Source organism: Arachis stenosperma, chromosome 1, assembly GCF_014773155.1.
Source record: "Arachis stenosperma cultivar V10309 chromosome 1, arast.V10309.gnm1.PFL2, whole genome shotgun sequence".
Classification (NCBI taxonomy): domain Eukaryota; kingdom Viridiplantae; phylum Streptophyta; class Magnoliopsida; order Fabales; family Fabaceae; genus Arachis; species Arachis stenosperma.
In genome coordinates, this window is record NC_080377.1 from 123,655,188 (window position 1) to 123,726,795 (window position 71,608).

General features: G+C 34.0%; 6 protein-coding genes across 12 annotated transcripts; 3 read left to right on the forward strand and 3 right to left on the reverse strand.

The window, feature by feature from the left end:
* Window positions 1–3,994: 3,994 nt before the first annotated feature.
* On the reverse strand, window positions 3,995–6,593 carry LOC130940656 (protein SRG1). Its single transcript, XM_057868864.1, has 4 exons — window positions 6,263–6,593; window positions 5,597–5,844; window positions 4,566–4,893; window positions 3,995–4,355 (listed from the first exon to the last, which is right to left on the reverse strand). Exons 1-4 carry the CDS (start codon window positions 6,521–6,523, stop codon window positions 4,113–4,115), a joined length of 1,080 nt encoding a protein of 359 aa, XP_057724847.1. The 5' UTR covers window positions 6,524–6,593; the 3' UTR covers window positions 3,995–4,112.
* Window positions 6,594–20,471: 13,878 nt separating this feature from the next.
* Window positions 20,472–22,522, forward strand: LOC130943481 (pentatricopeptide repeat-containing protein At4g15720). Its single transcript, XM_057871375.1, has one exon. The coding sequence runs from the start codon at window positions 20,542–20,544 to the stop codon at window positions 22,360–22,362; it is 1,821 nt and encodes a 606-aa protein (XP_057727358.1). The 5' UTR covers window positions 20,472–20,541; the 3' UTR covers window positions 22,363–22,522.
* Window positions 22,523–24,254: 1,732 nt separating this feature from the next.
* LOC130970297 (sucrose nonfermenting 4-like protein) lies at window positions 24,255–30,919 on the forward strand. Of its 4 annotated transcripts, XM_057896356.1 has the most exons (15): window positions 24,310–24,326; window positions 24,411–24,500; window positions 24,738–24,981; window positions 25,180–25,267; window positions 25,910–26,089; window positions 26,441–26,575; window positions 26,682–26,741; window positions 27,050–27,139; window positions 28,121–28,255; window positions 28,783–28,927; window positions 28,998–29,171; window positions 29,413–29,476; window positions 29,623–29,692; window positions 30,132–30,246; window positions 30,363–30,919. In XM_057896356.1, exons 3-15 carry the CDS (start codon window positions 24,857–24,859, stop codon window positions 30,452–30,454), a joined length of 1,473 nt encoding a protein of 490 aa, XP_057752339.1. In that variant the 5' UTR covers window positions 24,310–24,326; window positions 24,411–24,500; window positions 24,738–24,856; the 3' UTR covers window positions 30,455–30,919. The 4 variants fall into 4 exon arrangements, with proteins under 4 accessions (XP_057752347.1, XP_057752321.1, XP_057752329.1 ...); XM_057896338.1 differs by having other exon boundaries at window positions 24,256–24,500; XM_057896346.1 differs by having other exon boundaries at window positions 24,273–24,500; window positions 24,701–24,981.
* A 1,137-nt stretch (window positions 30,920–32,056) lies between these two features.
* Window positions 32,057–43,184, reverse strand: LOC130970321 (protein ALWAYS EARLY 3). Of its 4 annotated transcripts, none has more exons than XM_057896383.1 (21): window positions 43,000–43,184; window positions 41,710–41,813; window positions 41,359–41,493; window positions 41,061–41,159; window positions 40,774–40,836; window positions 40,286–40,363; window positions 39,870–40,056; window positions 39,403–39,653; window positions 38,938–39,316; window positions 38,629–38,706; window positions 37,890–38,092; window positions 37,725–37,775; window positions 37,081–37,407; window positions 36,814–36,992; window positions 36,305–36,587; window positions 35,173–35,406; window positions 34,368–34,529; window positions 34,107–34,250; window positions 33,775–33,999; window positions 32,957–33,253; window positions 32,057–32,531 (listed from the first exon to the last, which is right to left on the reverse strand). In XM_057896383.1, exons 2-21 carry the CDS (start codon window positions 41,764–41,766, stop codon window positions 32,367–32,369), a joined length of 3,597 nt encoding a protein of 1,198 aa, XP_057752366.1. In that variant the 5' UTR covers window positions 41,767–41,813; window positions 43,000–43,184; the 3' UTR covers window positions 32,057–32,366. The 4 variants fall into 4 exon arrangements, with proteins under 4 accessions (XP_057752366.1, XP_057752358.1, XP_057752382.1 ...); XM_057896375.1 differs by having other exon boundaries at window positions 41,610–41,710; window positions 43,000–43,178; XM_057896399.1 differs by having other exon boundaries at window positions 41,610–41,813; window positions 43,000–43,069.
* Window positions 43,185–54,805: 11,621 nt separating this feature from the next.
* LOC130943907 (zinc finger CCCH domain-containing protein 34-like) lies at window positions 54,806–59,407 on the forward strand. Its single transcript, XM_057871996.1, has 7 exons — window positions 54,806–55,145; window positions 55,291–55,436; window positions 55,746–55,808; window positions 56,052–56,171; window positions 56,289–56,603; window positions 56,681–57,004; window positions 58,356–59,407. Exons 1-7 carry the CDS (start codon window positions 55,058–55,060, stop codon window positions 58,758–58,760), a joined length of 1,461 nt encoding a protein of 486 aa, XP_057727979.1. The 5' UTR covers window positions 54,806–55,057; the 3' UTR covers window positions 58,761–59,407.
* Window positions 59,408–61,041: 1,634 nt separating this feature from the next.
* Window positions 61,042–62,211, reverse strand: LOC130945968 (ethylene-responsive transcription factor ERF086-like). Its single transcript, XM_057874920.1, has one exon. The coding sequence runs from the start codon at window positions 62,179–62,181 to the stop codon at window positions 61,114–61,116; it is 1,068 nt and encodes a 355-aa protein (XP_057730903.1). The 5' UTR covers window positions 62,182–62,211; the 3' UTR covers window positions 61,042–61,113.
* Between the last annotated feature and the right edge of the window lie 9,397 nt (window positions 62,212–71,608).

Below are 71,608 nucleotides of genomic sequence, written 5' to 3' on the forward strand. Positions count from 1 at the left end.
TTCATTTTTATACAATGAATCAATCATTAGTAGAGAAAGGGACCCATGCACTTTCCTAGTTGCTTGAAGCTCCATTGCAATTCCAAACTTTCTCCAAAGGGTGTTTGTGTTTGGAAATATATAGAAATATCCATCATTATGCATGATGATGTTAGTAGCACTTTCGAATTCAGGAAACCAAAGAAACTTGCCTAAAGTACCCACTACTCACTTATTTTTGTGATTTTCTCTTGTCTATATTTTATAGTGGGGGTGTCAACTTGAGGTTTACGCAAGCATTGCTAAGATTCTCATACATGAGCTTACTAGTTAGTCAAAATGTGAATTATAACTTGACGTCAAACTGGGCTACCAAAAAGAATCTTTGCTGTTGGCTTAGCTTCCCTCCATAGAAATTTAAGACATCATCAGTTATAATAACCACTCAGATTCGTGAATTGGCCTTTTTCTTTATGTGTGTTAAGAGTAGGTTGTAGGTATTTCGTTAGAGTTAGGAAAAAACTCTTCTAATCTCTTCAAAGATTTCTATAAAATTTTACATATGAATATAGATTAAATTTTTAAAGTAGTCCCTCAGATTTACAGTTTTCACCATTTTAGTCACTCAAATTTAAAATTACCTATATTAGTCCCCGAAATTTAGTTCTGGACACCATATTGGTCCTTAAACCTTTTCTAGTACCGAATCAACAAACTAAGTGTTGAATTGGCTCTAACTTGCCATGCTAGACATAAGGCTAAGCAGCATCGTTTCATTTTGGCATTTAAATAAGACAAAAATGGAAAAAGGACAAAGAGTTTATATGATGTACAAATTATTATATCTCTCTTTATTTTTTAAAATGACATTTTTTTCGTCTTATTTAAGAGCTAAAACGAAAAGACGCTATTTAACTATGTATCCAGCATAACAAGTCAAAATTAGCTCATTGATTTAATGTTGGAAAGCGTCCAGAACCAAATATGATACTTAGAATTGAATCAAGAGGACCAGTATAATTAATTTTAAATTTTAGAGACTAAAATAACAAAAATCATGAATATGAGAAACCACTATAGAAATTTAGTCTACGAATATATGATACTACTAAGTACCAATGATATGATCTTTACATAAGTCGGCAAATTTTGAAGTGATATATCAACATCAAACTGAACGGTCGTTAATCATATAGAAAAAAAAAATGTTCGGTGGTTTTTTTTCCTTTGTATTTGAATTAATATTAATTAATTTTCTATATTTTTTTAACCCCTAAAAGTAGTCGTCCTCTAACATTCTCCTTATTCATTAGTGCTGAAATACAATAGGATTAATTACGGAGTGCTATAAATTAGTTACTGTAATTACCCTTTATTAATAAAAAAAATTTTAATAACACAAAAATTAACCAAAAATAATTAAAATTTATCTTATTTAATATTTATTAATTATTATAAATACTAAATAAAATAAATTTTAGCGGTTAAAATCAACTCAAAATTATTTTATTTTATATTTATTATTTATTACTAAAATAATATATAATATTAAATATGTTCAATAAATACATAATATTAAATATAATAAATATGTACTTTGAACATTAAATACATAAAATTATATATATTAAGTTAAATAAATTAACTTTAAAATCATTTCCTTAGTATTTCTAGATAAATAGTCACTAATTTATCACTATAAAACAGTTAAAGAAAAGAGAGAAGATATAATAATTGAATTTAAAATTAGCCTAAGTTGAATTTAGTTATTTGTATATGAATATACTTCTAAAGTATGTTGCCTTTGAGTTTATTTAAACCCTATTATTAAGCATTACACTTCTACCCTATTATTAAGCATTACACTTCTAGTTTGTAACCTAATTTAAAAGATTTATGGGATGCTCTTATAAAGACATGTAAAACGTCATTTTGTAAAGATATTTATACGTCGTATTATTATTGGATGTATTAATGAATCGGTTATTTTTAAATTTTTTAATAAATTAGAATAAAATTGATTTTTTTATAATAATAACAATAAATCCAATTTTTTTTAAGAATTTAATTGTATTTTTAAATTTTAGGGATTTAAATGTCCAAAAACACAAAAAGTTAGGGATATAATTGTCTTTTTATAAAAAAATTTAAAGATATTCGATTTAGATAGTATAATTCCATCGGATTAAATCAGGTCTAATAATTATAATGCAGACAATTGAATTTATTATTATTATTATAATAAACCGATTTTGTTTTGATTTATAATAAAAATAAAATTATTAATCGGTTTAATAAAAATGTCTAATAATAATATAACATGTGTGAACGTCGTCTTAAAAAAAAAATTTAGTGTCTTTATTAAAGTGGTCTCCAAAATTTATTGTCTATATTTTGGTTGAATCTCCTTAATAAAATCTAGCATTTTTCAATGTTAAACAACCACATCACTTCCAATTATTACGTCAATTTTTCCGCAATGTGTGTGTTTGCCCAACTTGTTTGAACATTTTAAAATCCAGATTTGGTTTTAAGCTCGTTGAACTTTTCAATTATAGCACTTTAATTAAATCACTAAGAACGATCACAATATGGGTGGCTCCCTCTCTCCATCATACTAACAAATTAAATAATGAGACAACCAATGCAAATGATTATTCTTTCCACTTCTGGTTTGAATCTTTTGTTAAAACATTTGTGTGGAGCATCCACATGATTGCTAGATTCTTTATTTCAAAAAATAAATATTATGGTTAAGTATAATTTTGGTCTCTAAAATAGGGGTTAAAAATTTTTTTCATTCTCAATCTTTTTTTGCCTACAAAATTATTCCTAAAATTTAACTTATTTTTAAAACCGTTCTTTGGACAAAAATATTCCCTTCCCTTCATCCCAAAATTAAGTAAAAGCAAAATTAAAACCAGAAACAGAAACAGAAGCAACAACAATAAAATAATGTAATAAACATTAAAAAAATGGATAATGAATCAACAAATCTGTATAATAAAACAATGAAACAGTATAATCAACCAGAAGCAGAAGCAGAAGTAGAAGTAAAACAACAGCAACAATGAAACAATGTAATCAACCAGAAGTAGAAGCAGAAACAACTAGAAGCAACAATATAAAAGAATCATAATCAGAAATCAACAACATAATAGAAGCAGAATGGAATTAGAATCAATAACATAATAGAAGTAGAAGCAGAAGTAGAAAAACAACAGTGGCGAGTGACCGGTGAGGAGGACGAGGAGCAGCAGCAACCAGCGAGGAGCAACGGCGACCGAGGGAGGAGAAAAAGCAGAAACGGCGAGCGGGTCACCCTTGCGGACGTCGACGTCGAGGACCGAACGACGAGATCCAGCGACCAAACGACAACGAACAACGACAGCAAATTTTCTTTCCCTTTTCTTCTCCACCTTCCCTTCTCCCTCTTTTTCCTTGAAAAAAAAAACCAGCGTGATTTCCTTACCCTATTCTCCAATCCTTTAACCCTTTTTTATTATTTTATATTTTTTAATTAAAGATAATTTGGTAATAAAAATTAAAATTTTGATAAAAAGTATGATTTTAAAACTAAGTTAAATTTTAGAAACGATTTTATATAAAAAAAAGATTAAAAACAAAAAAAATTTTCAATTTCTACCTTAAAAATTAAAATCGTATTTAACCCTAACTATTAATAAAGCAAAGGAAACAATCCATTAAAGTCCACATAAAATAATGGGAAATGAAGTTCATGAAATGTGTTTAAGTCCTTGCTAGCTTCTCATTTTGAAAGATGGCAAATTGCGTTATTAAGATGTGGTGGACACATAAAAGCATCACTCCCTTTAACTTTAAGTGATCCACAATCACAATTATTAATTGTATTTAATTTTAATATATTATTAATATAAAATAATTATATATATATATATATATATTAAATTGTGTAATGTAATATTACGTTAATAAATATAATTAAACGCATATTAAAATTAAATATTTATTAATTTATTAAATCTTCTGTCCCTGTATAAGATACACATGCAACATAACATCATTATATATAGGATACCCAGATGGGAAACTTAAGTAGTGGGGCCCAAATATAATTATTCCTAGTTTGTGAAATTTAATACTTGTTTAATTTAGATTTTTGCGAAGTCCAATGTCTTTTTTCCCTGCAACTTGTTTGTTACATAATGTTTGCTGTACTCTCCATGATTGTATCTTCTATACTTGCATGTGTTTTTTTCATCCACAAATTCTTGCATTGGACTTAGCTCCACTTCATAGCTTGGAGCATAAAATGTCACAATTGAGAGCCTATCTTTGTCTTTATGAGCCACAGCTCTATGCTCCACACTCTTGTATTTTCCATTTGTTAGAACCTGCATACATAATTTCAAATCAGTAATACTAGATAATTTTATGTATATAACATTGATATTTATCATAATTAATATTATTCAATTATTCTAACTGTAATTAAAAAATATAAAATAAAGTAATTTTAAATTATTTTGTGCTATTTTTTATTGTGTTCTGAATAGTTTATATTTTAAATAATGAGAATTGAGTCCAAATTAGAGGACACATACTTCTATGGTGTCTCCAATGTTAATGAGCAAGGCATTTGGGATGAGTTGAAGAGGCAGCCATGTTTGATCCTTGAGAATTTGAAGTCCCACAGGGCTTCCCTTTGCTTGCTGCAGAACAGTAAGGGCACTTCCATCTGAGTGAGGACTTAGGCCTAAAACAAGGTCAGGTCTTGAACATGGAGGGTAATAATTCATCCTTATTGCTTGTACTGCCTCACCAAACATCTTCTCAAACACATCCCCTTCCAAGCCTAGGCCTAATCCTATGTATTTCAGCAGATTCTGGCATACTTTTCTCATTTCTCTTGAATACACTTCCACTGTTTCACTGCAAGATTTTACATGTATATACATGTGATACTACATTTTAATAGTGACTAACTCATATGTAACAAAACATGTTTTATATACTCATTTGGTGTTGTATTCTAGACCAACACACTTTTTTATCACCTAATAAAGTATATGATAAAAGCTTGTTGACTTGGTGTACATACAAATAATATATTCTAAAATAAAATAATAGTTGATAGCTTAGAGCCGTTAGATGACAATTTAGTCAAATCTGTTAAATGATTTAGGTAGCGTTTGGTGGATAGAAAGAGACGGAAAGACTGAGACTGAGAGACAGAGACTAAGAGATAGAGATTGAAATAAATCTCAGTATTCTGTTTAGTGCAAAGTGGGAGACAAAAATTGAAACAAGAATAAAATTCTAATTTAATTTGTACAAAAGATAAAATTAGAATTAATTAATTGAAATAAAGGTATTTTAGGTATAAAATATTATTAAAGTTTCAATTTCTATATCTAAAAATTTTATTCTCTTATGTCTCTCCTTTTTTAAGGTACTGAAATACTATTGAAATTTTGGAAACAGAGACAAAAATTTTAGCATCAGTTTCTGAACCAACAAATATGATACTAGTTTCAATCTTCTAGTCTCTATACTTCAAAACAAATGTTATATGAAATTAACCTGAGTTTCTATAAGAAGAATAAGTATATGGGGTCGTTACTTTAGTAGTTACCTAAATGTGGCTGGCTTCTTTGGCCATAGATTTGGATTCCTTATAAACTGAGGTTCAATTCCAAGAGCAAACATGTTGCACCAATCCAACTTCTGGTCCTCTGAGAAAACAAAAGCCTGGCCATAACCTTGGACTGTACCAGGAGCCATCTGGTATTTCTGTTTTTCTTCCAAAGGAAGCATAAAAAATTCCCTACTACTTTTCTCCATGATTTCCATCAATGTCAGGTCAACCTCATGATTAAGTACCTAATGACACACTCAACTTTAGTTTGTATAAATATGCACACACAAATTGATGGCTACGTAATTATGATAAGTTAATATAATTATAAACAGACATAAAAAAGGGTAGCACAAAAGTAAACCCAAAAGGTATACATATTTAGAAATGATTTAATTTATATACATTTTTTGTTTAAAAATATTTTATATAGGTACTCAGTCTATATAAGTGTAAAACTTGGTGTATAGCGATTATCAAATTCAAACATTATTGTTATATATAATGTATTAGAAAAATTTCAGGTATTCCAATAATATTAATGTTTCAGTAATTTTAACTGTTGATTTTAATTATAAAAAATAAAAAATATATATAATATATAATAATTAAAATCAGCTATTAAAATCAATGAAAATTTTCCTAATCTATAATATAGTATACCTGAAAAAAACCCCAACTTTCACAAGCATATGCAAGCTTCAGAGTTTCACTTTGGATTTGTTCACTGTTCCCTTTGGTGAGCTTAGAGAAATCAATGACAGGCATGTCAGAAGATGGTGGTGAGAGTGTCATAGCAGGTGTTGGTCTCTCACTCATATCTCTTACAAATCTTTCAGGAATGGTTTTAGGCCTATTGTTTCTTAGTTCTTGGACATCATCAATGTGCCCAACTTTGATAGAAGAAATGGGCACTGGAGCCATGAAAAGAGAGATAGAATATGAAACTAGAATTCTTCTATATATGAATTTCTATGCTAACTCTTAATATATCTTTTCCTTCTTCTAAAGTTGGTATTTATAGTTGAATTCAGCTGATATGGTTACACAAATTAAAAAACAAAATTGGTACATGATTGGCATACACAAGTCCCACATGACTTTAAGTGACCTCACTTCTCATATTAAATTCAGATGAAGTCATGTATTATTGATTACTGTAATGTTGCCTTGCATATATATCGTTAATTTAAATACTATTATTTTTGTTCTTAATGTTTGAGATAAATTTTATTTGTGTCTTTAATGTTTAAATTGTTTTACTTGTATTCTTACCATTTATAAAAGTTATTCAATGTTATTCCGCGTCAATTATATTAACAGATCAGATTGTATTTTTCAATTATTCTCACTTGGATGTATTCATTCTGGTCTCACTTAGATATGTTTGATTTCAAGTGTTGCATTTTAATATTGTACCCACTATTTGTGTTCAGGTTCAATTATGTTCCAAAAAAAGTGAATTATACAAATGTTGTAGAAATTAGTTTCAATTTTTAATGAGCTATTATCCAGAGTAGATCATCGGATCTGTCCCAAATATTTGTATTCTAACTTCAATAAGAGATTTTCAGGACTTTAACTAAAGTTCATGATATGTAATTAACAGTAAAATAACATTAAATCACTTTACGTTGTCCAAATAAGTGGATCTTCAGGAATCAAGGCTCAAGCGTGGTGGACATCATAACCAGGTCCTTTACGTTATCTGATGAGTGAAATAGTAGTGAACCCTTTGGTTGTTGATGGTTATGTCAAAAATAACTAAAGATGGTTTATGTTTTAAGTAGTTAGTTGTTTTGCTGGTTTTCTATACTCTATCTTAATATTTTTTTGGTGACTATACTCTATCTTAATATGTTGAGCTTTTTTACTTCAAAAAAATATTAAATTACTTTTACAAACTGTTCCTACCCTGGCCCAATAATAAAGGCTCAGGTCCAAATAAGAGGCCTAGTCCAGAGGATTGAGCCTTACTAAACACCAACCTTCGCACTTAGAAGTCGGTGTCAAACCCGACTTACTCCCAAGAAGTCGGGACGGAGAATAGTTGGCAGATAAGCACTCATTCAAATGAGTAACTGCCCCTAAAATCTCTCTAACTACTTTAATCAAGCCATATCTTAACCTCCCTAAGATAATGGGACGGTTAACACCCTAAAAATATGGCACTACTCCAACGGTGGTTATTGGCTCACCACTACAAATACACTGACACCCCTCAGGTATCTCTAAGCCCAATACTCTCTAGACCTGCTCACACCCTTGCTAACTTAGGCATCGGAGTGTCTTTGCAGGTACCACCCCCCTCTTCACTCACGAGCATAAGTCGGAAGGAGGCTCCAACGTGCAAACCAGCTCGGAAGCCACCATCCGCGGACGATTGGGCCAACCAAAGCCATCCGTCTTATTAATCTCCGGTTACCCATCGTAACATTGGCGCCGTTGCCGGGGACCTGAGAGATCATCCAACGATGGCAGATAGATCCCACGAAGAAGGCCATGTGGAGACAGATTCTGAACAAGAGAATCTGGACACAGGCAACAACGATGTGGACCTCACCCTCCACCAAGAAATCGATAATCAACACAGGGAAGGCACTTCCGGAATAAAGAATCCGAAGGTGAACTCCTCAGAAGGGCGCGAATCAGAAAAAGAAGGACCACCCCATGTAACTGAACTCATGGGATTAGTCCACAGCCGCCTGGAGCAATTAGAGCAGGAGCGAGAGCGACAAAAGGAAACTGAAAAGAGCCTAAAAGAGGAGATGGAACGACGAAAAGAGTTAGAAAGAAAGCTCTTACAGTTGGAATCCTCCCTCAAAAGTCGCAACTCCCGCGATGAACACGAAGAACCACCTTTAGGTGGGGAGGATCCCTTCAGCGAGGACATCATGAGGGCTAAAGTTCCGAGAAACTTCAAAAGCCCTGACATGGACCTCTATGACGGGACCACGGATCCGAAGCATCACCTGAGCAACTTCAAAAGTCGGATGTACCTAGCTGACGCTTCCGACGCTACACGATGCAAGGCCTTCCCGACCACTCTATCGAAAGCAGCGATGAAGTGGTTCGATAGCCTCCCCCCGAGGTCGGTTACTAGTTTTGAAGACCTCTCGAGGAAGTTTTTGATGAGGTTCTCAATCCAGAAAGACAAAGTGAAACATGCACCGAGCCTCCTGGGAATAAAACAGGAGATCGGAGAATCTTTACGAACCTATATGGAAAGGTTCAACAAAGCATGTTTGGAGATTCAAGACCTACCCACCGAAGCAGTAATAATGGGGTTAGTCAATGGACTTAGGGAAGGTCCTTTCTCGCAGTCCATATCCAAAAGACACCCCACCTCCTTGAGTGATGTACAGGAAAGAGCTGAAAAGTACATCAACATGGAGGAAAATGCCAAATTAAGAGACCTGAGTTGGCGACCCGGACCCCCTCCCTCAACAAAAGAGAGGGAAAGGGAAACCAAGAAAAAGGAAGAACTCGGTCTCGAAAGGCCAAGAAAATATCACTCTTATACTCCTCTGAAAGTCTCTATAGTGGACGTATACAGAGAGATTTGTAACACTGAGAGATTGCCACCCCCTAGACCCATTAAAAATAAAAAAGGGGGAAGCCGCAACGATTACTGCGAGTACCATAAGATATATGGTCACTCCACAAACGACTGTTACGACCTTAAAAATGTGATAGAAAAGCTGGCTAGAGAAGGTCGGCTTGATAGATATCTCATAGAAAGGTCGGACGGTCACGGAAAGAGAAAGCGAGACGACATGAATAGAAGAGACCCACCACCGCAGACACCAGAGAGACATATCCACATGATCTCAGGAGGGTTCGCGGGAGGAGGACTCACCAAATCCTCTCGCAAAGGACATCTCAAAAGAGTCTATCAGGTCGGGGAAGAGCCATCCGACCTCCCTACCATTTCATTCACAAAAGAAGATGGGCGAGGAATAATCCCTGGACATGATGATCCAGTAGTGATAACCATGATCCTAGCAAATGCCCATCTCCACAGAACCCTGGTGGACCAAGGAAGCTCGGCAGATATCCTTTTTAAGCCCGCCTTCGACAAGCTAGGGTTAGATGAGAAAGAATTAAGAGCTTACCCCGACACCCTATACGGATTAGGGGACACGCCAATAAAACCACTAGGATTTTTGCCCCTTCACACTACTTTTGGAAAAGGGGAAAAATCAAAGACTTTGAGTATAGACTTCATAGTCATCGATGTGGGGTCAGCATATAATGCTCTAATCGGCAGAGCTACCCTCAATCGACTCGGAGCAGTGGTATCTACTCCTCACCTCTGCATGAAATTCCCGACCTCAGCGGGAATAACAACGGTAAGGGGAGATCAAAAGTTGGCGAGGAAGTGCTACAATGAAAGCCTAAACCTAAGGGGAAAGGGCAGAGAAGTTAACACAATAGAGCTCGGTGGCGCAAGGGCCAGAGAAGAGCTGCGACCACAACCAGGAGGAAAAACCGAGGAGATACAGGTTGGTAAAGAGGAAGGGAAGAACACTCATATAGGAGCCAACCTAGGGAAAACTCTAAAACAAGGGTTGACTAGGCTCCTAAGAGATAATTCCGACCTCTTCGCCTGGAAGGCCTCTGACATGCCTGGGATTGACCCCGAGCTCATGTCCCACAAGCTCTCGGTTTATCCAGGATCCCGACCTGTACAACAAAGAAGACGCAAGCTCGGCCCAGAACGAGCCCTAATAGTGGAAGAACAAGTACAGGCGCTCTTGGAAGCTGGCTTCATCAGAGAAGTCAAGTACCCAACATGGCTAGCCAATGTAGTGCTAGTCAAAAAACAGAATGGCAAATGGAGAATGTGTGTTGACTACACCGACTTAAATAAGGCATGTCCTAAGGACCCTTATCCCTTGCCAAGTATTGATACCCTAGTAGACTCTAGCTCGGGGTACCAATACTTATCATTTATGGACGCCTACTCGGGATATAATCAAATCCCAATGTATGAGCCAGACCAAGAGAAAACATCATTCATCACACCCAGAGCTAATTTCTGCTACGTGGTCATGCCATTCGAATTAAAGAATGCGGGGGCCACATATCAAAGGTTGATGAATAAAGTGTTTTCCCCTCACCTGGGGAGTCTAATGGAAGTATACGTCGACGACATGCTAGTAAAAACAAAGAAAGAAGACGACCTTTTGACAGACCTCTCGCAAGTCTTCGACACTATAAGGCTGCACGGGATGAGACTAAATCCCGCAAAGTGCGCCTTCGCAGTGGAAGCAGGGAAATTTCTAGGATTTATGCTAACACAAAGAGGGATCGAAGCCAATCCCGACAAGTGTAGAGCCATCCTAGAAATGAAAAGTCCGACTTGTTTGAGAGAAGTCCAGCAGCTAAATGGCCGACTTGCAGCCCTTTCCAGATTCCTGTCAGGATCGGCACTGAAATCCCTTCCACTATTTTCCTTATTAAGGAAGGGATGCCAGTTCGAATGGACTCCTAAATGCGAGGAGGCATTCCAGGAGTTCAAAAAGTTTTTAAGCCAACCTCTTATTCTAACCCGACCCGTACCTGGGAAAGACCTCGTCCTATACTTGTCCGTAGCAAACAAAGCTGTCTCGTCAGCCCTGATAAAAGAAGACGAGGTCGGACAACATCCAGTCTACTTCATCAGTAAAGTTCTACAAGGCCCCGAACTAAGGTACCACAAACTAGAAAAGTTTGCTTACTCCTTGGTAGTAGCCTCGCGAAGGTTACGGCCTTACTTTCAAGCTCACACCATAAGAGTCCGTACGAACCAACCCATGAAGCAAATCCTCCAAAAAACGGATGTTGCAGGGAGAATGGTTCAATGGGCAATAGAGCTCTCTGAGTTCGACTTAAGATATGAAACTCGGACAGCGATCAAAGCTCAATGCCTCGCCGACTTCGTTGCAGAATACGCAGGGGATCAAGAGGAAAAACCAACTACATGGGAACTCTATGTAGATGGATCCTCCAACAAAACGGGAAGCGGCACAGGCATAATATTGGTAGATGAAAGAGGAACCCAGATAGAGGTTTCTCTAAAATTTGAATTCCCAGCCTCAAATAATCAGGCAGAATATGAAGCCTTGATTACTGGGCTAAAACTAGCAGAAGAAGTCGGTGCTACAAAGGTGATGATATACAGCGACTCGCAAGTGGTGACCTCCCAAATAAGTGGAGAGTATCAGGCAAAGGACCAAAATATGAAGAGGTACTTGGAAAAAACTTTGGAATACCTTGGGCGGTTTGCAGAAACCGAGGTCAAACACATAACTCGAGATTTGAACAGCAGAGCAGACGCCCTATCCAAGTTAGCAAGTACCAAACCAGGAGGGAACAACAGAAGTCTGATCCAAGAAACCCTCCAGGAACCCTCAGTAATAAAAGATAAACAAGAAGTACTTGAGGTAGTCGGTTTAAACCTCGGATGGATGAACTCCTTAGTTGAATACATGAAATTCGACATCCTCCCTAACGAGGAGAAAGAAGCTAAAAAGATCCGAAGGGAAGCACAACACTACACCTTGGTGAGAAATATCCTCTACAGAAGGGGGATATCAACACCATTGTTAAAGTGTGTACCGACCTCAAGAACCACCGAGGTACTGGAGGAAGTACATAGTGGGATCTGCGGAAACCATCTCGGAGCAAGGTCACTAGCCAGGAAAGTAATCCGAGCCGGATTCTATTGGCCGACCTTGCAGAAAGATGCCACAGAATTTGTGAAAAAATGTCAACCATGTCAAATGCATGCAAATTTCCACGTGGCTCCACCAGAAGAGCTTATCAGTATCACTTCTCCATGGCCTTTTGCAAAATGGGGAATGGATTTGTTAGGTCCTTTTCCCCAAGCGCCTGGACAAGTCAAATACCTGATCGTGGGAATAGATTATTTCACAAAGTGGATAGAAGCAGAAACATTGGCCACCATCACCGCTCAAAGAAGTCGGAGGTTCCTCAACAAAAATATCATCACAAGATATGGGATACCTTATTCCATCACTACGGATAATGGAACCCAATTCACCGATGCTACCTTCAGAAGCTTAGTAGCCAGTATGAAAATCAAACATCAGTTCACCTCGGTGGAGCACCCACAAGCCAATGGGCAAGTCGAGGCAGCCAACAAAATCATACTGGTAGGACTAAAGAAGAGACTGCAAGAAGCAAAAAGGGCTTGGGCTGAAGAGCTCCCTCAAGTGCTATGGGCTTACAGGACAACACCCCAATCCGCCACTGGAGAAACACCCTTCCGACTAGTCTATGGTGTGGAGACAATGATACCAATAGAAATCAATGAGCAAAGCCCAAGGGTAATTCTCCACGACGAGATCGGAAACATACAGGGGCACAAAGAGGAGCTCGACCTGCTCCCCGAAGTCCGAGAAGATGCCCAGATAAGAGAAGCAGCATTGAAGCAAAGGATGACTACAAGGTACAACAAAAAAGTCATTCGAAGAACATTTGCTCCAGATGATTTGGTCTTAATCAGAAACGACATTGGAGTCAACAAATCAGGAGAAAGAAAGCTCGCCGCAAATTGGAAGGGACCATACAAAGTCAATGAAGTTTTAGGAAAAGGTTATTATAAAATAATCGACCTGAACGGCACTGAGCTCCCGAGGTCGTGGCATGCTTGTAACATGAAAAGGTACTATAGTTAAAAGCGAACTCTACTCCCTGATGTACTCTTTTCCCAACTTCATGATTTTTTCCCAAAAGGGTTTTTTCTGGAGAAGGGTTTTTAACGAGGCATCATAGCAGAGGCTAAGGGAAATAGATTATCAAGACCCTTAGTAGCAAAAAAAGGTACCTCCCCGATTAATAAAGATCTTTTTCATCTACGATATCTCTTATAAAATCCTTTTCATTTTTTATTTTTTAAGCCTTTCTACGAAACGCGCCGACTTAAGCTCGACAAAACGTGAAAATCCCATGAACCGACCTAAAAGGTCGTCAGGATAAAACGACAAGGTACAAGTCGGTGTAAAGAGGTTATAAGAAGTCGATCGTAAAAACTCGGGAACAAATCCGACTCATAAGTCGAAACGAGATCCCGGGTAAAAAAGCTCGGAAATACTTCGATCCATAAATCGGAATGAAGGACCGAGTAGAAGAAAAACGCATCGCAAAAATAACCTAAGTCATAAGAACTCACCAAAACTAAGTTGAGTATGAGGGATAACGAAAAGAGATAGGAAAACCTAGGAAGAAGTTTAAAGGCTGTCCCAAAAGCCCTTAAACAAAAAAAAAAGCTCAGAAAAACAAACAGGCAAAAAGAAAGGTTTTCAAGAAAAGGTCAAGGGGAATTCAGAAAATCATACACGCATAAGGTAACTTAAACCCTTATCCAGAAAAGGGTATTTATTTTGTTAAGTTAGAACCCTTATCAAAAAGGGCACGCATAAAATATTTTGTTTACGGCCTCAAAGGGCCAAAGAAAATTGTTCAAACTAGAGATAAATAAAGAGTTTAAAAAACGGGGGCCCACAGGCCGGACCCCAAATAGCCACAAGTCATTTTTTAGAAAGATCACCACCACCGGAATCAGGAGGAGCGCCACCAGAGGAATCCATGGGAGAGGAAGAGATAGGAGGAACTGCTGAAGAACTCGGAGCGTCTTTGGAATGAGGAGGAGACTCAATAATCCTCTGCCCCCGAGTCTTCAATTCTGACTCGGAAACAATTATGGGGGCAGGAGGATCCATGATGGCACCATCAATAACAACTTTGTCAGGATGTAAAGGAGAAAGATCCAAGTCGGGAGCAATCACCCTGACTTGCTCCAAGAAAATCCTCCAAGACTCCTTGGCGCCATCAGCAATTGAGTCCTCCAACTCATCATATGCCTTCCGAGAATTCAGCAGATCATTCTTCACAGACACAAGATCCTTGAATAAGCTTTGATAGCTGGCCGTTTTCCTCAACTCCATCTCCATGTTGTACTGGGCCTGCAAAGCCTTCCCTTTCTCCCGGAAGGTATCTCTCTCCTCCCTCAGCTTGGCAATCTCTTTCTTCAACTCTCCCTCATGCTCCTGATATGAGCGAAGCCTTCCCTCTAGTTCCTCGACCTTCGAGGTCGTCCCTAAAGAGCTGAGGGGAGCCTTCTCAAAGATATCCAAGAGCTTGCCACAAGCCCCCGCCGCCTTGAGACTCTCCTCGACCATAGTGGTAAGGGGGCCCCGAACAGACATATCATCCATGCCTATACGAACATGGGGATAGATATTCTTTCGGACAAACTCAATAGCATCCGCCTTAACCTCACCAGAAGCACCAGACTCCAAAGTCTTGCGCTTCTTTGGATCAGGGGAGGGTCGGACAACGGGGAGCGACTGAGGGGGAGCTGAAGAAGAAATTACGATAGGCTTGGAAAGAGTCCCAACATTCCGAGGAGGAGGAGGAGGAGAGATAACCCTGGCACCACCGGCCCGAGCGCGAGACTTGGCCTTGGCCTCCTGGACTCTTTGGAAAGATTCTTGAGCATTTGTCTTAGCCATTTCTGAAAAAAAAAAACAATAGCTAAAGAATCAAACAAGTCGGAATGATCAGTTGATAAGTCGGAAATTTAAAAACAAGAAAAAGCTACCTAGCTGCGCCTGGACAAAGGTCGGAGACCCTTGGAGAAACTTCTTAGTATCCAAATATGGGGCCCTCCCCCACACTTCTCGGAGGAACCCCACAATGGCAGCCTCTACTTCATCCAGGTCGTCCAGACCATATTTCTCACAAGGGAGGCCTCCAGCCAATATAAGGGAAAGCGAGGGGAAGAGTTATCATCCAGAAAAAAGGGGTGGTGACCCTCTACAGCTTGCACTTTGAAAAAATAATTTTTGAAGTCATGGAAGGATTCGTCAAAAAGGGTGAAAATCCTCCGACCTTGTATGGCTCGGAAGGACACCCATTGCTGTTTGTTGTTTAGCCCACTAAAGGGCTTAGTCATGTGGAAAAGAAAAAAGAAAATCCTCAAAGAAGTCGGGAAGTCCAAAGCTTGACTAATAAATTGATAAATTTTCAGAAAACCCCAAGAGTTGGGGTGAAGTTGGGTAGGGGCAACTCGACAGTGGTGCAAAACAGACATTTCAAAATCCGAAAAAGGAAGGAAGACACCCAGACGGGTGATCATACATTCATACATAAAGAAGAAATGAGAAGACGCCTCATTGGCCCTCCCAAAGCAAACCCGGTCTTCTGGACCCGGGACTACCAACTCATACTTCGGCTCGTCATCCTCAGAAACACAAATCCTGTGGTGAGTACGAAGATGAGTAATAAACTCCGCATCAACCAAAGGTTCCTCTCCTAGGACTGTGACATCAACCCATTGAGAAAGAGCCTCTACAGAAGACATTTTCTAAAAACACGACGAAAACCTACAAAGGAAAAAGGAAAAAGAATCAAAAAACGAGAGTCCCTAAGGGGATACGAAAGCCTACAACGTCACTTCTCCCTCTCCAAAGAAAATAAAAGCATGCAATCACAAAGCATGTCATAAAAGTAAAACGCTAACCTTTATCCGAAACCGAAGGTTGAAAGAAGCAGAGGTCTCCAAATGCAAGAATGAAGCACGAACAAAGCAAGAAGAAATTTGAAAAATTGCAGAAACGAAAAAATGAAAGAGAGGGAAAGTATTTATAAACATACTAAGGGGCATAATGGTAAAAGCGGGGCAGTCATTAATGAGAATGCACCGTTACCAAAGTCTATGCACATCCCTAACGGACACGACGCTTGATTAGACGTAACCGTCAGAACCGAAGAGACACGGAAAGTCACGTCGGTTTCAGAAAATCACGTCGGTCCTCCAACAAGTCGACTACGATCCCGAGTAAAATACTTGAACCCAAGTCCTATAAAGATCTTGAGCTCAAGTAGGGGCACTGTTCCTACCCTGGCCCAATAATAAAGGCCCAGGTCCAAATAAGAGGCCTAGTCCAGAGGATTGAGCCTTACTAAACACCAACCTTCACACTTAGAAGTCGGTGTCAAACCCGACTTACTCCCAAGAAGTCGGGACGGAGAATAGTTGGCAGATAAGCACTCATTCAAATGAGTAACTGTCCCTAAAATCTCTCTAACTACTTTAATCAAGCCATATCTTAACCTCCCTAAGATAATGGGACGGTTAACACCCTAAAAATATGGCACTACTCCAACGGTGGTTATTGGCTCACCACTACAAATACACTGACACCCCTCAGGTATCTCTAAGCCCAATACTCTCTAGACCTGCTCACACCCTTGCTAACTTAGGCATCGGAGTGTCTTTGCAGGTACCACCCCCCTCTTCACTCACGAGCATAAGTCGGAAGGAGGCTCCAACGTGCAAACCAGCTCAAAAGCCACCATCCACGGACGATTGGGCCAACCAAAGCCATCCGTCTTATTAATCTCCGGTTACCCATCGTAACACAAACATTAAGAATATAAATAAAATTTATCCCAAATTTTTAAAAACAAAAATAATACTTTACTCTTAAATATTTTATATGTTCTGTTCACAAAGACACCATTAATCTAGCACATTGTTGTCGTTTAACTAATTAATTTCATTTCTCATACCAATGATTTGCTACTTTATGTATTTTAATATGTTTTGGGATTCCATCATCTGTGACACCAAACTATAGCTTATGATTATCACCATTCACTGGAGTGTAGGGGCATATAATAGGCCATATGGCTTCTAAACCAATTCGCCACTTGTAAATGTTAAAATTCTATTTTGTTATGGTTATCTTAAAATTTTGTAATTTGTGGAAATAGTATTTTTATTGATAGTCGGTCAATTAAAAAAAGACTATGCGTAAAAAAAATCTAATAATAATTGAATAAAACGCAGTTGAATTTAGATTGCAATTGTCAAAAAGTTCATTTTTTAAAAAATATATAATATAATAAATTTTGTATCAAAAAATACAACTCTCAAATAAATATTATAAACTCTTCTACCCCAATAACTAAATTTTGAGATCTTATCTTTTTTAATTGGTGATTTTAATTAATATATATTTTTTATAAATCTAAAAGTATTAAAACACAAGCATTCTAGAAACATTTGAAATTCGTCTTGCTCTCTATATTTCACCTCCATTACTAAACTTTTTTCTTTTACCAAAAGGAAGACAGGAAAAAAAATCAATTAAAGTGAAGAGACAAGAAACATGAATTGAGTTCTGTAACAGCACTTGTGTCATTAGCTTCTTTATTTTATTTTATTTTAATCTTTTTCTCCTACTTTGTCCTTTCCTTCTCTTCTTTTGGTAAATGCACTTTTTTCTCTTGCCTGCTGCTACTTTCTCATATGCATGATCATATGATATCGTCATGGTTTTCTTAACACTTGTGGTTATGAAGTGGGTTTAATGATGAATAGCAGTGACACAATGGTAAATAGTGTCTTATTGCAAAATTATTCTACATTAGTGTCACCATCCAACATACCAATTATTTTGACCATGTTAAAAATATCTAACATTTTCTATTTTTAATAATTCAATTTACAATAAGGGATATTCAATCATGAATCATGTGTATAGAATAAAATATAAAATATATAAATGTATTTATCATTTATCTCATATAAATTTAATTTTCATATAATTTACGTAACAACACGTTAATAAAAATAATTATCTTTATATCAATTACATGAATAATTATCTGAAAAATGATTATAATTAATCGATTATATAAAAGGTTGTGCACTATTATTATATTAAAATTAAATTCTATCTCGTATGTTAAACTAAGAGTAAATTACTATTTCTAATCATAAAAGTTAAAGACGTCGACATATCTACTCATAGAAGATGGAAATTACTATTTGTACCCATAAAAAATGACTTTTGTAAGTAAAATTATCCGAACCCTAAAATATTAAATAAAATTTCTAAACTATCATTCTCTCCACCACTACTACCATCGTCTCCCCCTCCTCTCTCAATGTTCTCAGCGGCCCAATTCCGACATCGACCACATCGTCGCTCAATACCACTGTCTCGTCCTCTTTAGGGGTGGAAAAAGACTAGGCGGCTTGCCATAGACCTGTAGTCTAGCCTGTGTTTGGCCTAGTCTGGCCTGACCTGTTATAAAATAGGCACAGACTCCAACTCTTATAAAAGCTTTATTATGTTAATAGGTCAGATCTAGGCTCACTAATTACCCTTATAGGTTTGTCTGGTCTGCTTAGACCAGTTAATACATAATTACATATATAAATAACTTTTTATTATTAAAAAAATTATGAGATATTTTAAATTTATTATATTTAATTATAAATAGTTTTGTATATTTTAAATACCTTAAAATTTAAATTTTTTTATAAATATTAAATACCACATATTACATATAAATATTTTTATTAAAAAATAATTATTTTTAAATAATATTTTTATTTTTGTAAAAAAAATTATCAGGCTTTTTAACAGGCTTCAAGCCAAGCCATGATGAATAACAGGCCATATTTAGTACTTTAAAAAAAGCTTATAGCAGGCTGTAGGCAGGCTCAGGCCAATAGACTACATGATAGGCCAGACCTGTTAAGAACAAAGTCTGGCTCAGGCTGGCCTGTTTCCACCCCCTAGCCCTCCTCCTCAACCGTCACCCTACCCCTTCCGCTTCCCAGAATTTGCCACTGAAACTTTTGAAAGATAAACACCTGGAAAAAATTACTAAAGACAAACAAATTGAGCTCAAGGAATTAAAACGAAGTAAAAGAGAAGAGAGGTGAAGTTAGTATACCTGAAGTGGCTGGTCTTCTAGGTTTGGCCATGCTTGCTGCTGCCTCCAATCTTGGAGATGCTGACAAAATCCTCGTCGGTGAAAATGGCGTCATTAGAGACGAGGAGGGTGGGGCCCTGCCATTAGACAAGGGTGTCGGAGAGAAGTGAGTCGCGGTGGTGGGAGCGACAGTCGAGGCAAAGGGAGACGATAGTGGCGCCAACATTATCAGCGTTGTGGATTAGCTCCTTGAGGACGGTGGTTCTCTTGGGGTAGTTCACAAGCATCTACCTGATTCGACGCATGAGATCCACCGTCTGACCGAAGTCTTCTAGAAAGATGGAATCAGAAGACGTCATTGCGAGAATTAAATCGGTAGAGTTTGAAAGGAAGGGAGCTGGATTGGTTTGTTGGTTGGTTCTATGAATTTCAAATTCGATTGTGCATTAAATTACGAATGTGACTATAATTAGAATTTGCTTTGATCTTTTCTTTTTTTTTAAGTTATTACTTCTGTAGTTGGCGTGGTGAGATAGAAGAAGAGGTTGAAAGGGGAAGCAGAACGTACGGTTGAGATCGGAGTCGAAAAGGTGGAAGGAGGAGGAAAGATGGTAATGACGATGGTGGTGATAGTAATGACAGCAGTGATGGTGATAGTTGGAGAGGAGAGTGAAGGTAGAATTTAAGATTGGAATAACTGAGAATATTGAATGAAGGGAAGGGAGGAGAGAGACGATGATAGTAGTGATGTAGAGAAAGGTGGTTTAAAAAATTTATTTAATTTTTTAGAATTCGGATAATTTTACTTACAAAAACTATTTTTTTTTGTACAAATAGTCATTTCCGTCTTTTATCAATAGATATGTCAGCATTTTTAATTTTAATGGATAAAAATAGTAGTTTATTCATCAAACTAACACATATTTTTTTCATTTTTTATAAAAGACAATAAAAAGAAAAAAATCATATAAAAAACATTTCCTGTAGTCGCAAACATGCACAACTTTTAGAACATTCGGTCCCAAAGTTCTTTCTTTGCAAATTTCAATGCAATGATATATAAACTCAACCAACCATCATCGTCGGTTCACAATGCCATTGAGACTTGAGAGCAATAGTAGATGGTTTGCGCAATTACCAGAATGTCCTCGCCTTAAATTTAGAGTTTAGCCTATAGCTAAGGACAATATAAAACAAAGATGAGGCAGTCGTTGAAATCCAATTTGGTAATAACACACACTGTTTCGCGCCAACACAACTCATTCTTCCATTACGATTCCAATGCCAAAACCTACTTCATCGAACAGCTCCAAACTTGCAAGAATTTAATCTCTGCAACCACCACCCATTCCAACGTTGTCAAAAGTGGGTTATCAAATGACACTTTTACCACTAACCACCTTATCAACTGTTACGTCAGGTTCCTCAAAATTAACCGTGCACATAAACTGTTCGACGAAATGCCTCAGCGTAATGTTGTGTCTTGGACTTCCCTTATGGCTGGTTATGTCACCTGTGGTCGACCCAATACCGCGCTTTGGCTCTTCCATCAGATGCAGGGGACATTGGTTCTTCCAAATGAATTCACATTTGCCACTCTCATCAATGCATGTTCTATCCTTGCCAACCTTGACATGGGAAGAAGAATTCATGGTCGTGTTGAGGTTATGGGCTTTGGGTCCAATCGTGTTGTGTGTTCTTCCCTCATTGACATGTATGGGAAATGCAATCATGTTGATGAAGCTCGGATGGTTTTTGATTCCATGTGTGTAAGGAATGTGGTTTCTTGGACCTCCATGATCACCACTTATGCTCAAAATGCACAAGGCCATCATGCCCTACAATTGTTTAGGGAGTTCACTCACTTGAGGATGGAGAAACCAAACCATTTCATGTTGTGCAGTGTGATCAGTGCTTGTGCAAGCTTGGGCAGCCTAGGTTCTGGGAAGGTCACTCATGGAATGGTCATCCGTCTTTGCCACGATGCAAATGATGTAGTTGCTACAGCACTTGTGGACATGTATGCCAAATGTGGTTGTGTTCACTATTCTGATAAAGTCTTCAGGAGAATCCCAAATCCTTCTGTAATTCCCTATACTTCAATGATTGTTGGTGCTGCAAAATATGGACTTGGAACTTTGTCTCTACAACTTTTTCAGGAAATGATTGACAGAAGAATAAAACCCAATGATGTCACTTTTGTTGGAGTCTTACATGCTTGCAGCCATTCAGGGCTAATAGACAAAGGACTTGAGCTCTTCAACTCCATGAATGGGAAATACAGGGTGATGCCTGATTCAAAGCATTATACATGCGTTGCAGATATGCTAGGTCGAGTAGGTCGTGTTGAGGAAGCCTACCAGTTAGCAAAATCAGTTCATGTAGAGCGGGATGGGTACTCCATATTGTGGGGAACACTTCTTTCAGCGAGTAGGCTTCATGGTAGAGTAGACATCGCCTTCGAAGCCAGCAGGCGGCTAATAGAGTCCAATCAGCAAGTAGCAGGTGCATATGTAACATTGTCCAATGCATATGCATTGGCAGGGGACTGGGAAAATGCTCATCAGTTAAGATCTGAAATGAAACATACTGGAATTTGCAAGGAACCTGGTAGCAGTTGGATTGAGATAAAGAACTCGACTTATGTGTTCCATGCTGGGGACGTCTCAAAGTGCTCTCAAGCGAATGAGATTCTGAGCTTGCTAAAGGAATTGAAACATAGAATGAAGGAAAGGGGATATGTAGGACGAACTACAGGTTTGGTGTTTGTTGATATAGAAGAGGAAGCCAAAGAGGAAATTGTTAGTTTGCACAGTGAGAAACTTGCATTGGCGTTTGGATTAATAAATATGCCTAAAGGGGTCACAATCAGAGTAATGAAGAACTTGAGAATGTGCAGGGATTGTCATGAGAGCTTCAAGCTGATTAGTGATATTGTAGAGAGAGATTTTGTTGTGAGAGATGTGAATAGATTTCATCATTTCAAAAATGGTCTGTGTACATGTGGAGATTTTTGGTAACTATTCATTTTAGGCTATTGGCCATTGCAATATTGCAGCCAAGGAAAGCAAAATGCATTTATCAAGAATAATATTGCAATTTGTTCTTGATTAAAATACTAGTTATGTACCCTTAAGATAACACTTATCAGTATAGATATACTTATGCAGCCACTTCCTTTTCCAGGTTAATCTCTAGCACGAGCAAGACCAGCAGAATTTATGGCGTTCATTGCAGTCTGAACCAGCTGTACAAGTTCATCTATATCTTCAAAGCTGAAAGCAACAACCTACCTTATAGAATTTATACAATCCCTATAACTCACCTATTCCATGATCATGTGGAAGGCTCTCTTGACATTTACTCCATTGCAAAATTTGTGTCCTGTATCTGCATAAAAAGAGAAAGTAAAAGGAATTAGCTAACATTAGTCTAGTGTTTAGGTTTATAATTTAAAATCTAAAGTTAAAAGTTTATAAATTATGGTCTAAAATTTGAGATAAATGACATAATTTTAAAAAAAATTACTGATGTTAGCTGAAAAATTAATTTTCTAATATTATTTTTATAAAATATATGAAAATGGATTTTTCAAAAAGAAAACAAGTAAATAAATAAATAAAGGAAGCAAGAGCACCCATAATGTGTAGGAAACAAATTACAGGACGACAATTTATGCATAACATACCATTAAATGAGATATAAGTCTCATTTCATCTAAAAGTAAATTATGTTTGAATATAATGTATTTTAATATTACATGTATTCATAATATTTCACATGTTAATTAAGTTTAGATAAAGGATTTTTTTTGTTACTTGTATCATATTCATCTAACTGATACTAATCCTTCAATTTAATATGGAAGAAAAAAAAGTTCATGGTGAAAAAATTATCTTACATTAATATGGGTGTAATACAAAGCTTATCATAAAATTTTCTTTTGGGTTTAGCTATGACATGTTTTAAGAACACATATTAAAATTATTATTATTGTTATTATTATTCAAAGTTTTTTAAAATTTGTTTATTTAATAAAAACATAATAAGCATCAATGCATTAATAAGTACTAATTTATTTATTAATCCATTTTTATAAACTAAATAATAATAATAATAATAATAATAAATACGTGGTTAGTCAAGATTAAAAATATCTTATATTTAAACTAAAATTATTTTGAAATAATAAAAATAAATTTTATAATTAAAGCATTTCAAAAAAAGAAATTTGTGCACCAAATACTTTCTTTCTATGTTTTTTTTATATATGTAATAGATAATAGATATTAAAATTTTAAACTTTATAATTTATATATTTTATAATTGATAAATTTAAAAAATATATAACTTTAGACAAGAAGTTAGTTAATTGTTTTTTGGAAAAGAAAATAAATTTGCACAATAATTAAATTTCCAAATGTACAGCTTCAATATATTTAATGTCAGTTTGACCCAAGAAACAGAATCGCACGTGCATCCACAACTCCCTTGTGATACTTTACAGTTTAACCAGTTACACCCCGCCGCTTTATTGTACTACTATCTATTAAGCAGTAAACTATTATTATTATTATTATTATTATTATTATTATTATTATTATTATTATTATTATTATTATTATGTTTCTTAAATATTTCTAATCATTAACAAATAAAAATTTAACTTGTATTAAAATTTATTTAAAAGTGGTAAATAAATATATATTATAATTTTATTAAATAAATAAAAAAATTTAGATACTGTATTGCTTTTGTCAATATTACTTTTTCTGCTTTAACAATCTGTGAATCTGGCACCGCACTGATTATTTTACACTAGTAGTTTCATTTCATTGACCATATTCTTTATTTTCAATAAATAATTAGGAAATATATAAATATAAATATATTATAAATGTAATTATTTAAAGATCAAACTTTTTTTTTTTGTTTTTGCCATTCCTATTTCCTTCATTGATAAATTTCCAGCATCTATTTCAAGGTTTCGTCTTTTTTCATGGTTGGATTCTTTCGTACCACACCCATCCTCGATTTTCTCAACTTGTTTCCTCTTTCGTTTCAATAGGGTTTCCATTCTCTCTCTTCCTTTCCTTCATTACACTGCCTTCATTTTTTGCCATCAATTTTCGAATTCGTCCTGTTCGAGCTCGATTCGGTAGGTTTTTCTCGATTTAGGGTTAGGGTTTTGTGCCTGCCAGTCAATGGGGTTTGTTGCATGCAAATTGTTGTTGTTGATTTCCGTGCCCAGCTCAAATGCTTATTTGATTGTGTTACAGTGAGAAATAGGCACTTCCCATTTTCGATTTTTTCGCGTAATATAGTTTCAAAATTTTAACCTTTTTTTCCCCCCTCAAGGATTTTGATTTGGGATTTTTTGGAGGGGATTTCGCAGTGCATTGAATTGGGACTGCATTTTCTGGATTTTGCTGTACGACTTGAAGAAGCTGGCATGATATGATGAAGCATAGTTGGAAGGTAATCTCAAAGTAGCAGTTTCAATTTCGAAGCGGAATGTTCAGTTCGAGCATGGATTCTGCGAGAGATACAAGTGGTGTTGCAGGGACGGTGTTAATTCCCATGCGTTTTGTGTGGCCATATGGTGGAAGAAGTGTGTATCTCAGTGGTTCTTTCACACGGTGCGTCTTCTTCTAAATTTTTGGTGACACCTTAATTATTTGCGACCCTGTTATTATTATTATTATTATTTGGCGAGAATGCTCCTTTTTACTTGATTCATTATAATTTGTAGTGGGATTCACGTTACTCAACTCTTGTTCTCTTTTTCTTTCTCTCTCTCTCTGGTTCTAAAAAAATTTCTGTATTTTGACTCTAAGGTGGTCCGAGCTTCTACAAATGTCTCCAGTGGAAGGTTGTCCAACTGTCTTTCAAGTTATTCATAGCTTAGCCCCCGGTTATCATCAGGTTAGTTTACAGTGATGGGCTGATGGGCTTAGATGAATGACTGAGTAAGTAAAAAGTTGTGTGTTCTTACTAGAATATACTTTTATGTGTGTGTGTGTGTATGTGTTGCTTTGTGGATTTCATAATTTTAATTGGATATTATTTATAGAGACATTTTCCGCATAGAGAGGATAGGATGATAGCACTAAGCTCTGTGTTAATAATCCGTGTTAAATGTACTTGGATTGGTCTCTTTGATCTGTCACTCATGTTTTGGTCTTTCTCTTGAATTTTTATGTATTTATTTATTTATTTTCCCACTCATAGGATTTGAATTCAACACCATTGATTACTATTTCATACATTAACCAAAAATAAATAAATAAAGTGGATTAACTGGTATGAACTATAAATTGATGCCTTAAAAACTCTGGAGTGTATCTTGTGAACGTGGAAGTGTAATTGACATGGTGTTTGAATTCTACAGAGCTTTAAAATAGAAGATCTGTTTTATACTTTTAGCATTTGTTTTGAAATGTTATTTTGGTTTTTCAATGACTGGTTGTTGGTAAGTAATTCTGCTTGTACGCACGTTCGCTGGTATCTTTCAATGATAGGTGAGAGGATACTTATTATATTATTATTTGAATTATTTGAATGCAGTACAAGTTTTATGTTGATGGAGAATGGCGGCATGACGAGCATCAACCTTATATATCTGGAGAAATCGGGATTGTTAACACTGTTTTATTGGCTACTGATCCTAATTTCGTACCTGTTTTAAACCCAGACATAGCTTCTGGTTCTAACATGGATGTGGATAATGAGGGTTTTCGGCGTGTGGTAATAATTAGTTATTTTGTGACAGCTGTTATTATTGCTATTAAACATGGTTCTCTGTGTGCTGTGTTTTGAGAATATTATAGATCATCGAAATTTTGAAGCATATGCAATATATTAAAATTGATAATGCTATCTGACCGGTGATTATGTGCAACTTATCTAATGACTCCTGATGTCATGATAGTTTTATTGCCTTTCAATCCAGTTGAATCTTAATAATTCTATTATTAATCATATCCCTGCCGTCACATAGAATATATTGTACAACATTTTGTTTGTTGCATTTTTAGAACTGATTTTTGCCTGTGTGAAATCTTATTCTTGTTTTTCATCTGAAATTCCTTTGTTCAGGTCCGGTTGACAGATGGTACATTGAGTGAGGTATTGCCAAGAATATCAGATGTTGATGTACAAACCTCCCGTCAGCGTATATCAGCATTCTTGTCAATGCGCACAGCTTATGAATTACTTCCGGAGTCAGGCAAGGTTTGGATTCTTTATCATTGATCTCTTAATTTTGGATTTTACGATTAGATATCAACCTTACAACCTCGAATTCCAGAGTTTACTAATTTAGTGACACCTGCCATAGGTTGTTGCCTTGGATGTTGATCTGCCAGTGAAACAGGCATTTCACATTCTACATGAGCAGGTATCTTTGTCTTCCTTTGACTAGATTTTGTATAGGTGACTCATTGTTAATGAATAATTTTGCGAAAATATGGTTGATAATTGCTTTCTGACTCTCCTTGCCTTGACCTTGATAGATAGGTCAGAAATGACGTGTATAGTTTTTGAACCTTCTCTAGAATTTTAGTGATTTTTTCATATGCTATTTGCTTTGACAGTTTATATATCTCCAATTTCTTGCGTTATATGCTCTAGCTTTGTTACTGTGTGTTTATCAACTGCTTATTAGAAGCTTGCATATGCAACTTCTCCGAATTGGGTGATTTGCAGGGAATTCCCATGGCTCCTCTTTGGGACTTCTGCAAGGGGCAGTTTGTTGGAGTTCTTAGTGCCCTGGATTTTATTTTAATTTTGAGAGAGGTAAGTCTAGTATAATATTACTAATAGTGCCAATCAATCCAACATTTTTTATTTTTAGTATAAATTTAAAAATAAATTTTATTTATTTTTCTAAAATTAAGAAAATTAAAAATGTTAGTGGTTTATCATAGTTAGTAGGTAGTTATTTATGTGAATATAGTGAGAGTCAATGGGTAGTTATAATTGATTATATATGTATATAATAATTAAATATATTTATAGAAATCAAAATTTATTTCAATTTTAATTTTTAGATACCAAGAGGTAGTTAACAAACCTAATTCTCTAGATGTAGATTAGCTTATTGTCAGATTTTCTAAAAATATAAAGTCCTTGTCTAGAAGTGCTAGAAGCTCTAATATAATACTATACCACATGAACAAGATGTATTGCAACTTACATAACGTAGTAGCAACATACCTAGAATATTTATTGTATGGTTATAGTGATTTTGTTGCACTAAAGGTTGGCTTTTTGTTCATATTCATACCAAGAAGTTTGCATACATGCCTGGACTAGTGTTGTGTGCAACCATCATGTACCTCAACCTTTGACAATTGAGCTGCATGAATGAGTGGCAGGAGAAATTACCAAGTTTGTAGGCAAAACAATATTAGATATTGTTGGCCAATACATTAAATGAATAGATGTTCAATTGATTCTGCATGTTGTTGACTGGGAACAAATGGCAATTTAGTCATGAACATATGAGAATTACTTCTCTTATCTCAACTTTTTATTTGGCCTGGCCATTTGTCGTCTTCGAGTCTTCCACAATTGACTTAGAAAAGATTATAGAAGAGAGGGTAAGAAATTCCTCCCCCCCCCCCCCCCCCCCCCAAAAAAAAACAAAAGAAAACACCACCAACTCTAAACCATGCACTAGTGTATCATTTCTTTTATAGTATATTCTTCTAATTGTAAGGTATACTCAAGTTCAGTATTATGAAATGTTTTCTATACTTTTTGTCTATTCCTCAGATTGGTAGTCATGGATCCAATCTAACAGAAGAGGAGCTTGAAACGCATACCATATCTGCTTGGAAAGAAGGAAAATCTTATTTAAATAGACAAAATAATGGACCTGGAGCAGTATTTCCTAGGCGTTTTATCCATGTAAGTGTTTTATGTGGCTTTTATAAGGCCTTAGTTTGATGACAACATTCAATGTGTTTTGTTTCTCTCTGAGGAATAATGAGAATAGATCTTTCCTATGTTTATGCTACAAAGCTAGAATGTGCGTTTCTGCAATTAATGGAAAAAAGTAGTACTAGTTTGTGTTGAACTAAAGGAAGGTTTTTTAGAGAGATGGAAGCCATAGATTGTATGTTTATTTTCTAGAAAAGGGGGGTTACTTTTGTTATCTTCCCACGCATTTATGCCTTGTATAAATTTTGTTAATCATGAACTAATCATGTGGACTATTATCATCTTATGGTTAATAAATGTACCTCTCTTGCACCAGCTATGCTTTTAGCTATCTCAAATTAAGGTTGGAACTTGCAGTTTAAAAGCATTATTTTGGGTTATGTATAAAACTTTGTACAATAATTAATGTTTATATGTTACTATGCCAGATGCACATTTGTTCATAGAAGTGACTGCAATTGTTATCTAATCATCTATGATTGATATTGTTGTAGGCGGGGCCATATGATAATTTGAAGGATATTGCTGTGAAGATCCTGCAAAATGAGGTTTCAACAGTTCCTGTTATCCATTCATCTTCTGAAGACGGTTCATTTCCACAGCTACTACATCTTGCTTCACTTTCTGGCATACTTAAATGTAAGTTCTGTGATAATGCACTTTATACTGTTGTTAATCATGATTGGTTCTTACCCAATTGATTTTTCAGGTATTTGCAGGTATTTTAGGCATTGTTCTAGTTCGTTGCCTATACTTCAACTTCCAATATGTGCAATTCCTGTGGGTACATGGCTGCCCAAAATTGGGGAGTCAAATCGACGACCTCTAGCAATGTTGAGACCAAGTGCTTCGGTTACTTCAGCACTAAACCTATTAGTTCAAGGTGTGATTTCTCTGTCTGACCTTGAACATATCAAACCAAAAAGAAAAGCAACATAGACAAAATCCTAGCATGTTTCTGATGCATTAGGCTGTTAGAGGGCACTGTCTCCTACTTTATGTAGAAGGTTGGTTGCTAGGTGTGATTAATCATGATGGGGAAAGGGATGGGTAGTATCTGATTTGAACAAAATACTAAGAAATATATACTTACCCATACTTACAAAAGCCCCTTGCTTTTGCAGCTCAAGTAAGTTCAATACCAATAGTTGACGATAATGACTCATTACTGGATATATACTGTCGGAGGTTAGTTGTGTTTTTCCTTATTAATATACTTCTTGATGTGTTTTTGGAGATATTTGGAATCAATCTATTGCTTGTCTTGTTGAAAGTTCTTTCTTTAGGAGTGGCTTGTCAAGTTTCTAACTTTTCCTTCCCTACCCACTTTATAGTGATATAACAGCTTTGGCAAAGGACAGAGCTTATACACATATTAACCTTGATGAAATGACTGTACAGCAGGTGAGTGAGTTTGTTAATTTTTTCAATCCTATTCCAATAAACGTCTGTTGACAACTTTTGTTGTGTGAAAAAAAGAATTGCAAAAATTAAATATGTGAACACAAATCTTTTTTTTTGTAACCTGGTCAAGTAGTTTTACTTATAGTCTATGACAGGAGTGCAATAATAAGAATTAATAGATGAAGCAGTACTTGTCTTCTATAAAAATATAAACGATCTGGTCAGAATAACCAAACACTGCCTGAGAGTTTAGTGACGAATGGTTTGCTTATTTAATATTTTTATATATGCTCAAGCAGTTGAATAAATCCAGTTTGAGCCCATTCATATATTCATTGAACTGATAAGTTTACTATAGATCTTAAGATTGTACGCAATTCCTGAGTATGCAAGCCAACTTCTTAGGATCTAATCATCTCTTGCATGTTTGTTTGTCCAGGCATTGCAGTTGGGCCAGGACTCTTACAACCCTTATGAGCTGAGAAGTCAAAGGTGTCAGATGTGTCTGCGATCTGATTCTCTGCATAAAGTGATGGAACGCTTGGCGAATCCAGGTAGCTTTGTTTTCCCTTAATGTTTCTAGATTGGCTTTGTTTTCTCTCCATGTAGCTTCTCGTGAGCATCGTCTTGCCAAGTATTTAATGCTGCTTTATATATGTCGTGGATTTAGGTGTCAGGCGGCTAATCATCGTGGAAGCTGGCAGCAAGCGCGTTGAAGGCGTAGTCTCGTTGAGTGACATATTCAAATTCTTCCTTTGTTAGTTAGTTTCGATTGGGGACTGAACAACAAGTATGGTTATGATGCTTCTATGCATATATAACCGCCGGGCAACCATGATCGGCGGCCCAGCCATTAAAATAGAGACTGGAGAGTCTTTTACACGGTCATTTCATCTCTCAATTTCGTTGAAATACAATTGGATTGACCTCTTGCTCATTGCCTTGTTTTAAGATTTTAGGCAGGAGAGAGAGGCCTGTAAATTTAGTCTTTGATTGCCTCAAATTTATTCCTCCCCCATTCATATTATCTTCAAAATATATTAGTTGTTCCAGAATCATCATCATCATATAGACATGCAAAGTGGGGAGCCCAATGCTGTAATCGTTCTATATTGTGAAGGTACTAAGTTTGGGAGAAAAAAAAAAGATTTGTGGGAGGACGAATATCTGAAATACTATTGTGTTTTAATGCTTCTATTTACTAATAATCAGATCTTTAGTTCTACATTGTTCCCCTAAGTTTGATCAAATTTTTCTTTGTTTTTCTCCCCCCTTCCACTTAATTTAATTAGAAGGGGTCTAATCTAATACGAAATGGTAACGTTAATGGATTCTGTTTTACACTTTGTATATGCGAAAAGCTATGAAGCCAGCGTGTATATAGCTGATTATATCAATCTGACAAATTTAAAATAAAAAATATGGTTTCTGTAGTCATTTTTTTCTTTTTGTTTCAATTTTGTCTTAATGTCTTTAATGTGTTATTTATTTCAATTTTAATAATTTTATATCTAAGTTCTAAAACCATTTTAATTATTTTCTTAAATGCTGACAGTTTAAGCCATTGAGATGGTGACGTGGTGACATGACAATACAGACAAATGTGTCAATTTTATATACTAGTTTAGAATCCTAACAACTTATGAAGTTCAAACAAAATGAACATATATTTTGGCAGCTTAAATCTCCAATATAGAAATTGAGAAAGTTTTTATGTTCTTATTCTAAAAAGGAGGATCCTTTAGGTTACCAAATAGGGGTTTAGCCAACAAGTATTTTTGAATTGCATTTCATATTAATTAATTGTCATTAATTAGTATTATTTAAATTTATTTTTTAAAAAATACATAATTAATTATTATTAATTACAGTTATTTAAAGTTGGCATTATAAATTGTTTACCTATATTTTTTTATTATTTTTAATATTTAAATACTTAATCTTTTTTTTTATCAAAGATAAGGAGATTCGAACCCACAACCTCTAGATAAAGTATGAGGAGACTATGTCGTTTGAAGTACAATTAGTTAGCAAATACATAATCTCTTAATCAAACTATAAAAGTACTTACTAACTTTTACCAATATATCCTAAATTAAAACCCCAAATTCATATATTCTATGGTATATATTAGTTGAGTTCAGATTTCCCAAAAAGGACTGAATGAGGCGTATTTATATACTGATTTCCAAAGCAAGGCATCAAGATTATAATAATAATTGTGAACTTATATACTAATTTGCCTGTTTACAGTTGCCAATAGCATACACTACCTCCATGCTAGGCTTAGCTTCGCTTCTCGAGAGTTTTTTCCCCAATGATAAAAAGTAAGAAAAGTGAAATTAAAAAAAAATACACAGAAAATTTGACATCACACACTGCTACCCTCACTAATCACAATGGTGGTTTCGTTTTTTATATTATGTACATATGAAAAGAGAATAAGGTGATGTATAATCTTCCCTTTTCATTTAGATACACGTGGCGTGTTAAACAGTTCCTAATCAGTGTTTTTCCCTTCAAATGTTAAAATATGGGTTCCCACCAAGGTGAAAGTAATTTATATGTCAAGTGAGATTCCAGAGAACTCTGGCCTCATTTAGATGAACCAGCCTAATAACTCTGATGAGCACTGAAGATTCACAAACAACTGGAGGAAGGTGTTCAAACTAAGCTAAGTTGGTATGAGTGCCAATATCTGGTTTCTTATGATACCCATGCATTTCTGTATCTCCCCATATATTGGAAGGTTCTTTGAGCAAAATGGCTGCAGACTCGTGACAGCGGAATCTAGTACCTGAGCAACATCAGCTGGTGGAAACTGTCGTTCCGTGCACTTCTGCAATAGGTTTTATCAAAGACAGATCAGGCTGTAGTCTAAGAATCCACCAGGAGAACTTATTCAATCAATTTGCAGAAAATGACTTCTTGAAATATTTAATCTTTTGACTACAAAATATAAAATCAAAACTTGTCGACAAGGAAGTTGCTTTTTGAATAAGCTGATTAACTCCGTAGAATGGTATTTTCTCATAACATTTTAAACCCCAAAAAGGGACTTAAGAACCCTATAAGTGCATGATAAATTAAAAATATTGGGGGAAATCAATTAAACAGCACTGGATAAGATGTGCATAACTATGCTCGAGTCAGAACTCAGATCTTGTTGAACTGCATGCAATACACACAGCTAACCAATAGGAAGGGGAGATTGACATGAAATTCCTTGTAGTAAATAGCAAAATCAATAGTTATATGATTTACCTGAATCATGAGTAGTGTAGCTAGACAATGAGATATGAGTTCTGAAGGAATTTTCATTTCATTTTGGTCAGATGAACTGTTAAATTCAGCATCTTGTGCATGACAATTTACTGAGGGATTTAATGTGTTTCCTGTCAATTGATCCTGAGAAGCCAGAGTGATGTGAATTGAATCAGCAGGCAGAGAATTTGTGGCTGGAGCAGCAGGGTCATCCACTGAAAGCTGATTATTGATAAAATTTATTGCATCCTCGATCTTTTCAACCTTACTATCTGTCTTCATAAATATTGACATTGCCTGCAATGAATTTATTGAGAAATTGTGGTCTAAGTTGATCACTGGATTGTAAAGCTAAAAATTAATACTGATATATGGTTTGGTCATCCTAGTGAAAAACATAAGTTGCGAGTATGACTCAGCAATACTTTAAGAAAGACCTACCATAAAAGTGAATATAAAACCAGCTATCTATCAGCAGGCAAATATTCATATACGTACTTTCCACTCAAAATAGCTAATTCATTATTCTTATCTAAAAGAGAAATAATTATTTGATCAACTTCGTTAATATTTTTTAAGTCCTTGAAATGAAACCATTCCTTGAAGGAGGCATTTGAAATAGATGGCAGTCTAACTGTCCACCGCAGGATATGCAGGTTATGCTATATATAAAAAGAATAACATCAAGTTCCATATATTTAATATAAACATTAAGTACTTCTAAAAAAAATTGAGGTTTAGTGTTTGTGTTCTCTGATTTTGTAGTGTATGCATGTTTTATTTATTAATTAGCTGAAAAGAGGGCAGCCTTTCTATACCTGTGTAGCTTGAACAACCATTGCTCGGGCTTTTCTTCTAGAACTTTCAACAATTTCAGCTATATGGCCAAGAGGTATAGATTCTTGGTTATGACATGCTGAACAATTGGAGGAGCTAGCTTGACCACCAGGGTCATCATAATTAGCTATGGGCTTTAGTGATAATTCTGTGGTGCTTCCTTGATATGTGTTGCGTTGCCTCAGGCGAAACAAAGCAGAAGAAACCTGCAGAAGTGCAGCCAATTAATGCAATTGTAAATTTTTGGAATAAGGAAGTATAACGACAGATAAACATGTGATCAAATCTGCTAAGTGATCCATAAAATCCATGCCTGCTCATTTACTTCAGTTAAATGCTTTATTAGTGAAGCATAACTCCTCTTAAAAGACTCTGAATCTTTCAATGAGTTGTCTCCATATTTCTGGCTTTCTGAAACCCCATCATTCATGACCTTCAGTTCAGACATCACAAGTTCCTGAATATTCAAATTACCAGCTTAAAACTTTAAAAAAAGGGCTATTACAAAGGCATATAGTTTCTTCTTATTTTGGCTACACCAAAAATGGGAAACAGATATTGCTGCAGGCAGTACCTTCTTGTCAAGAGCGCGAGTCAACTCTGAAATAGCCGATATGTCAGCTTCTTTTGAATGAACATGTTCAAAAGGCAAAGGTTGCAAACTTGGTGCCTGTTGAGCATTACAAATCTGATTGCACATAGCTTTCACTTGTGATTTGGAATTTGGTGAAACTCCCTAAGAAATTCATGTATAAAAATGACAAGAAAACTACTCAGGGACCCATTAAAAGCATAAAAATGAAGAAACATTACCAAAAAAGAAAAAGAAAAAGAAAGGAAAGTTAAGATAATGCTGTTTCTGACTTGGGTGTGACTGAATCAAACAAAAAATTAAGATGATTATGCATCTGAGTTGGGTTTTGTGTTGAAGTATCTGATTGTGTACAATTCTTTGGGAAGAACTAAACAAATAGAACTCATTAAGCAAGGAGATAATTTAGTATCTGATTGTGTCTAAGTTGTATATGACTTCCTAAGATTTTAATACACAAACCATTCTGTCAGCTTAGAGTACTCATAATTTAGTTCCAATGAGCTTGTACTCTGGAATTTTCTATTTTTTTAATTATAATTTTTTAGTTTCACAAATTTGATGAATAAACTAGCTCTAATCTGGATATGCATGTGTGAGAAGAATAAATAAATTCTAAAGAGACAAGAAAAGAGGGGGTTAAACATTCTTTTGGTAAAATTTTAGCAAAAATTAAAATCCTGAACCAATGTATTTTACATCTTGGATTTGAAGAACCTGAAACAATCAGATCATCACCATCTTAACAGATTATAAATTGAAATTCCATTTCAATAAAAATTTGTACCTGATTTGATAAAGTACTGCTTCCATGCTTAGTGGGCAATATGTGAAGACCTTTAGTAGTATCTATAGTCTCACTAGGGGACAATATTGTGTGATCAGCAATAATTTCTTGTTTCAGTTTTCCATTAAGTCGGAGATCATTAAAGGTCTCGTTTATTCTACAATGAGCAACGTGGTGTCTTGCCATAGATGTAGGCATATTTTCAAATGGATACATAGGCATGCAATCTATATCCTGCAGTATGAAAATAGCAGTGTCACCATTATGCTAGTACAAGAGAAAACTATCAGTTCGACATACTATGAGGATAATAATGGGAAAACATGATCAAACATAAGATGAGAGGAGGAATAAGATGTTTGACACAAAATTATCCAAAAAACATGTTTATAATTTGTAATAGTTGCCTAGAATCCTTCAGTTCAATTTATGGTGCCAGGGCCAAATCGTATAGTCTCACATTGGTTAGGTATATGCCCAAAGTACCTCCTTTACAGCAGCAACATCCTCTGCCTTCTCCAGCTCAATACTACCCATGACCTCCTTTCATTTTTTTCAGTGAAGCTTGTAATAAATAAACCTAAGTATCTCCTAACTTGCTCCAGTGGTACACACGACAATTCCTTGGACAAAGCATAAGGGAGAAAGGAACACATCCAATTGAGCATGTTATGGGGGTTTATAGATTTAAGAGTTTACCTTGCATGGAAAAAACAATACAGAAAAGCCTTTCATTTTGATTTTTCATTAGTCCCCCCCCCCCCCCCCCAACACACACACACAATATAATTAGACTCTATAACAATCTTAAGCCAAAAAGATTTTGCATATGTATTGGATCGTTTGCTATCTGGTGACTAGAATATCATGTGATCCTACAGTCAAATCAAGAGTCTAATTAAGTTTGATCTCCAATCACATCTTTCATACATGCCATATAACTGGATCTACTGTGACCAATCAATTTCACATCTTTGGCTCTTGGCTATTTACAGAAGCATCTTTTAAACACCTTATCCAATGCAACAAAATGCCCATCCATGATAATATAATCATGGATTTTAATAATAACAATAAGAATAAAGGCAGTCTGATGCACAAGGCTTCTACCATCAAAAAGAAGAAAACATACCATAACAAATTCAGCCCCGAGTTCACGCTGGTCAAACTGAACCAGACACCGACAATGGTCAACAGTTAGTATACTTCCATTATGAATCTCTCTTGTCTTCGGATGAATAGCAATAACTCGCTGGCCAACAATTAATGGCCGAGCCAAATCAGTAGGAAGGCCTTCCTTGGTACCAGCAAGAACTTCAGCATAATGTGATCTAACAGATTCTCGGTATTGATTAAGCTTCTGTTTTTCTTCTATCAAAAATTGCTCTGAAAATCTCCGCGGTTTGCCAAGGGAACTGCATAAAAGTAGCATGACGATTAAGTACATTTCCAGAAACAAAATTAACCCAAATGAATGGTTTTATATCCCAATTATGCCTCATCATGTGAGAAGGTTGATGTAGCAGTAGCGCACACATTGAAATCTTGGCCACTTGGATATAGATGCTGTAATATATTGTCAATCTTGACATTGTCATGATGCATTGGAAGAATTAAATGTAAGCATTTCATATCAAATACCTTCTAATGACTCCCCACTCAATACGAGTCAATCTAGGAACATGACCCAGTCCAACATGGTCCAAGTACTCCACGAACTCCCTCTTTGAAAACCATGGGTAATCGATGGCACTATAAAACCATTCAAAAGTGCACCATCTCCGTGCTTGATGTGAAGACAGGCAGTTAATAAGCTTTCCCTACAATAATCCAAAATAAATTGGCATCTTTCCTAATTAAAGATTATGAATCAATTAGTACTATTGTATAAAAAGGAATATAATTAACCTTGGGACTAGAGGAACTATTCTGGACCGAAGCACAGGATTTATTATGCTGACTACTGAAAATATTTCCAGACACCACTGGATCTCCTTCTGCCATTGGTTTTGGTTTTCCCATTTTTCTTCTAGGCCTTCCTTTGTTTACTTGACCGACTTGGTTAGCAGATGAAACCTTTATGGGAGATGAAGTTGAATCATCCCCTTCTCTTTTGTCATTACCACTTGAAGACATCTTTCCCGGGGATTTAACTAACTTTGGTTGTCTTGGATATGTTGTAGAAACAGATGATCGCTTACCTTTAACCATTGATTTCTTGACCTCATCAGTATCCTATAATGAAGATAATGTTCGGGTATGATAAGTAGATACATGAAAATGGTAGAGAGGACAGTTTTGGGAGATCAAGGAAATTTCATAGGTTTATACAAAATGAAATATAGAAATGAAAACTTCAGAAGCAAAACGGAAAAGTAAGCAACTAGAATACATGTGTGTAGAATACAGTGTGTGAAATATGAGAGACTTTTAAGATGTAATAAAACCACTCACCTAACATCTTAAGCATTTAGGCAAAGTCTTGACAATGGTATAATATTATCTAATAACTATGTACCTTGGTTAATCACCCAAAAAATATATATATGTACCTTGATTTTCTGGGAGCCACTGAGGTGAGAATCAGTATGTGTTTCATCATTCTGCATCAAACAAGTTACTTCTTAGTGCATACCATATATATAAACATACACAAAATACAGAGAAAGTCATAAACCATAAATTTTGAAACTGAATTCTGGAAATTAAGTTCACACGTTTAGGCTAAAAGATTTCTGTTTCCTTTTCCTGATTCCTGCATTAAGCTGGTACACACCCTCCCCTTCAGAAATAGCAGCTCCATCAGAGAAGATCTTGCCTAATGCACTTGAAGCAGTTCTTTCAATCTTAGTTGCCTTATGCATTTTCACTTTAGACTCCTCAACATCATGGTTTCCTTCTCTGACCTGTGCTGATGACTCTGAGGCCAAAAATAATAGAACATGAAAAGATTTTATGCCATATATTTCAACAGACCAACAGTTGAGCATGGATGATACATTCTGAGAGAAATTTCTCATGGAAAGAGTTTGGTTGCTGAAAAGCCAGAAGTGGTCTTGAATTAGAATGATAGGATAGTTGGTTCGAAAAATAGCAAGCAGGATGAGAGAAAACTAGTTACTGTAATCAGTAACGTGTCAGAAAATCTTTGTTTGCAAGACTCTTCTGGTGGCAGATGAGATCTTTATTTGTGAACTCCCATGAAAAGAAGTCTTTTCAAATTTAAATTGGTATCTAATGTCTGGAAATCAAACCAAATGGCTAGAGAGACCATTTAATATCGGGCAAGGTTATTGGAAACTCCGAGAATTGTGCATCAGAAGGGAGGATCAGGACTGGGGTATATAACCAGTTTCATGTCAATGCAAGTTAATTGTTTGTTCCGAATGACTTATGGGAGAAGGAAAATTATAAATGGAATTAGATTAAAATGTCAGAAATCTTAAGATGTCTTACCACTGTCAGCATTCGTAACAGGCATCATCAAAGACAGATCAGCCAAAGTTTTCAGAGCATCAAAAGCCGAAGCTTCATCTACAAAAGAGAAGTGGGAAAGGGATATGGATGCATTAGTAACTTAGTAACTTCTGTACTTCATTTACAAAGTTGAAGTCCATTAAATGGTAAAAGGAAAAATGAAAAGGATATGCTAAATACTTAAGTCGTAAATCATTTTTCTTTTTCAAATTTGAAACAAAACCCCCTTGGTTATAAAGTAGGAAACAATACAAATTATTAATTAGATGAAGAGAGTTAACTTTCTACCTTTCTCAACCTGTAGTTTTTTACTTCTCTTCTTTGAACCCTTGTAAGAAGAGGGACTTGGATTCTTTGCATTTGCAAAATCAGTGCTAAAATTTGATTTGATAAAATTCAGATTTTTACCATCATCTGTCCCACTTGAGGCTTCCTTTATCTCATCCAAATGCATGTTTAAACTTTCCTCAGGTTCTAAATTGTTCCCAGTGTGTTTTACTCTCTTTTCTCGATTCCTTCCTTTTCCAGTGTTTTCCCTACTTGTCCAATTAACTGTTTTTCTATTATAATCTCCATTGTCTCCTTCTGTGCTTCCTAAACTCAATTCAGAACTACCCCCATCCAAATCAGAACTGCAAAACTTGGATCCAGCTATTTCTGATTTAACCTGTGGACAACCATAACTACCTAGACTAAGTTTTCTGAGAGAAATAACAAAAGACCACTGAAGTCGTCATAGGAGTAACTTGTTACCTTCTTCCCACTTTTCTTACTAGGTGATGGCGCTGCTCTCTTGTTTGGAGACGCAGAAATTTTTGAGGAGCCACCTCTTTGTGAAGCCTCGGCCAATGCTAATGCAATCTTATGAGTAACATCATTAGTATCAACCATTTGTTTGCGCCCCTGTCTGGCAGATGAAAATAACTTCTCTGCATTATCTTTACCAATGGAATGTGAAATAGGTACTCGAGGAGTCCGTTTTCTGACAGCATGAGGAGTAAGCCCTGAAACGATCTCAGAAAATAAAACGGTAAGATCATTACGGATTTTATTCAAGAGAAATCTAGATATATTTTTTTCTAAAAAAAAAAATTCCAAAGATAAGTAACAATAATCCCTTAATGCAACAATTAATGAGTTTTTTTTTAAAGGAAACACATGTAAATTAAAATACAATAAAGAGGAAATAACATTGGCATGTGCTTGACAAATTAACCCACCAGAATTCCTAGTCTTCAACAGCGACAAGCAACCATCACCTGATGCAACAGATTGTGATTGAGAATGATCTGAAAAGGGTCCCTCTAATGTTTTATGGTCATTCATTTGTTTTTTTCGCAAACGTTTTTGAGACCTTTTAGATACTTCTGCATCTTCATTGCTCTCCTTTTCACTGTCACTTCCTCCCTGACAATGAAATTACACATATTTTCATTTCTTATAACTAAATTTCCATAAGTTGGTTCTGTTACAAATTGTAATACTAATTCAAACCAAAAGAATGTAACAGGAGGGGAATCTTTAATATCACAGCTGGACGGGTAAACAACTTGCAATTGGACGGCAATGTAGCAAAAATAGGAATGCCAGTGTAAATGTTAAAGAAAATGTGCCAAAAGTTTAAATTTATTCTTACCAGTACACTATAATGATCCGTCATCATTGCTATCAGTCCAACAACAGAAGCAGTGCCCTCTGGAAGAGATAAGTATGCCTAAAAATAAACCCAAAGAATAACATGTTTTACGAACAATAGGCCACTCTTACTAATATCCATTCTACTAGAAATGTAACCCTTAACCAAATGACAACAATCATGGTGTATACCAGATCATACAAAAACAACACCATAAGTAGTATATTTTTGGTCATCCATGGCAATGAGGTTTGAATCCCTCGCTTCATGTATACTACCTAACCCTGTTACCACTAGAGTACTAGATCACTCCTAATGGCTTACAAAGGTGGTATTTAAAAGTATAAGAATACAAAATTGCTAAAATCACTTTAAGACCTCTACACATGTTTTAGAACTTTTTTCTTCATGAATAGTGAATAAATGGAGTATCCAACTCAGTAATATGAATAAAGTAATTGCGATGTTCAAACTTATGCAGCATTTACCCTGTTCATTGTGTACAAAGCTTCTACCATTTCCACGGATCTATTACGTACTGCAAGAGAAACCTGCAAACATGGTATAACTGTCACTGAAGGATATTTTCACTAATAACAATGCACAGGGAAATTGTCATGCATCAAAGATTCACAAAACAGCCTTGATCCTCCAACTTCCCATGGAGTTTTAAGCAACAGTGTTTTCTAGATACATGGTCATTCATAGTAGATAAAAAACCTGATGATGAGAGTTAACTTTTAGCCATTATGTAGGACTAAAAAATATAACTAACCTTCTTCCAGTCTTTTCCATATTTACGGTAAGCTTCATAGAAATGCTCAAGTTCCTCCTTGCTCCATTGTGGCCCTAACATGTCAGCCAATTTTCTCTTCTGCATATCATCAAAATTTGAAACAATTATAAATATGAAAATAAAATTCATATTGCCCAACCAATTGCACCAAACTTTTTGAATTTTGGTCAAAGGGACAAAATGAACAATAAGTAATGGGAAAAATTCTTTCCCTTCTTTTAATTGCATACATGTGTAAGAAAAGAAGTTATTTCCAAAGAAGTTATGAAACATTCACCTTCTGAGTGCCAGGACTTGCCTTCTGCTTATTCTTGCTAGCATTTTCTGCATTTTTATCTTTACTCGAAGCAGCTTCACGAACATTAGGAAACCTCTTATTTACACTTCTGGATTTTTTGGAAGGGGCCATAATCTGAAAATAAGCAGAAGGGCATCAGAGTTAGAAAATCATTTTCAAAAGAAACTAGGTCTAACGAAGTAACTTGACAAAGATCTCAGCAAAATCTTCACAATGTAAAGCTTCCATACTTGAGGCTCTAAAGTTTGCTCTAGATGACCAAATACTGAAATGGAATCTCGTTTCTCCCTAAATACAACATGGATGAGGAACAAAATCCAGAAGACACACCCTGAAAATCAGCTTACAGCCCTGAAGTCCATTTGTGATTGAATATATGATGCACATTTGACAATACCATCTTCAGCGTCACAACAAACACAACATTTGTCTCCCTATATACACTATGTTAGAGGGCAGCAGATTGTACAACGACAAATAAGTTGGACAGAAATATAGTCTTACTATGCAGTTGGATAAAAACAAAACCTGAGATACAAGTATTTAGCAAAAATAATGAATAAGAAAGTTCAAGCTCCTTGCCCTTGTGGGAACTGGAAAATCTACCCACATAGTAACAATGGACGACAGGCCTTAGCCCAAATTGCACCAAGCTGGTCTTTTATAGAGATTTTTCAAATTCCAAAAGAAGAAGCAAATATAAACAGCTCTTAATTTTTTGATTGCATTGCAAGTTTGAAACCTTTTTACCACAAAGGCTAATAGCCTAGAAGGGATTGCATTGCAAACTCAACTTTGTTATCACTCCTTTTTCTTAGTTAATTTTCATGAACTTGTTTCATTATTTTGTATCCCATCGATAACCCAGAAACCAAGTTACAGGCACCCAGATGCAGCCATAGAAGTTCCTTGTCAGTTAAATAAACTACAAACATGCGCTGAAGAGAAAGATTCTTCCAAGGAAGCAAGACAGCATCACATTTAGAAACTTTCATAGTATGCAATCTAATCTCACAGACCCAAACCCATTTCCCCTCTCTGAAGAACGAGAACACAGTTTCTTACTCATTCCTCGATCATCCCGCCAACAAACATAAAATCCATTTGAAACTAAGAATCCCAGTTCAGTACTAAACATAAACGAAAGAATAAGAAATCACAGTTAGAAATAGCCCCAACTAGAAGCAAAGGAAACAATTTTCAGCTCAGTTAAAGTTTGGCAGCTAAGATAAGAAACTAACAAGTAGATAAAAAAAAAAAAAACACAAAAGGGAAAATCAAGTGCATGTGCGGGGAATAAACTCAGAACCCATAACCGAAATTGTAGAAACCTTGAGAATTAATTGATCCAGTTAATTCACTTGCCCCTAAGATAAGACCCAACCCAGCCAGCATTTCAGGTTAGCTCATGGGAAAAAAAAAATCAAAACCAAACAAAGAATTCAACTACTTTTGGCGAATCAACCCACTCTGATCCGCGGTCTCTAATTAGCAACCACAATTCAAAAAAGGAAAAAAGTAACGCACAATTGAAATTGGGAATTTAAGCAGAAGGAAAAACAATTGTCGTTTTGCGGCAATAGAATGAGCGAGAAGAGAGGAAAAGGAATTGAAGCTCACCGATCGTAGAGAACTGAAATTGCGAATTGAAGGCGTAACAGTGATTCTGTGGAGGGATCTGATTGGAATCTTTAAGAAGAAGATGAAGTCGAGAGTGACAGAGAGAAAGCATATAATAGAAACAAGAGATGAAGAAGCAAGTAGTAGTTGTAGTTGTTGGTGTTGTGAACAAAATGAAATCGAGGGCATAACCGCGAAACTTTAAAATAATTGGTGCCAATTTTTTTTTATTTATATCTACTTTTGTTTCCTTTCTTTCTTTCTTTCCCTACACACGCTTTAAACTGAGTTAAGTGTTGTGAAGTGAAACTGAATTTAAATTTTCAAAAACTAACAATGTTTTTTTTTTCCATTTCAATTTGCAACGTATTGGCGATTATTTAAATGAATTAGTTAATGTTGTATTGTTGTGTACTTTTAACAATTGTTGTAATTAATACTACTGGTGGTTTATGTTTATATGAAGTTTTAAAGAATTCAGTTGTTTAATATTTGTATGGTCACCATCCAAAGTTGATTGAAGATAATTCTGGTACTATTGTACTGGGTTATTGGGGTTGGGATTGGTTTAAAGCACAAATGAGCATTGGTTATTGTTATAGCATATCAATGCATCCCAAAAATCTTCTATATACAGGGTATAGAGTTAAGATTTGTGTTAGAATTTGATATACAGAAGCAGTTCTATAGCTGTAGCAGAGAATATAGCAGCGTTCAAATTGAATCACACGCGCATGCAATGTTCAAGGTGAAGACTCAGTTGTCTAAAATTGATAGTTGAGAATCATTACATGATGATTTATGATTTAATTAAATTTGTCTTAGATATAAACTTTCGTATGAAGATATCTGTATACGAATTTTTATAAGAAAAAATCTATGGATCAGTAACTTTATTTAATTCTGTCCAGTATATAATCAGCAAAAAAAATGAGTAATTCTATACTATTAGATAAAATCTCATACCATTAAAATTATTATTAATAACTATTTAATGGTTATAAATCATAAAAGTTGCTGGCTCCTAACACTCTTTTTTTTATAATTGATCAATTACATTGCACATTTAGTGAAAGCTGTACCATTGTCTTTCTTCTTATCTAAGTGTGGGATTTTTTTTATATGGGATTTTTAATTCGATAGGTTAATAATCCATTGTGAATTTTATTTAAAAGTTTGTTGTTAATCAATTATTTATTACACACAAAACTAAATTCGAACTCTCATAAATTTGTTTAGCCAAACAAGTCACCTATCCAAATTAGTTAGTCAAAGGTGGGATTTTTTCGCCAAGAGCCCAAGAGAAGTGTGACTATGTGAGATTCATTTTTTTTTCTTCAATGTTTTGGGCCCTGTAACTAAGTTGTAAGCCCAATCTCAACTATAAATTGGACTATTGTTTCTTTCATTTGACGTAAATGCTATTTTTAGTGGTTTTGGTTTCACCTAAAACTTTATTTCAGTTTTCTTATTGTAAAATTAATTTTTCGTTCCTTCTTGAAGTTTAACATAATTCTACCCAAATTATTGCTGAGATTGATTCTGCAGCTGTAGTGAGTTTCTTGAATGGAGAAAGAAGTTGAAGAGACATCCTAATCCCATAATCAAAAAAGTGAATAAACTGAAGAGAAAAGTAGAATATAATTTTTGTACAAATTTATAGAAAAAGAAATAAAAGTACTGATTACCTGGCTAGATTGAATATAAACTCAAAAACTGATTATATTTTTTAAAACTTACCTCCTTCTAAGATTCTTAATATTCTCAGAGATAATGAAAGAATGGCTATTTTATCCCGATTAATTTGCATGTAGAATTTTTTTTTTTTAAGACGTCAACCCCGTATAATACCAACAAAAAAAAATTAATTCTACCCAAAAGAAGAAGTGGTAATATAATAGCATTATCATGTAAGAAACAAGATAATAAATAGACAAACAAATAAAATTGGTAACATTTACTACATCCGAAGGGAGTATAAGTGTATAACTGATTCAAAGGTGCAACAAAATTCAAAGGCATGAAACATCTCGTCTATCTATCAGTTTATAACAATTTTATGACAAATATATGCTTCCTTTTATAAATAATTGCAACAGAATAAAATGGGAGAAAATATTTTAGTTTTGGGAGTACATTACTATTTTAAATTATAAAATTTTAATTTAAAACGCTGATAAATTTAAACGAAATTAGTTTTATATCTACTAAAGATGATTTTTATATAACAAAAGTATTCAAATATTATTTTTATTCATGTTGTGTAGATTTATTTACATTTTGAATTTTTATGAATAAAATCAATAAATTTTTATTTTTCATAAATATATAATTTATTTAATTTATTAATGAATAAATTTTTTAACATTCTAAAATTTTTATAAATAAAAATGGTATTTTTGTTTTGTCGAATAAAATTTGACATGATGAATGTTAATATGACGTTATTTTCTTACATTATAAATAGCACTTAAGAAATAAATTGACAGCAGAAATTAAAAGAAACATAAATTTTTTAAATTTTACTAAATTAGAAAATAAAAATTAAAAATTGATTAATTTATAAAGAATAAAACTTATTTAAGAAAGAAAAATTGCAGTCCAGTATAGGCAATTAGGCACGGGCAAAAAATATCTAGCCGACATTTTGAAATGCAATTGGGCCGTTGGATAGTCTAAGATCTAATCTGAGCCGTTGGTTTCACACACGCTATTGCGAATTGTCAGCAGCTGACGTTAACCATCCCTGTCGCAGGAGTCACTTCACGCTCCTCAGTGGTGCGTGCGACCCACTTGCCTTTCAGACTTCACACTAGCATTACTGCAACTGCAAGTGGCTTTCTGTTTCATTCTCTTTTTCTTTTGGGCAAAGCTTTTTTTAGTTTGTTAAAAATTTTAAAAATATTTTAAAATTTTATTTTATTTTAAAAGTTTTTATTTATGTTAAATATATTTTTTATTATTAATTTTTTAAAAAATTTAAAACTAATTTAATATTAATTTGACAAAAGCAATTATTAATATAAATAAATTAGAGATATTTATTATATATTATTATTAAATTAGTTTTAAATTTTTAAAAAATTTATCTATTAAAGATATATTTAATACAAATTAAAATTTTTTTAGACAAAATAAAAACAAATAAAATATATGAGTATTTATAAAATTTTTGATAAACTTTAAAAATAAAATATATTTTTTATTTTTTTTAATTGTCTTTTTTATTATTTCAAAACAACAAAAAACGAAGAAAAAATTAAGATAGAAGTGACCAATGAGTTATAGAAGTGATTGTGGATCCGTTTCAATTTGAATTATATAATTTGTTATAATTTGAATTAGATTATTTAATTTTATTTTTTAATTTCATTTAATCTGATTTAATCTTGCCTTTCGATTTGAATACAAGTAAAAAAAAAAAAAAAAAAAAAATCTTCATGGTAAAGCAAGTGGTACGATGAAGTAGAATGGCCAGTTGTCATTTTTAATATTGGTTTCATCCTTTCCCTAATTTCAACTGGTAAGACTGTAAGAGTCATTTTTTAAAATATTTTATGAAATAAGCTTTATGTTTCATAAAATAAGTATATCTTTTCATTTCCAAAAAACATTAATAGAGTAGAAAAAACAATAAATAGTAAATAAATATTATTTTATAAAATATGATTCGAAAATACTGTAATGCCTACGGGCTACGGTTGCTCCTAGCTAGTATTACTCTCTAAATTAATTTCTTAATTCAAAGCATACAACTTTTGAAACAAAAAAAAATTTACGCATCAAAACTAATCATTAAAATTAATAATTATGTATTATTTATATATAAATATTAAATAATTTAATTTATTTTTAATGTATAACTATATTATGTATATATTAAAATTAGTCACTAAAATAAAATATATATTAAAATATAAAATATATAATAACTAATTTAAAAATATATAATAATTAATTTAAATATATAAATAATATTTTTATAAATATATATTTTATATTGTAATATATATTCTATTTTAATAATTAATTTGATATATACCTAGCACAAGTTGATTTTTCACTCCTCTGTTTTTCATGGAACTCTGCATGATATCATTGCACGGCAACATTTTATTTTTTGGGGGGTATAATTTGCTTAAATTATGTAACATACTATGACCGCTAAGATTACATGTTCCTTGAATTATAAGTTATAGCTGGCAATATCCTAAACAAGAAATTTATCACTAAATCCAGTCACTTGATAAATTAAATACTCATAAAGTTATATGTCTTCTATTTGAATGAGGGTTTTGGTCGTAGCTATTCTTAAGACACTTTAAAGGTTATAATATGAAAAATGTTTATTAAGAAACATTAAGTTTTTAATAACCTTAAATGTACTGGTTATTCTTTTAAATAAGAAAGTTTATATTTATAATGTGAACGAGTGTCAAAGCTACGTTAACAAAATCTTTGAATTAAGTGACCCTCCCTGTGATCTACTTTTTTTTTTTAATTATTGGTGATATTTTATTTAATAGAGAAATAAATATAATATTCAAAAGGACAAAAACAAAAAAAATGAGATTTTTAAATATTTATGAATAAGTGAAATTGTAAGAAGAAAATAACATAAAAAAGTAAATAAAAAAATTTAGGACATTATGCATAAGATAAAATAAATAGCTCTTAGTTCAACTTAAACAATGTTGCTAGTATTTTTTTTGGAGGCTTGTCGACATCTCTCCTTCCAAATATTCTAAGCTATAATCAAAATCAATCGAGCTCTGTGAGAGCTTGTTCCCTGAAGTCTAATTTGTAACACTGAATCCCTCCACCAATTGAAAAACAAATAAATATCTAGGATCTGGAATGAAGTAAGTAAAAGGACTCTTCTTCTACACTAGATTAGCATCTCCACAGAAAAATAAACAGTGCATGAATGATTCTGGTGTTGACTTGCAGATTGGACAAATTAGCAGAGTGGATGTGAACCGTTGATGGATGGAAAATAGAACAAGAAGCTTACCATGGAGAATTTTTCACGCAAAGAGCAAAATCTTGTGAGAAATTTTCAACTTCCATAAATGGCTCCAAATTGGCTTCTGTTACATGAAATTCGGATAAAATTCAATGGAAGTATGGTAAAATTGGTAAGCAAAAATGTACCCTGATGCAACATCATATATTTTTGCTCTGTTCATCACCCATTGAATTGTGTCTTCACCTTCTCTCGGAGTTATGGAGAGGATTCGCTGAGTAATTTTTTGAGAAAAAAGATCTGAAAATTAATGCTTGATTCCACTATTTATTTGACAAAAGCAAGTCTTTTACTCATAACAAATGGTAACTATCTGATAGTAGTGTCGCAGATGATGGGACAGTGAAGGGGTAAGGAGGAGGGAACCATGGTTCACTGAAGATTCGGATATCACCATAACTTGCTTTTCAACTAATGCCTTTCTCTACAACTCACCTCCTTTCAAGAATAGTTTGCCAAACCCAAGAAGGTAAGGTTCCTACTTCTGCTGTAAGGATAGAATTAAATATAAAATATTTAACAGACGCAGGAATGGTGAACTAATTCGGAAAAGACTTGACAGAGTACTTGTTGATAAATCTTGGTCTCAATTATACTCTTAACCCACAGTCTTTAGACTATCAGAGACAAGTTCTGATCATACCCTCTCCTTTTGGACACTAACTACTAATCGAAGAGATCAAAGAGGAGATTCAAGCTTCAATTCCGCTGGTGTGGTGAAGAACAAATTCGCAACTTTATCAGCGAGTTTTGAAACTCGGATATAAAAGGTTCAGTAATGTTCAGATTATTTCAGAAGCTTAAATTGGTTAGACACTGATTCTCTAGCAAAAAAACAGCCCAACTAATTCTAAAAATGAGATCGTAGAATTTATTAATCTCCTAGAACAAAAACGAACATCGGACATCATGGGAGTGGATACATTAAATTACTTGAACTTGAACAACGGCTTAAAAAAAATATATTTGCACGAGAAATTTTATTGAAAAGACAAATCTATAATTAAATGACTGAAGAAAGGAGATTAAAATACAAACTTCTTCCATCGAAAATTTAAATCTAGAGCAAGAAGAAATAAAATATAGCATCTGCAGAGAGATAATGGGGATATGGCAATAACCAATGATGATATTGCTAAGGTAGCTGAAGACTACTTTAAGAGTATTTTCACATCTTCCAATAAGGCGGATTTTGAGCATTTTTTCACATAATTCGAACCTAAGGTTACAACTAACATGAACCATAGGCTCAGAAGACATGTTTCTATGGAGGAGGTAAAACGAGCTACTTTTAGTATCCATCCTTCAGAGTGTATCATGAGAGGATGATATGGCGGCTAAATTCTTCCAATTCTACTTAAATACAGTGGGAGAAGACATATTTCGGGCTGTGAGAAATTTTTTTGTTGGAGGTAGAATTTTAAAAAGTTTTAACCAGACCAATATATATCTAATGCCAAATGTCTCAGATGCGAGCGATATGATTCAAATAAGGTCCATCAGTTTGTCCTCTGGTGTCCACAAAATTATTTCGAAGATGCTGGTCTACAGACTCCAAGAATGTATGAACAAGGTAATTAGCTATACTCAAAGTGCATTTTTGAAAAGTAGACTTATTTCTAATAACATTCTTATAGCACACGAATGTATGCACTACCTTAAACAAAAAAGTGAAGATTGGAATACGAAATGGCACTCAAGCTTAATATGAGTAAAGCCTACGACAGGGTAGAATGGCATTTTCTATAGTTTATTATGGAGAAGTTGGGCTTTAAATCGAGATTCATTGACTGGATTCGTGAATTGCTGAAAACCGTTTCTTATTCTGTTATTGTGGAAGGTCAATTTTATGGTTTTTTTTTTTACCAAATAGAAATATCTGTCCAGGTGACCCACTATTCCCTTTTTTTATTATGTGCAGAAAGACTTTCCTTCTTGCTACATAAAGTAGAGCAAAATAGTCTCATTCGAAAAATCCAGATAAACATAAGATGTCCAATTATAAATCACTTTCTATTCGCTGATGATTCTATTCTATTTGGCAAAGTCTCGGAAAATAGTTGTGTCTCTATTCTAAATTTTTGGAATCTTATGAGAGTTTCAGTGGGCAAAGAGTTAATCTTAATAAATTGGCCCCGTTTTTCAGTAATAACACTCGAATGTTGATTAGAACCTCTCTAGCAGCTGAGTTGAATATTTCTCACATAGTTGCACAGAATAAAATAATATTTGGGTCTACATTCCCTTGTCAACCGTTTAAGAAAGCCACCTTCAACTCAATTAAAGATAAGATTTTCAAAGGATTTTTTTTTTCAGAAATAAAATAAAAAAAATTTTATATTTCCCCGAACACCATTTTTGAACTTTAATTTCCCAAATATGATTTTTTTGTTTAGAGCAAGTTCGTCGCACCCCAACGAAACTCTATAAAAATTATTGAGTTCGTCTTACCCCCGGCGAACTCCCTTTAAGTTTTTTGAAATTCGTATTTTTAATCCATTTTAATCCATTATCATCATCTCCAAATAGTATATAGATCTACAAATAGTATATAGGAGTACACAAATTATAAATTAAAAAAAGCCATATTTAACAATGACAACCATTATCATAGTCTCCAGAAAGATACAAGTATACCGGAATATTTAACAATAATTTTTTTAATTATAAATCATATTTTATTTTGAAAAAAAATTTAAAAAATATAAATAAATTTTTTCTTTGTAGATCTATATAATATTTGGAGATGATGATAATGGATTAAAATGGATTAAAAACGTGAATTTCAAAAAACTTAAATGGAGTTCACAGCGAACTTGTTCTAAAAAAAAACCGTATTTGGAGAATTAAAATTCAAAATTGGTATTTGGGAAAATATGAATTTTTTATTTTATTTCTGAAAAAATTCATGTTTTCAAAAGGATACAAGAATGTAAAAAGTGTTTGTTATCTAATAGAGGAAGATAGGTATTATTCTAAGGAGATAGTGAAGTCATATATACCACCAATCTACATATTATCATGTTTTAAATTTTTGGAATATTATTCTAACCTAATTTTGGTGGGGATAATAAGATTCTGAAAAGACGAATGATATGGATTAATTAGGATAAGATAACTAGGCCTAAGAAAAAAAAAAGCAGGCTTAATTTTAAAGATCTCAAGACTCAAAATATTATTCTTTTGGATAAACAATGTCATAAAATTGTGACTCAATCTAACTCTTTTTTTGTGATCGATTTAAAATTTGATTTTTTGGATTTTTAATTAACAATTTTAATATTTATTTTAAAGATTTTTTTTATTTTTTACAATATTTTTCAAAATCTAACATATTAATACTAATTCGTCACATATTTAAACTCTATTTAAAAATTATTGGACAAAGAGTTATTGAATACACATATTTTTAGAGATTATATTAGCTTTTATACTAATTAGAGTTATGATAATTACGTTATGTGGCTCCTATTAGACAAAGAATGCATTGAACAATTATGTATGTCTCTCTAATACATTGTTTAACTCCATTGCCATTATGATACCAACATTATAACTACAAAAACATAATAGAAAGTTGCTGAACAATATTATTATTGTAGCTGCTAGGATGGTATATAATACATTATAGGCTGGTCGAAAATATGCATGATGTACGTGTGATATAGGCGAAGAAGCTAAGTTAAATGAAAAAAGAAACACACACACTCTTATAATTAGCTAGTCATAATATATTTTTATTGTTTTACCATTTTTAATAAAATTATCAACTACTAAAATTATTAAATTTTTCAGTAGAATAATAATAAAATTTTAGCGTATGCAAAAAATTAGCAACTAATATATTTTTTATATTTTTATTCGTATTTTTGTTATGAATATTTGATTAATTATTTATACAATTTGGCTATAGAAATGTGAATCAAGTTTAATTATATTATTATAAATTTTTATTATATTTTGTATGCATCCCTAATAATTTTTTTCATAGATGACTGATTTTTTGTATTTATATAATATAAATGATATAAAAATATAATACTACATTAATCATTTAAAAATGTTGGTATATTAAAAATTGAAATAGCAGACATTTTAAACATTGTAAATACATATAATTATTAAATGTGCCAAGAGATATATAATCAATAATTTATTTTTTATTCTAATGAATACACAGTTGTTTACTTTTTAACCTTATTTAATAAAATAAAAAATTTCCAAATTGGGTCGTATTATTACACCAAAAAAGTAGAAAAGGCTAATAAGATTAGACAATAATAGTTCGGAAAACCGTTTTTGCCCTTTTATGAGAACAGTGACAATAGACTCATACTTAATATCATTTGGTCTAAATTATTTATGAAGAAATCAAAGAAGTATTGTTATATATTTTGTAAAACCCAAACGTAAAATAAACGAAAAGGATATCATCATACAATATACGTTTTTTGATTTTAGTGTTGGGGTTTCAATGGTATTTAATTTTCAAATATCATGGAGATTTGATGTGTATTTTTTATATGAAGAATACAAATTTGAGGGTTAAATTTACGATTTTTTTACATGTAAATTTAAGAGTTAGATTTGTTTTTTTTATTTTAATTTTTTTAAACATACAAATCTGACTCTTATATTTGTATTTTTATATTTAAAAAAATTTTAATTATGCAAATCAGAAGGTCCGATTTGTTATATGGTAAAAAAATATCATTTCAACACAAATTAGACCATTCGATTTGTGAACTTAAAAAATATAACTCTCAAATTTCTCTTATTTTTTAAATTTGAGAATTTAAAATATGATTTAAAATTAAAATTTATATAAAAAATACACTAATTAACCATTACTATAAATTACACACTATCTTTTGTAAATTCTAAAAAATTAGCCTATAATATACATGTTTCCCTAACAGAAGCTTTTATATATATATATATATATTGTGTCGGTGAGTAGTGAGATAAAAGATGCTACATTTCATATATGCATGGTCCCAACATTTCAATTATGCTACATATTTCAGGAAGTCAAAAGAAAAAAAGAAAATGTAATTTGTGAAGTACAAAGGTTTGCTAAGTTTAAGGTCAAAACTCAAAACTCAAAAGTTATTTAAAAAAAAAAAAGAAGTTTGCCAAAGTTGCATAGTTATTTTTTGCTAAGTAGTAGGTAGTAAGTAGTAACTAATCATCATTAGGGCAGAAAGTGACTTTTCTTTGCACAACTAATAACAAACAAATCCAAACCAAAGAATGGGAAGGAGATTATCTTCCTTGATTAGGTTTGGTTTAGTTGAAAACAGCCCATGATGAATGCTCATCTCTTCTTTTATTAAATTTTCTCTTTCTTTGGCATTTAAGTAATTGGATGCTTTCATTATTGTACTTGTAAGATTAAATATTTTCTATATTGAAACCATTGAAGTTGGAGCATCAGAAAGAAGAATCTCTTTAGATAATGGATTGCATATTTAAAACATGGGAAATACTTTTTTTTAATCTTCTGTTTGTTATTTATTTTTATTCTAAAAGCATTCAAAACAGCAACTAAAAATATTAAGTAGGTGCAGTTTGCGTTTTGATTTTTTATTTTCATTTTTGGTATTTTTTTTAGAATTTTATAAAAAAAAGTAAAAATAATAATTTTTTTTTAACTTATTTCTTTTTTTTTCATAAAATTATAAAAACAGAAAACATAAAAAAACAAAAAATTAACATATTATTGTATTTTTATTTTTAATTTTTATTTATAATATTTTTAATATTTTATAAATTAAAGTAAAAATAATTAAAATGATAATAATTTTTAGAGGTTACGAGTTTGAGTCTTTTATCTTTAAAAAAATATATTGAAAACCTTAATGAATCTTCCAAAAAAAAATAATAAAAAGAAAGAACAACATATACATTAGTAATTTGGTGTGAACTTTTCTACAACTTTTAACGAAGATCCTCCTTTTTGAGCCACGTGGAGCCAATAGAATCCATCTCACGCACCTTTTTTGCATCTGCAGCAGCCACCAGGGCCACCACTGCCCATGACCAAAGATCATTTAATTAATTAATTAACTAATTAATCAATGTCCCCTCATTGTTTTTTTGTATAAACTCTAATACAAAAGGACAAATCAGTCATATCCAACGTTGTTGCATTTGACTCTCACACCACAAAAAGGTTCAGTTCAAGGCCATTTCTATTTTCTAGACTAGTTGGCAAAACTTCCAAATCATCTTGGACTACTTACAAATAATAATAAGCTTCTTATACTACTAAACTTTTCAATTTGTCTCTGCATATATTAAAAATTACCTTGAAAAATCATTCATTCAAACAGAGAAAATAATATTGAGTTTAATAATGATTTATAATTAAACCAAAATTTAATCTTGATACATAAATAAAATAATTCTATACGTACATCTAATTTAATTATAATAAAAATAATTATTTTTTATATTAACAGTGTAAATTATCATAAAAATAGATATAATTAAATGATTATAAAATATTTTATATTATTATTGTATTAAAATTATATTTATTAAATTAAAGTATTATTCTTACAAAGAAATTAAATATAGAGGTAAAGGTTGGGTTTATTTTTAGTAAATTTCTGAGAAATTTGGCGCGTACATAGATAACCAACAATCTTCCCACAGAAAAAAAAAAAGAAAAGAAAGAATAAAATAAAATCTCTCTCAAAGTTAAGACAAAAAAAGAAGGGAAAAAAAAGTAAAAAGAGTAGCATAAAAAATAAAAAATACTAATTAATTAAAATAAAAAAAACGCTTTGAAACTGAAAGTAAGAAGAAGAAACACAGAAGCTGTATTCTCTCTCTCTCTCTCTCTCTCTCTGTCTTGTGTCTCTCTGTGAGTGAGTGTGTGTGTGAGAGAGGGGAGAGAGAAACCCCATAAAATCCCAACCCCATTCTTTTTCTCTCTCTGCTTTCTCACTCCTCTGATCGGAACCTCTCATTCTGCTCTTCGGATTCTGGGTGTAGCAATCTGCACTCTTCTTTTGGCTCCGTACAATGGAACGGTACGGCCGTCCCGGCGAAGGGCCGCAGCCTGATCCGCCGCCGGAGTGGAACGTCGGCGCCGGCGACACGGGGCTCGAAGGTAAAATTTCCACCTTTACCCCACTGCATTCTCAATTCCGCGATTTTCCCCTCTCTTTGATTCGCGCGGTTTCGTAGCGCAATGTGGAGCTTCTAATGAGTTATAGTTTCCAATCCTTTTTTCTATCCTATTTTCCAAAATGCAGAGTCTATGTGGAAGCTTGGATTGGGTGGTGCCACCGAATCGTACCCTCAGAGGCCTGATGAAGCTGATTGTATCTATTATCTCAAGACAGGTTTTTGCGGCTATGGTTCGCGTTGTCGGTTCAACCACCCACGTGACCGTGGCGCGGTAAATTTCTCGTTTTTCCATTTACCCCTTTTGGGTTTTCCTTCAACGGTTCTTTTGCTTTGGTCCTTTGATTTGATCTTGTGCTTCTATATGTATGTGTGCTTTGGATTTCGTTTGATCTTGGCTGCGTTGAGTTGGAGAAATTGTATTTTTTTTTCCCCCACTTAGTGGGGTTGTCTTAAAGTCTTTGAATTTATCCTTTTGCTATCAGTTAATTTTAATCAATTATTATGGAAATTGAGGTGCCTGCGCTGGACACTTATGATTAAATGCTTCATAATTTTGGGGATATGTCTTCGTGCTGTTTAGGTTATTGGAGCTGCCAGGAGTGGAGGGGAGTATCCGGAGCGTGCGGGCCAGCCTCTATGCCAGGTGCTGAATTTGGTTCTGCTGAATTCTATGCTGCATTTACATCATGTGATTGTATTTGGCAATTGGCAATTTAATTCCTCTTGAGCTATACAAAGTTACAAACTAATGCACTCAACAGTTTTTTTTTTTTTTTTTATGTCATGGCGTAGAGTGTAGTTGACTTCTATTTTGTTTTGATTGTTGTTTTCAAAGTTGTTGATGTTCCTTTCGTGCTGATTCTATCTGCCCATGCTTAAACTGCAGTATTTCATGAGGACAGGATCATGCAAATTCGGTGCATCTTGCAAGTACAACCATCCTAGGCAGGCAGCAGGAACTCCTACCCTTGTCTCACTAAATTATTATGGATATCCGTTGCGAGTGGTGCGTATTACTTTATATTTTATTTCACAAAATTATATCTCTATGAATGTTGGGGTTCACCCTTTCTAATCATGGAAAAAGGTTTGGTTCCAACTTGAATTTTATAAATAATAACAGGGAGAGAAAGAGTGTTCCTATTACGTGAAAACTGGGCAATGCAAGTTTGGTGCTACTTGTAAATTCCATCATCCACAGCCTGCAGGTGTCCAAATTCCCGCACCATCACCAGTTCCCCCGGTTTCACCTCTACCTGTACAGGTACCTTCTCCATTATATCCAACCGTGCAGCCTCCATCTGGTCCTTCGCAACAGCAATATAGTGTACTGGTTGCAAGGCCTCCGTTGCTGCCTGGCTCATTAGTCCAGGGCCCTTATGGGCCTGTGGTAGTGTCCCCTGCCATGGTCCCCTTTCCAGGCTGGAATCCTTATCAGGTGGGTCTGACATTTCGTTTTGATTGCTTACTCTCATTATATGTGTAATCATTAAAGATGTCAATCACTTGGTACAGGCTCAAGCAACAAGCCCCCTACTTCCCTCTAGTACTCCATCTAATGTTGGTCCAACACAGCTTTACAGGATAACCCAGCTGCCTTCTCAGGCAACTGGGTATTCTGCACCTTATCAACCTTCTGGCCCCTCTGTTGATCCTTCAGGTAGTAGTACTCAGAAGGAGAACCCATATCCCGAAAGGCCTGATCAACCAGAATGTCAGTATTACATGAAAACAGGGGAATGTAAATTTGGTCCATCATGTAGATATCATCATCCATCAGACCTTAATGCACCAAAGGGGAATGTGGCCCTTAGTCCTGTGGGTCTTCCTTTGCGCCCGGTAAGCATTACATTTCAACGCCTTTGTTCTTTGTTGCCTCATATTGTGTTATGGATGATGTTCTCTGCTGAAAATTTTGGCAATATGTGATAAAAATGATATACAAAAATTGAAAAAAAAAAAAAGCAGCTGATAGGGGAGTAGTCCAAAAGAAGAAAAACTAATAATGGGATATAACATAATTGGCTTCTTCATTCTGCTGCATGTGTTTTATATGATTGCCCTTCGTGTTGGGTTATGCTGTGCTTCAGTTATCTCTAAGTTTTCTGGGTGAATGTGTCAAATCTCTAGATTATTGAAGGTTCTTCTAGCAAAATTTAAAAGCAGGTAGATTTAACTGTTGGTTTAGTGGTGGCACCTTGGGTATAATTGTACGTTTCATGATAATGGAATTTTCATTTTGTGCTACATTCATGTTGGGTGTGTAAGTAGTGAGATATATGTTTGTTAAATATTTAGTATCTCATTTTGACTCTGCCTAAGGGAAGGTTCTGTAAGTAAGCTCCTCTTTTCTTTAGTCTTGTTCCCACGCTTCATTTTGTCTGAACATCATTTTACTCCATTTCATGTCTAATATATGTCTTTGATTGCTGTTCAGGATTTCAGGTCCTATTTTTTCTGTGTAATTTATTGCATCATGTTTTATTTCACCATGTGTATCTTTATTGCATCTCTGTTTTCTGTAATTGATTTAGATGTAATAACTTCTATTATGTTATGTCCAACTTAGTCTCCATCTATCTTGGATATTTATTATCTGTATTATCTGTAGTTCTGTACTGTAGACCTTAATGTTCTTAGTATTTCCATTTTACTTTCATTAGTTTTGTGCTTGAAATTTATTTCTAATGAAATGCCTTTCCAAGAAGTAGTGAGATAAGAATCATAAGGGGTATTGTGCAGGTGTTGTATACTTGTACGAAGTTGTCTGCTTCACCTTTATTGGTTGGATTTGCTTGCGTTCCTATACTATAGCTTGAGTTGTTAAACTTATGATAATGCCCTCTTGACCACGTATCAACTTATTTCGGGAGAACATTTTATGTTTTCCAATTTTGCAATATGGGATTAGCGATGCTTCTAATGTTTCATGCTACAAAGAGATATAGATGTTTCTTTGCCACTTCATGGTTGTTTTTCACTATGGAATAGACTTTAATAATCCTTTTGGCTGTTATTGTTATACTCTTGGTCTCCAGATTGTGGTTCGAGTTCAAGAATAGCACCTTTATTAATTTTGTTTTACAATGATGAGTTTGTCTGCTAAGTTGGCATGTTTTTCAAAATCTGTTTGACTCACCTTCTTTAGTTCTTAACTATCAATCATCCAATTTTTGGGTTTGATAATCAGGGGGCACCACCTTGCACTCATTATACGCAGCGTGGAATCTGTAAGTTTGGTCCAGCATGCAAATTTGATCATCCCATGGGATCTCTCAGTTACAGCCCATCTGCTTCTTCCTTGGCTGATATGCCGGTTGCACCGTATCCCGTGGGTTCCTCAATGGGCACTCTTGCTCCATCATCATCTTCATCAGAGTTGCGGCCTGAACTTGCTTCGGGATTGAGCAAGGAGTCTGTTTCATCCAGAATGTCTTCATCGATGAGCACTTCAAGTGGATCAGTTGGCTTGACCTTGTCAACTGCAGGACCAATTTCTCAATCGGGCACCCAAGCCTCTGCTCAGAGTTCCAGTTCTTCAGCAACTGCCAGCAGCGCCGCAACAAGCAGCGCTGCATCTCACACCTCAAGCTAAGCAATGTGAATGCATTCCTCATTATTACTCCTTTTAATCTCAATTTTTCAACTGGACATCATGATTCATTCAAAGAGGTCCTCAAATAGGTTTTATTTTTCAGTTTATCCCAGTTCCACATTCAGGTCTAGTACACATTGCACCAATCAATTATCATTGTGTTCATATAATCTTTTTGTGGCCATCCCTTTTATCCCAAATAAAACCATGGCCAACCTCGAGAATTTTAGCAACTCATACAGCCAGCCATCTTGCTTCCTTCCGAATAACCTCAAAAGATTCTGCAAGTCCATTCTTCATGTCCCTCCCTCCTGATCTCCAATTTTTTTTGGAGTTTGTTGTGCTTATTTATGATTCGATCTTTTTCGATTTGAGAAAAGTTCCATTGACCATGTGTTGTTGTTTATGTCTCTTCACCCGAATCCTTTTTTGAAGCTGGGAAGGTCATGGTAGATACTGTTCCCCACTTGTGTAAGGTTTGCTGTGAAGAGAAGTAATCAGGAGAGTACAATGAGGCTTTGCATTGCTATCTTATTTTTATGTTTTTAGATACACAGTCATGTTGTTCAATGTTGTGACAAGCTTGCTACTTAAATTTATTACACAATACATATATCAAGAAACACATTTAAGTTAACACATTTTAAATCTCTCTTCCTCTCACATGTGCTGAAGCTGATTTTTCTCTTCATTTATATCTTACCTTTTTCCATAAATATTTTTAAATTTTTTTTGTTATAAAATGATGATTGTATTACGGAGTACACTTTACTCCAGCAAAAACAGTGGTACAACACAAAGTGGAATTTGGAAACATTAAAGTGCCTGTCTTCATAGGAGGATAAGGAGTAATCATTGCACTTGCTTACCAACAACTTATTTGAACCCTTTTTTTTTTCAAAAAATGTGGAGATTAACCTTAAAATTTGCTCTAATTGAGTATTGTAGCTACTTTTATTTTCGGTACCTAGGGCTAGGAGATAATAATGATGATATTTATACCTTATAATGGCCTAATATCTCATTTTTTTAATAATTATAATGTGTTTCTACCATTATATCAACATTTGTGTTAAGTGAGATCATATTAGTAAGATACCAAGAACGCTTAATACGACTGGGAGATGACTGTATTCGTTAAGGATTTATCTTTAATATACTGATAATATAAAATATTTTATATAATTGTTTAATTATATTCATTATTTTGGATAGATAATCATTTATGATCAATATAAAAAATATTTATTTTTATTAATGTGACTACATAAGAGAAAAAAAGTATAATATATATATTTTTAATATATATATATATATATATATATATATAGATGAGCAAAATTAAAAAAAAAAAACTATTTTAATATAATCACTTTGAGTGAAGTATACTTAGATAATGTACATGAATTGTTAAAACAAATTAATAATTGAAATTCTCAAGTAATCATATATGTGATTTGTAATTTTAGAATTTGACTTATGAAAATAAAAAATATTATATGTACACTAAAATTAATAATTATGTATTTGTATATAAAATAAAAATATATATTATTTAACTTATTTTTAATATATATATCTTATATTCTAATATGTCTTTTAATACTAATAGCTAAATCCGACATTGTTATATAAAAATACAATTTAAAATCTCATACTCACTCCTATCCCACATACAGCTTGTATATTGTAAATATGTAATGCTCTTTCAACAGTGGAATAATCATATGCATTCACATTTTTAACTTATATATCTAGATTGGAGGAGTGGGTTATTTTCTAATTAAAAACATTGACATAGATAGATTCTATTAACAAAAGAGAACATTGCTTTTCCATATGCCCTGCTTCTAAGTTCTTCTCTCTGTATATATTATTATTATTGATGAATCACATGATATTGCTTTCAATCAAATAGTATTGAACAGTGAAAGAAAAGAGAATGTAGTGGAAGCAATATATTAGAATCGCGGATTATTGGCTTGCAACATCTGTATAGTATGGTTCTGCTTTTATATTGTGCCCTAAAGTTTGGGCAGCTACCCCCAAAAGAAGCATAAAATCATGCCATCAATATTATAATATAAAAATAACTCATACAGGAATATGACTACTACTTTCCCTCTCATCTTGATTTGAAAGTGAGAGCTCATGGAGGACCCTTAAAACCAAAACAAAGATCACTCTCTTGCATGTGTGCAATGTAGTAATTAATTACATGCATTACAACATGAAAGAAAATTACTAAAAACAAAGGCTTGCTTAATTGGCTTGACCCAAGTTACAAGGAAGATAATAAGAAGAAACATACAAACACATGCAATGCAATGCAATTCACATTGCACCCTCATCATCAGAAGAGTGGGTATCCCATGTCTACTGAGCAGTTTGTTGAAGAAGATGAAGCAGCATTATGATGATTATGATGATTATTCATCATCACCCCATCATAGAAGCTTGTATTGTTATTATTGTTCTCATCAGTTATGATGGGATACAGTGCATCCATGCATCCTCCTCCTTCTAATACCCTTCTTGATGATGATGATGATGATGATGAATTGTTAAATATAGCTGAAAGCTCACTGCAGCTCCAATCCCATGATGAGAACCCTTCACTTGTTGGATAACAAAAGTAGTCTGATGGAAAGTTATTATCACAAGAGAATGATGATGAGTTTTCACTGACATTGCTCTTTCTTGATGAGTAGTTGTTGTTGTTTGAACAACTACTGTTGGAACTTGAATCAGCAGTAGTAGTAGCAGTAGGCCTGAAACATTTATCAGGAACTATGCATTCAAGATATCCAGAGTTGTTGTTATTACTATGATGATCAGTTGTTGAAAAGAACAAGTTATCATCATCCTGAACTGAACAACCATATGCAGCAGCAACAACATTAGTATTACTATTACTGTTCTTAATCTTATTCTGATTGGAAGGTGCAAGTTGTTTAGTGTAAGAAGATGGTGGGGGAGGAGGAGGAGGTGGTGGTGGCAAGAGAGCTTGAAGATCCATAGGTGTGAGAAGAGCATGGAAGTTGATGTTATCAGAATAGATGAAGTTAGTTCTAGCTTGGTTTCCTTTCATGGACAAAGCAGCTCTGTCATAAGCAAGAGCAGCTTCTTGAGCAGTGTCAAAGGTACCAAGCCAATGTCTTTCTTTGGTTGTAGGGTCTCTGATCTCAGCAGCATATCTTCCCCAAGGTCTTCTTCTCACACCAAGAAACCTACCTGGCTCTGCTTGTTTCCTTCTCCCTCTTTTTTCACCACATGATGATGATGATGTTGATGTGTTTCTTTGGAGAAGTGTAGACAAGCATATTTGGTTCTGGTTTTGATTGTTGTTGTTTGCTTCTTCATATCCCTTCATGAAGGAGGGAGTGTGTAGTGTATCTGATGAGGTTCTAGAGCTTGACATGGCTTCAGAAAATGTGGGGTTAAGTTTCAACTTTGAATGAATGAGGTGATGAGAAAATGTGAGGGACCAAAGTCAAGTTAAATAGTGCAAAAACTCAAGGGAATTGAAATACACAAACTGTTATGATTATGAGTGGGAGAGAACTCTTTTAAACCTTTTTTTGGACAACCCTTTTGTCTGATATTTTTTTTTTAAATAATTAGTCATCAATATTAACTAAAGGAAAATAAAAAGGGGAAATTTTTGTTTGAACAATGTCAATGTTTGGAAGACTATGAGTATCCATCATGCATCTGATTTCTGATTTCTGATCTCTGATCTCTACCCTTTTTCCTCACCTACTTTTAAAAAATGTTTCTTTTTCTTGTTTCTATTAAATCTTGGTAGTTCTTCATCCAATTCACTTTTAGAGTTGGAACCAAACAGTGAAAATAAAGATTCCCCTTCACTTGTCAAAGTACTCTAAATGGTGCTCTACACACTACACTTTTGAGTTTTTATTTCTTTGCAACAGTCACTTTCTCCCTAGTTCCAATGACACATACACAAAAATAAATGTCTTCTATATGCAACTTAGTAATACTAATAACCACAAAAATTGCAAATAATAATAATAATAATAATATAATTAAATTTTGATACATTTTTTAATATAAAATAGTTTTTTTTATGATTAAACAATTATGTAAATTGTTTTATTTTGTTTGGTGGGTTAAAATTAAGCTAATAATAAGTAAGATGTAATTAAAATACATTAGTGTAATTAGTGAGCTAATTATTACATCAGACTAATGCCATGCAAGGTTATTGGGATTTGATAGGGATAATGACAAATTAAAGTTAAATGTATATGCAAATCAGTTCACGTGTAAAGGCCAAGCTAATCAATTAACTACCTGGAATTGACCACCTCTCTCCAATACTAAGAAAACAACATATGCTTATGTTACCAACAAAGAAAAGTGAACCCTATAATTTTTTATTTATGCATAGATATTTCTCTTAGTACTCTTTTATTTTTTATTGCTCATCTTAATTAATGTAACAATAATAAATATTAATATTTATATAAAGATAAAAATTCGGATACAATTAACTTCATGTAAAGTTGATAGTTGAGAGTCGTTAGATGCAGGAATGGAGCTAGGATAAAATTTAGAGAGGGGCCAAAGTTTAATTTTTTACTATAAAGAGACTAAAATTAAAATTTTAAGGGGGCTAAACTAAAATTTACACATAATTTATAAGAAAAAGTTAAAATTTAGGAGGTTTATGATGGGCTCCGCCCTGGTTAGATAATAATTTAGTCAAATTTATTAAATTATATAACGATTCTCAACTATCAACTTCGTATAAAAATAATTTTATCTAAGTTTCTTAAATGAAAAAATTAATAAAATAAAAAAATTATTATTATTAAATTTATAATTCGGATAAAATATATATTTTATTATCTTAATTTAAAAATAAATAATTTTTTTTACGTTAGAAGATTTTCATTCTGAAAAATAACAATGAGAAACGAAAATAAGTGAGAGGTATCTATAATTTATATATACATTTATTTTTTGCTCTAGCTAGGGATAATAATAGTAGGTATTTGACCTAATAATTAATGAGTATACATCTTTGGTAAAACAATGTTAACATATAGTAACATTTTTTGAGATGTTCCCAAGATGAGTGAATGATTGGCACAAATGAAATCTTATTATTCTGGAATCATCAATCACAGTCAAAACCAGAAAAAAAATAAAAATAAAAACAACTGCGCGGTTTTGTCTGCATATTCCTAGAGAGACTAAAAACCATTTTTGAATTTGGTGGTTGTGTTGGTAGATAATACATAATAGTAATAATCTCTTAGCAATGTCATCCACTAACTATATGCATGCATGTATTAGCTATTAATTAGTGTTAATATTAATAATACATAGACATGTGATGAATCCGCGTTTTATGCATAATAATCAAAGTAATTACATGGGAAGGTCTTGTTTTCTTCATGATTTTCAAAGGGAGCAGTTAAAATTATCTCTAACTACACACAAAATCATCCAACCAACTTTAGATTATTATTTGAGGCTTCCGTGTCTTGTGTCATGCAAACAACCCCACCTTGGACTATAAAATTGAAAAGTTTCCTTTTGAAGGCTCCACTACTCTTTTTATTTTCTAATTTTATTTCTTCTGCCAACACTTCACACATATCATTTCTGATTTTTTTTTAGTTTACAAAAATTATTAAACCAACTCACTGTCTCAGGAGTGACTATCTCGAAATTTGAATTTTTTCTTGTACAATAACTTACAATGACAAATTCTTAAGAACTTGTTTAGAAATTCACTACGAGCAATGCGTTGAGTACCTACCATCGAATTTATAGTTTGCTTAGAGGTTGACGGTATAAACGACGTCAAAAATTATTTATCGACAAATTATTTTGTTTGAGGTTAATTATCAACGAATTTTTTATGAATTTTTTTAATAAATTTATTGAGATTGAATTGCTGATAACCGTTAAATTATATTAACGATAATTTTGTCCGTTGATAAATTTAACGGTAGTTTTTTAGTATAGTTAAGTCACAAAAAACTCTTGTTAATAAAATTAGGACATAAATTCAAAATTACTAAAAATCAGCAAATTATTTTATTAAAAATAAATGATTTAAATATAAAAATATTACAGAAATATAAATAATGAAGTAGACATAAAAAAAATAAATTCATAAACCCTATAGATCTCGGTAGTTGTCGCCGTCGTCTTTCTCCTGTTGAGGCGGTGGAGTAGGTGCTGATGTTGGTGCCCCACCAGCAGCATTGTCGTTGCCTCCAGCGCGCATTTACTTGTTGTACACCTCCATCTGCTTTCGCAAACAATTTAGCTGCTCCAGTTTCTTCGTCAAGTCTGAGCTGATGGCAACGGCTCCTCTCACGCATGCAAGAAGGTCATTGTACCTCTACTCAGACTGCTCCATTTGTTGATGAAGCTCCTGTATCAGTTTCTGCACCTTCTCCATCAAGTTGGCAACTTCTTAGGGATCGACAGGCTGGTTGACAAAGAGCTCTAAGTTGACCATCATTTTGAATCAAGCCATATTCAAGCGAGAAAGTAAAGCTTAGGGATAAAAATTTTACCCACTTGAATGTTGTGTTGGATGGTGACTTGGGGAGGGAGACCTCCCCACACTTAGGCAATGCAAGGTCTACTTCTTTAGGCTCTTCTTTAGTTGTTTCCACCTCTTCACAAACTTTTTCAATTTCAACCTTTTCCCCTTTTTCACTTGGCTTGGTGTTGTCTTCAAGAACTTCATCTTGCCCAATGGGAGGTGATTCAATTTTGGATAGGAATTCATTGACGAATGAATCCATCTCTTGATCAACCTCTTCATATTCTTCAATTTCAATATACACCATGCCAACTTTTTCCTCTTGGTAGCTCTCTTTTGATTCACTCTCTTCTTCATTGTTCACCAAGGGTATGGGAGGTTGTGCACACTCTTCTATAATTTCAACTCCATGTCCAATGGGAGAGGATTCCATTATAGAGAGAAATTCATCCATGATTGAATCCATCTCTTGATAAGCCTCTTCCAAGTCTCCAACGATGATATGCCTTGGAGATTGCGCACCCTCCTCAACATCAATATCAAGCTTCTTGGAAGAGTTCTTCATGATGCTACATTCCCATGGACTTTCAACATCTCCTAAATCTTCAACCACCTCTTCCTTTTCTTCAATGATCATAGGCTCCTCCAATTGTTCCAACACAAAATTTGACTCCTCCTTTTCCACCGAATTTTCCAATTTTTCCTTCATGCTTTGCTCTTCTTTTGACCTTTCACATGTGGTCACGGAAGTACCTTGAGTATTCAAGCATTGGTAGGCTAAGGTAGACACTACCTTGGTCAAGTTGGTTACAAACTCAAGTGTATCCCGCTTCATAGCTTCTTGTCCTTGAAGTAACAAAGTGAGAGGATCGTCTATTGGAGTTTGGGGTGAGTAAGAAGGTTCATTATTTTGGAGAGAGGGTTCATGGTAGGAAGGTGGTTCTTCTTGGTGAAATTGTGGAGGTGGTGTGCATTGAGGTGGCTCTTGGTAGTAATCTTGATAGGGTTGTGGTGGTTCTAAAGGTTCTTGCTCATAATAGTCATAAGAGTATGGTATGGGGGTTTGGTCATATGATGGATATGGATCATAGGGCGGTGTTTGGTAATGAAAGGCTTGTGAGAATGGTTGAGGTTCATGTTGAGGATGATATTCATAGGCATATGATGGTGGTTGTTGAGTGTCACAAAAAGAATCATCATAGCCATTAAATTGGCATGCATTAGGATGGAAATTATACCTATAAGTATCCGGAGGTTGTTGCCAATAGGAGTGATCAATTCCTTGAGGCTCCTCCCATCTTTGTTGGTTCCATCCATAATGAGTGTCATCATTGAGGTGCACATTTCCTACAACATAATTAGAACCAAACTCAAAGCCAAAGTGAGAATTCATATTGAGAGAACAAAATAAAACTAACAAGAAATTAAGAAACAAACAAAAGATAAACCTATTCACAATATTCACATATGTACAATAACCAATAACACAACACCATTGCAAATCCCCGGCAACGGCGCCATTTTGACGAATGGATTTTTGACGGTTTAGAATTTCACAAATAAATTCTCGTTGCAAGTATAGTCTCTAAACCAATCGCTAATCCTTTCATACAAAAATTTGTTTGTCACAAGTACAAACCCCTAAAATCTATAAACCGAAGTATTTAAACCTCGGGTCGTCCTCCCTAGGATTTACAATAAAGTGTCTTGTTATTGGTTGTGAGTTATTTTGGGGTTTTTGAGATTATAGACAAGAATTATAAATGGTAAGAAAACTTTATTAACAAAATGGTCTTGGCAAGATTTGGTTGTCAAGGGTCTTCATCATTATCACTAGCCACAAGTATGGTAGTTGCAAGGATTAATCCCACTTAGTCATCCTTAAATCAATTAACAAAGGAAAGTCAAGTGAGTTATATCAATCCTAGTCCATAAGTCCTAGCTTTCCACTAACTGGATTAATGAAGGCTAGAGTTAATGGCTATCAACTAGCAATCAATTGGACACTAGTGACTCAAGAAATCCTAAGTTACCTTCTCAAGCCAAGAACATAAAATCCTACTCTAACATCCTCTCAAGCATTTCATCAAACACTTGGAGGGTAATGAAAGAAAGCATTTTTATTTGTAAGAATAAAAGGAATCAACAACCAACAATTACAAAGAATTAACAAAACAACAATCAACAACATCACAATCACATGAATTATCTCAAATTGCATTATTAAAAGAAAATAAAAGAACAAGAATATCTCAATTACAAAACCTAGAAACAAAATAAGAGAAATTACAACAAGAGGATAGGGATAGAAAGAAGAACCAAAGTATAGCAATCACCACTTGAAGGTAGAAGTAGAAGGAGACTTGAATTAAACCTAGAACTATGAGATCCTAATCTAACCCTAATTCCTAATTCCTAATCTCTAAAACTAACTCTAACTCCTAAAACTAAGTTAATGATCAAAAGTATCTAAAGGATGTTGATTCCCCTTCAATACTTGACTTAAATAGCATCAGAAATGAGTTGGATTGGGCCCACAAGGCTCCTAAAACCGCTGGGAACGATTTCATTAAAGTGGGCCACGGACAAAATCGGCGCGCGCGCGCAAAGTGCACGTGCGTGCCCCTGAACGCGAAGCAACATATGGCAAAATTTATATCATTTCGAAGCCCCGGATGTTAGCTTTTCAACCCAACTGAAACCGCATCATTTGGACCTCTGTAGCTCAAGTTATGGTCAATTAAGTGCGAAGAGATCAGGCTTGACAGCTTTTTGGTTCCATCATTTCTTCATGAGTTCTCCAACTTTACATGCTTTTTCTTCATTCCCTTGATTCAATCTTTGCCTCCTAAATCTGAAATCACTTAACAAACATATCAAGGCATCTAATAGAGTCAAGGTGAATTAAATTTAGCTATTTTGAGTCCTAAAAAGCATGTTTTCACTCTTAAGCACAATTAAAGGAGAATATACAAAACCATGCTATTTCATTGAATAAATGTGGGTAAAAGGTGATAAAATCCCCTAAATTCAATACAAGATAAACCGTCAAATTGGAGTTTGTCAGCTGGTGACAGAGGCAGAGAAAGCCGCCAATGCAAAAGAGCGAAGGCCACTGGCGAAGAACGTTCTCAACCCAAAGCTGCGATTTTTGTGGGGTTAAGAGGTGGTCTCGCGCCAAACCCTATCAAGATCTACCATTGAGGTCTTGTTTCCGGTTTCGTTGTTCCCATTAGACGGCTGAAATTACTGAGTCGCGGCCTCCAATCTCTGCGTATAATCCTCCTATGTCACATAGATTGTGGTTAGGATAACAGTTAATTGACTTTAAAGTAAATAAATTTGAAACTTATAATTAATTGAAACTCACATAATGGGCCGTATACCACTCGTCATCAAATCTCTTCTTGTTGGCCTTCAAAGTATGTGTATACTTGAAGATCTCCTCTAATGTTGTCTCACGATCTAACAACTTAGACTACACAATTCAAATTAACCACTAAAATAAATCAACAAATAACTAATTCAAGTAACTTTTAACAAACATTACCAAACTACTTATCAGTCTGCTCTTCGTTTTCATGAAGGTCGTCGACCCACCCGTATACTTCGATGACGTTGACAAAGCCCTGTTAGCGAAGTTTGTCAGACTGCGACACTTGAACCCCTCATTATTTTTTAAATGGGTCTCAAGTTCCTTCTTGATAGATGGACAGATCTAGGTCGTTAGGTGGTCGCGCCCTGACGAACGTTGCTCATCATCTGCTGAAGTCGTTTGGCTGCCTAGTGGTTGTAAATCTTTCTGATTATGAGATTATGTTCCATATCCCATATGAATTTCAACTGCACAAAGTGATTCAACAACATTAGTTATTCGAAATAATTACAGTTCAAATACAGTTAATTCAACAACATTAGGTTCTTACCGCCCACTTCTAAAACCATCGCTCTCTGGTCTCAGCATGAATTTTCGTATAACTCGGCCATGGATGATCGTACATTGACTTAATCACTTCGGAGATCTTCTGTGTACATGCTCTGCTATTTTGTGTAAACCTATCAATGAAAAAACTAAAGATTAACAAATACATAAAAACACATAAACCTTAATAAATTCAAAATAGATTGCAGATAAAAGACGTTAAAATAGTATCTACTCATGAATACATGTCATCGGGTCAAATCCTCAGCCAGACGACGGACGGTGGTGGAAAGGCATCTTGCTGGGACGTATTAAAGGAATCACCCACCGCGGACTTTGTCACTGCTAGGTCTGTAGAGGGCGTAGCAGAAGGAGGCACGTAATTCGAGTTTGGGACCATGATAAATTGCTAGTCCGTTGGACCCACCTGTGATGTCATAGGGGATTAACGGGGTAGTCGGGGTAGAAAGCGATGATTGAGCGGTCTTGGAGATTTGGTGAAAACCCTCCCTCTACCACAACCACGAGACCCACTTATCTACCTCTGCCAAGGTTGCGAGAACCGGACCGGTCAATGAACCGGTGAGGTTACTGGTTCAATGGTTCAATGGTTCGACCGGGGTTCAACCGGGGTTCAACCGGTTTAATTAAATATTAAATAAAATTATTAAAAAACCTAAAAATAATTTTAAATATATTAATTTAATAAAAAACCGTTAAAAAACCGTTTAAAAACCGGCCGGTTCGACCGGTTTACCGGTTAACCGGCCGGTTCGACCGGGTTTTTACCGGTTTTTTGCTGGCCGGTTTTTGAGCTTACCCGGACCGGTTAACTGGCCGGTTCCCGGTTTTTCCGGTTGAACCGGCCGGTCCGGTCCGGTTTTCAGAACCATGACCTCTGCTACTTGTCGTCATGTCTGCAAAGAAATATATTATTAACACTACTAAAAATATATACTACATAAATCATTCAACATTTACTCATTTAGATTATTTAAAAAAAATTGACATAACCTCCCCTAAAATAGAATATATATCTACCTTTACAATTCTCACAAATCTAACTAATCTCAATCCACAGCATCAGTTAAAACACAATTAAGTTCATAATATTTTTATTAGAATATATTAACTTGTTTTTATTCTTGAACTCATACTATATATAATGTTGTACACATAATATTACAATGTCAAACACAACAATTTATTCAATTCAATTAAAGAATTTAATTCAAAATTTTTAAATAATAAAAATCTAACTAAAAAGTTAGGTTAAAATATAAATATTTTCAAATTAGTTAACTTTTAAGAAATAAGCTTATATTTCAAAAACAAATAATAGACATTGTTATGCTATACATATAAAAATATGTTTACATAAACTTACCTAAAAAAAAAGGGTAAAGTACTAAATTGGTCCCCTAGGTTTGGGCGTAATTCTGTTTTGGTCCTTAAGGTTTAAAGTGTTCTATTTGAATCCCAAAAAGTTTCATTTAGCATCAATTTAGTCCCACAGTGAGGTCAAAATTAAATAATTAACAAAATGTCCTACATAACAACAGTACAAGAACAAAATCGATAATCTGGAGAACAAGTACAAGCTCCAGAGGCATAAAATCAACCATTGATACATCAATATATTTATTTATTATTTTTTTATAATATAAATAAAATATTTTCTATAAAACTAAAGAAAATGATAAATAAATGTATTGATGCATCAATGGTTGATTTTGTGCTTCTGGAGCTTGTACTTGTTCTCTAGATTATCGATTTTGTTCTTAAACTGTTGTTATGTAGGACATTTTGTTAATTATTTAATTTTGACCTCACTGTGGGACTAAATTGATGCTAAATGAAACTTTTTAGGATTCAAATAGAACACTTTAAACCTTAAGGACCAAAACAGAATTACGCCCAAACCTAGGGGACCAATTTAGTACTTTACCCCAAAAAAAATATCTAATTAACAAGGTTATTTAGCTCTTGAGATTGAATAAGAAGCAAGAAAGAGGCTCTAACTTACAAATTTTACAGGCTTTAGAATTAACTATTATTATTATTAAACACTGCATATATAGCTAACTATGTTATATCAACTTAAAGCTTGTAATATTTTCTTGGTACATTTTCTACATCAAAATTCAAGCATCTTGTATTTTTTTTTAAACCTATTAACATATAACTAATTCCTAATTCCTAAATTAACTTCATCTTAAATTCTAAATTAGCATATGATAACCAAATCCTAAATCTTAAATTAACTTTAACCATAAACTCTAAATTAGCATATAATAATCAAATTCTAAATCCTATATTAACATATAACTAATTCCTAAATCCTAAATTAACTTCATCCTAAATCCTAAATTAGCATATGATAACTAAATT

Excerpts from the sequence above, each read along its gene's own strand:
- LOC130970297 (XM_057896338.1), top strand. The coding sequence starts at position 24,857 with ATGTTCAGTTCGAGCATGGATTCTGCGAGAGATACAAGTGGTGTTGCA. Across the intron at positions 25,268-25,909 it reads TAGCCCCCGGTTATCATCAG|TACAAGTTTTATGTTGATGG; the intron begins GTTAGTTTACAG and ends ATTTGAATGCAG. Across the intron at positions 26,742-27,049 it reads TTCACATTCTACATGAGCAG|GGAATTCCCATGGCTCCTCT; the intron begins GTATCTTTGTCT and ends GGTGATTTGCAG.
- LOC130940656 (XM_057868864.1), bottom strand. The coding sequence starts at position 6,523 with ATGGCTCCAGTGCCCATTTCTTCTATCAAAGTTGGGCACATTGATGAT. Across the intron at positions 4,894-5,596 it reads AAGAAGCCAGCCACATTTAG|TGAAACAGTGGAAGTGTATT; the intron begins GTAACTACTAAA and ends AAAATCTTGCAG. Across the intron at positions 4,356-4,565 it reads ACATTGGAGACACCATAGAA|GTTCTAACAAATGGAAAATA; the intron begins GTATGTGTCCTC and ends TTATGTATGCAG.
- LOC130943907 (XM_057871996.1), top strand. The coding sequence starts at position 55,058 with ATGGAACGGTACGGCCGTCCCGGCGAAGGGCCGCAGCCTGATCCGCCG. Across the intron at positions 56,172-56,288 it reads ATGGATATCCGTTGCGAGTG|GGAGAGAAAGAGTGTTCCTA; the intron begins GTGCGTATTACT and ends AAATAATAACAG. Across the intron at positions 56,604-56,680 it reads CAGGCTGGAATCCTTATCAG|GCTCAAGCAACAAGCCCCCT; the intron begins GTGGGTCTGACA and ends CACTTGGTACAG.
- LOC130945968 (XM_057874920.1), bottom strand. The coding sequence starts at position 62,181 with ATGTCAAGCTCTAGAACCTCATCAGATACACTACACACTCCCTCCTTC.
- LOC130970321 (XM_057896375.1), bottom strand. The coding sequence starts at position 43,111 with ATGCTTTCTCTCTGTCACTCTCGACTTCATCTTCTTCTTAAAGATTCC. Across the intron at positions 40,837-41,060 it reads ATGGAAAAGACTGGAAGAAG|GTTTCTCTTGCAGTACGTAA; the intron begins GTTAGTTATATT and ends CCATGTTTGCAG. Across the intron at positions 37,408-37,724 it reads GTGGCTCCCAGAAAATCAAG|GATACTGATGAGGTCAAGAA; the intron begins GTACATATATAT and ends TCTTCATTATAG.
- LOC130943481 (XM_057871375.1), top strand. The coding sequence starts at position 20,542 with ATGAGGCAGTCGTTGAAATCCAATTTGGTAATAACACACACTGTTTCG.